Genomic DNA, 72,089 nt, shown 5'->3' with positions numbered 1-72,089 from the left:
AGTATCGATACGCCACAACGTTCATCCACGTAGTAAAAGCAAGTTTCAGTGAGTCAGCATTTCCTTGTGTGCAGACGACGACGTGATCTTCTTGTACCTCTGTGGATACGTATCGTGTATATGGGACAGAGGCCGGTCAGAAATTTACCAAAGAAAAATCGCCAAACAGCCGTACACTTTCAGAAGCTATTTTATCCTCTCAGTTGCTGTCAAGTCTTCCAAGCACACACTCCACAAAAAATTCATGGAATCCCTATATTGATAGTTCCGTTTATACATACATCGTTGTACCTGATCGTCTATACATCAAGAGCATATGGGGCTAAAGATGGCATAAACGAGATACCGAAACTGGTCGTTTGAATAAAATAACCTCTGAAAACATACGGCTGTATGGCAGTTGCTTTGGTGATGATCGTATTGTGGCCGATCCCTTTTCTAACGCATATGGACTGCAACCTGTGCTCTAAAGTTCATATAAATTAAGTTACCAAGGTCTTTCTTGAATGAGCAGTTCCTGTAAGGGGCCTAAAATAAAAATACCTCGGAAAAATTAATTTTCCTGTACGAAAATTATGACTGGAGAAGTGGAATATGCATCTGACGAGCATTATTAATATTCCGCTGCTTCGAGGGTCACTAAGCTCTACAGAATGCTAAATGGCAAAACTAAGAGCAAGAAAATGGTACCGGCTTCTCACAGTGATTAATAATGAAAGGAAGTTGCACACTGCATTCAATTACTGGAAAAAATCTGAGTATTTTCAATTAAGTTCGCTTCGTATAGGAAACGACTGACTACTCAATTGCCGGCCGAAGTGGCCGTGCGGTTAAAGGCGCTGCAGTCTGGAACCGCAAGACCGCTACGGTCGCAGGTTCGAATCCTGCCTCGGGCATGGATGTTTGTGATGTCCTTAGGTTAGTTAGGTTTAACTAGTTCTAAGTTCTAGGGGACTAATAACCTCAGCAGTTGAGTCCCATAGTGCTCAGAGCCATTTGAACCATTTTTGACTACTCAATTAAGAACAAGTGATATATTCTGGCACGAAAATTACGTTCACTGCGCCTCGTCGTAATTAAATTTTCTGACTTTCTTTTAAGCCATAAATGTAATGACTACTACAGCTCGAGCCTGGTGGAAAGACAACCTTGTCAATCCAAAATGGACACGCAGCAGAGACTGACTAAGTATATTTTCTTAACTTTAATAATTTCTACACTGGAACAGCCTGTTGTGGACGCCACGCAGTTTCAAGCATTGTTGTGTTACTCCATTGCAGTTTTCGAGGTACAGCATCCCCTCAACTCAAAGATGGGTGGCAATTCGGGAATTCTTAGATGACTACAATAACTCGTGACTTTACTGTCAAAAATATGTAACATTACTGTCGCAAACTGCTAAGCGATATTAATTCGTTTTCTGGCGCTATTTCGCGTTTGTTTTAGTGAGAACACTTGAGGAGTGTTCGAAAAGGCAGCCATGTGCTCGCCACACAAGGTGGTGTGATCTCGGAAATGTCTCCGAATTTTTTTGTGGGCGCAAGGCAGTCTGTGAATAACACTAAATGAGGAGGGCCTTCTATGGGGTACGGAAATTAGGTAGTGACTCTAACCGCGGCCATTGAATGTTGTCCCACAGCCCCCTCTGCCACCCCAGCCACCCCTCCCTCCCCACCGCCAGACACTAACTGAGCACGATATTTCTGCCTATCTGCCCGTACTTCAAAAAACAGCACATCGCGGTACCATCCGTCCTGCGTGGAAGAGTCAGCTGGGTTCGCTCTAAAATTTTGGCTCACCTAATAGAACCGTGTCGCTCTGGAAAGTGTTCTTGCCGTGTAAGGTTGACCGTGCTGAACACAGTGCTTCGCCCCAGTACCAAAAAATGTGCGTCGTTTACGCAAAAGGTGCGAATTTACATGCGCTTTTGCATGCTTTTCCATGAATTTCACAACAATTCTCACCCGTCACATTTGTAGCAGTACGGACTCATCCCCTCGATGTACTCTATGTGAACAAAAGTATCCGGACACCTGGCTGAAAAAGACACAATTTCGTGGCGCTCTCCATTGGTAATCCTGAGATTCAATACGGTGCTGGTCCACTCTTAGCCTTGATCACAGCTTCCGCTCTCGCAGGCATACTTTCAATTAGGTGCTGGAAGGTTTCTTGCGGAATGGCAGCCCATTCTTCACGGAGTGCTGCACTGAGGAGAGCTATCGATGTCGGTCGGTGAGGACTAGCACGAAGTCGGCGTTCCAATACATCCCAAAGGTGTTCTATAGGATTCAGGTCAGGTCTGTGTGCAGGGATGTTACTGTCGTGCATTATGAACAGGTGTTCGTTCGTTTTGAAAGATGCAATTGCCATCCCAGAATTGCTCTTCAACAATGGGAAGCAAGACGGCGCTTAAAACGTCAATGCAGGCCTGTGCTGTGATAGTTCCACACAAAACAACAAGGAATAAAGCTCTGGCTCTGAGCACTGTGGGACTTAACATCTGTGGTCATCAGTCCTCTAGAACTTAGAACTACTTAAACCTAACTAACCCAAGGACATCACACACATCCATGCCCGAGGCAGGATTCGAACCTGCGGCCGTAGCGGTCACGCGGTTCCAGACTGAACCGCACGGCCACACCGGCTGGCGTAAGGGGTAAAACCCTCTCCATGAAAAACACGACCACACCGTGACACCACCGCCTCCGAATTTAACTGTTGGCACTACGCACGCTGGCAGATGATGTTCACTGGGCTTTCGCCATGCCCACACCTTGCCATCGGATTTCCACATTGTGTACCGTGATTCGTCACTCCACTCAACATTTTTCCACTGTTCAATCGTCCAATGCTTACGCTCCTTACACCAAGCGAGGCGTCATTTGGCATTTGCCGGTGTGATGTGTGGCTTATGAGCAGCTGTTCGACCATGAAATCCAAGTTTTCTCAGCTCCCTGCTAACTGTCATAGTACTTGCAGTGGATCCTGACGCAGTTTGGAACTCCTGTGTGATGTTCTGGATAGATGTCTGCCTATTACACATTACGACCCTCTTCAGGCGTCGGCGGTCTCTGTCAGTCAACAGACGAGGTCGGCCTGTACGCTTTTGTGCTGTACGTGTCCCTTCACGTTTCCACTTCTCTACCACATCGGAAACTGTGGACCTAGGGATGTTCAGAAGTGTGGAAATCTCGCCTACAGACGTATGACACAAGCGACACCCAATCACCTGACCTCCTTCGAAGTCCGTGAGTTCCGTGGCGCCCCCCCATTCTGCTCTCTCACGATGTCTAATAACTACTGAGGTCGCTGATGTAGAATACCTGGAACTAGGTGGCAGCACAATGCACCTAATATGAAAAACGTATGTTTTTGGGGGTGTCCAGATACTTTTGATCACATAGTGCATGTCGCGGGGAGGAGTCATCATCTCCAGCCGCTGTCTGCTGCTAATCGGGGCACACCGGCCGCTTAGGGGTAAGAGTCGCAGTTGTGGTACGACGGTCCACGTAACTTACTGTTGTGTACATAGTTCCGTGTAGTCAGCGCGTACACAGCTTTCCCACTAGAGCACGTCCCCCTAAACACAACAGCGCAGGCGCAGCGCTCGTCCGTCTCCGCTCTACGAGATGGCGCTGCCATAAAGACGGACCAAATTCTGCTTCCGCCGATCCGCGTATTAATATGTAACGTAGCCAATGAGATTGCTGCTAACGTAGAACCTTTTCTCCTCGCGGATCACACTCGCGCAGTGATATCAGAACGCGCGAGGTATTATAACGAGTGTACAGACCTCCGATTAATCAGTCTACACCAGTCTGTATTTGTCTGCACTAGTCTGTACCAGTCTATAATCAAGTTTTACTCTGCGCCTAATAAGATTATCATATTCCTGTACATAGCCATGAAGATAAATGAATAGACACTTTGTCAAGTATCAGAGATATGTGAGAATAAGATTAACGTACCAAGACCAATGGAACTTCAGATTGTCAATTGTAAACAGCATCCCGAATCAAGTTACGTAATGTCTATGCTTTTTATTATTTTAATAAATGTGTGTGAAAATTAATCAAGTTCTGTTGAAAGTTGGTCATCGTCAATCTGCTACTCTAAGCGTGCAAGTGGCATTTCTATCGTCAGACCTAACGGCAGAAGATAAACACGCCACGATAAGACCACGAGACATATTGCTCACACTCGCCTACTTCGTTAGAGCGACGAGTCCAATAATCTGATGGTGTGTGTACCGAAGGTCTTACAGTACGCACACCACACCTACTTACTTCCTTTGCTACGCAACTTATTTTGCTTCGTATGGCTTTAATTTGTGGCTTCTTGTTGCAACTTTGACTTTTGTTGCGCTTACTCCATACAGTCTTCCACACTTCTTGGTACCTCTCCACTGTGTTAGCGTCATTTTGTAACTTAATTTGAATGGCATAGAACTTCGCTCTCCCCTAATTTCTTTCTGATTTATGTCGGCCATTAGAGCAAATTGATAACAACTTGATTTTTCCTGTTAGTCGGTTCATAAAACAATAAATATAACCTGTTGTATACCAAACCCCGTGAGAGGTTACTGGTCCCCGATCGGGAGCCTCGGGGCGGGGCGTACTGGGAAACGTTCACCAGATATGACGGGTACTGGGGAAATAAAATACTTGGGGTGGACCGAAACCAGTAGCTGATGCATTGCAGAGTGTGAGAGAGGACCCTCAAAGGTTAAGGGAGACAACCCCGACAGAAAACACCTGTGAGCTCGATTGCAGTCAAGGTAGCAGCCCTCCAATCGAGGTAGTGTGTATGGGCCGATAACCCGTGAACCTGAAACCAGCATATCACAAAAACTGCAACAGAGAATACCAATAATTCGACAGATTTAAAGATGACAACCTTGGCAATGAAAAAGGTGACACGAATAGGGTTCTGGAATGTGAGACCAATGTGGCAGGCAGTTAAACAAACGGATATGATACAAGAAATGCAACGATAAAGGTCAGAAATATTTGGATTAAGTGAAACACGAATAACTAGATTTGGAGAAAGAAGAATAAAGGAAGGATATATCCTCCTGTACTCTGGAAGAAATAATGAAACCCTTAGTGAAGGATTGGCATTAATACTACACCGGAAAGCAAAGCAGTCGTTGACAGAGTGGCATCCAATTACATAGAGGATCATGGTGGCTCGCTTTGCAACGAGGGTAAGGTCAGTGACCACTGTACTATGCTACAGACCAACAGAAGTGTTCGAGGATGAAGAGACAAGTTTTACAGCAACCTCAAGAAACACTGCGAAAGTGTGGAAAAAGACATATCCTCCTGCTGATGGGTGAATTTAATGCAAAAACTATGAACGTCAACCATGGAATAGAGCAGATTATCGGGCAACATGAGTTGCGCACCCGAAATGACACCAGAGAACGTCTCATAGACTTGGGCGGCATGTTTAACCTGATCACTGGAGGTTCCATTTACCTCCATAAACAATGTCACAAAGTGTCGTGGTTTTCGTCAGACGGCAGAACAGAGAACCAGATAGACCACTTTGCAATTAGCAGAAACTGGCGCAAATCACTCCTAGATGTGAAGAATAAATGAGGAGCAGATATCGATAGCGACCACCACCTTATGCTGGCAACAGTCCATCTAAAAGTAGCTGCACACAAGAGACATTGGGCGCAGAAGAGGATTAAGTTTAATTTCAAATGTTTGACAGCACAAAACTCCGAGAGGAGTTCTCGATACAACTGATAAATCGTTTTGAAGCGTTTAACAGAGAAATCGAAGAGAATGACACTGAGGGTCAATGGGATGCAGCGAAAACGACCTTTGCACAGACTGCTCAAGAAAGTCTTGGAACAAAGGACCACAGCAGACAAGACTGGATCTCTGACCAAACGTGGGATGTAATAAAGCAAAGGCGGAAGGTAAAACTCAGGCTAAATTGCGCACAGACGAGGGATGTCAAGGAAGAAATATAACAGGAACTTTGCATATTAAATAGGATGGTGAAGAGGAGTTTCAGAGAAGATAAGAGAACATTTATAAATAATTTCGCAGCTAAGGCCGAGGCAGCAGGTAACGGAGGCGATAACAAGACACAATATAACATCACAAGGAAACTGTCAAATAAGAAATTTGGGGGTGATATGTCAACCAAGGACAAGCAAGGAAAACTACTCACAAATCGAGAAGACCAAGTACAGAGGTGGAAACAACATTTTAAGAACGTTCTGAACCGTGAAACTACAGATGACAGTGTAACTCAACTGAATGTGGATGGGAAGGACTCGCACAACATATATCAATTAACTTAAAACCGCCATCCAAAGCAGAAATCGCTTAAGCAGTTCAACAAATAAAAAATGGAAAAGCTTCAGGCCTGGACAACATCAGTCCAGATTTACTTAAAGTTGATCCCTCTAAAACAGCAGATATTTTACGTCCGCTCCTGACACCATATTGATGAATAAAAAGGTACCAAGTCATTGGAACAAAGGCTTGCTCATCAAGACATCAGGGTACCCTCCGTTCGGAAAGTGTGTACACTCAGCGACTGTTATGTGGCTTATAATTTATAGAGCGCAGCAATCAGTCCACCTTCCACCTTTTTTCAGATTTTATTACGCAAATCCAGACTTCGGCTAGTGGCTAGCCATTCTCAATGCACCATTTTCTATTCTCGATGCATGTATTTCCCTGTTGTTCGGGCGTCAAAGAAGTATTCAAAGAAATGTGACTGACGCCCGAACAACAGGGCATCGAGAATAGAAAATAATGTATTGAGAATGGCTAGCCACTAGCCGAAATCTGGATTTAGGTAATAAAATCTAGAAAAAGGACGACTGACGGTTGCTCCTCAAGGTTCACCAGAAAGGTGACCTATAGGTTTGTAATAATTGGAGAAGCATCAGCCTGCTGCCAGTACCAAGCAAGATCTTCTCGCGAATAATCCTAAACAGGATAGGGAAACATACATAGACAAGAATATAAGGACAGAAGAAGCAGGATTCAGGGAAGGTCGCTCTTGCATTGAGCAGATACACGCGTTGAGAATAATACCTGGACAGTCATATAAATACCAGCCACCGCTTTACATGCTGTTTGTAGACTTTGAAAAGGCTGTCGGCAGTGTAATTAGAACAACAATATGGAGCTCACTGCAAACTTTGGAATTCCCAAGAAAATAATTACTGTTATCAAGTGCAAGTATGAAAACTAAACGTGCCAGTTTCAACATCAAGATCTGTTTTCATGGCGGCGGAGATTCGAGTCTTCCCTCAGGCATGGTTGTGTGTGTGTGTGTGTGTTTGTCCTTAGGATAATTTAGGTTTAGTGTGTAAGCTTAGGGACTGATGACCTTAGCAGGTAAGTCCCATAAGGTTTCACACACGTTGGAACATTTTGTCTGCTTTCAGATCCAATAGCAGTAAAAACAGGAGTTATGCAAGGCTGCATGCTCTCACCGATACTGTTAAACATCATACTGAATCTTGTACTGGCGCAAGCAATGGATAACGTGAGAGGAATGAAATGGACCAATGGAAAACATCTAGAAGACGTATACTTTGGAGATGACCTTCGTTTTCTGTCCCACAGTCTCAACAACATGACAAGAAAGTAGAAGACCTGAAATCTGCGGCGAAGGAAGTCGGTTTGAAAATTCATGCTCGAAAGTAAAAGATATACGGGCAAATGATAACAACACCCAATAACTTAAGCTTGAGAGCCAGTTAATTGAAAGTGTGGATAAGTATTGCTATCTTGAAAGTATGATTACACCATATGGTGGTGCGACAGAGGACATTAACAGCCGCATCAACAAAGCCAAAGTCGCTTTTACAACTGTCCGCTCCATCTGGAGGTCGAAGGAAATGACGTTGAGGACCAAACTGCGGATAACTGAAAGTAATGCAAAATCTGTGCTTGTATATGGATGTGAAACATGGGAAGTGACAAAGCAGCTAATCCATAAGCTCCAGATTCAACAACAGATGAGGAACATTGTCGGGATAAGATGGCCAAATGTCGTCTCTAATGAGACAATATGGGAAAGAACCAGCCAGAAGCCAATTGAGATGGAAATAGGAAGCACGAAGCAAAGATGGTTAGACATACACTTAGGAGACCAAATGGACACAATGCGAAGGAAGCAGTTTATTGGATCCAGCAGAGACGACCGAGACGAGGGAGGTCCAGAATTACATGGAGACGATCAGTTAAAGCCGAAGATCAACAGCAAGGAATAGAAATGAAAATACTACTAGAAGACGGAACACGATGGTGATCCATTCTCACAGCCCTATGCTACACAAGCAGTTAAAGGAATTAATATTAATAAATGCACTACTGGCCATTAAAATTTCTACACCACGAAGATGACGTGCTACAGACACGAAATTTAACCAACAGGAAGAGGATGCTGTGATATGCAATTGATTAACTTTTCAGAGCATTCACACAAGGTTGGCGCCGGTGGCTACACCTACAACGTGCTGACATGAGGAAAGTTTCCAACCGATTTCTCATACACACACAGCAGTTGACCGGCGTTGCCTAGTGAAACGTTGTTGTGATGCCTCGTGTAAGGAGGAGAAATGCGTACCATCGCATTACCGACTTTGATAAAGGTCGGATTGCAGCCTATCGCGATTGCGGTTCATCGTATCGCGACATTGCTGCTCGCGTTGGTCGAGATCCAATGACTGTTAGCAGAATTTGGAATCGGTGGGTTCAGGAGGGTAGCACGGAAAGCCGTGCTGGATCCTAACGGCCTCGTATCACAATCGGTCGAGATGACAGGCATTTTATCCGCATGGATGTAACGGATCGTTCAGCCACGTCTCGATCCGTGAGTCAACAGATGGGGACGTTTGCAAGACAACAACCATCCGCACGAACAGCTTGACGACGTTTGCAGCAGCATGGACTATCAGCTCGGCGACAATGGCTGCGGTTACCCTTGACGCTGCATCACAGACAGGAGCGCCGGCGGTGGTGTACTCAACGACGAACCTGGGTGCACGAATGGCAATACGTAATTTTTTCGGATGAATCCAGGTTCTGTTTACAGAATCATGATGGTTGCATCCGTGTTTGGCGACATCGCGGTGAACGCACATTGGAAGCGTGTATTCGTCATCCCCATACTTTCGTATCACCCGGCGTGATGGTATGTGGTACCATTGGTTACACATCTCGCTCACCTCTTGTTCGCATTGACGGCACTTTGAACAGTGGACGTTACATATCAGATGTGTTACGACCCGTGGCTCTATGCTTCATTCGATCACTGCGAAACCGTACATTTCAGCAGGATAATGCAATACCGCATGTTGCAGGTCTCGTACGGACCTTTCTGGATACAGAAAATGTTCGACTGCTTTCCTGGCCACCACATTCTCCAGATCACTCATCAATTGAAAACACCTGGTCAGTGGTGGCCGAGCAACTGGCTCATCACAATACGCCAGTCACTACGCTTGATGAACTGTGCTATCGTGTTGAAGCTGCATGGGCACCTGTACCTGTACACGCCATCCAATGCCCAAGCGTATCAACGCTGTTATTACGGCCGAGGTGGTTGTTCCGGGTACTGATTTCTCAGGAACTATGCACCGAAACTGCGTTCTAGTAAAATATATTTGTCCAATGAGTACACGTTTATCATCCTCATTTCTTCTTGGTATAGCACTTGTAATGGTTAATAGTGTAATATAACCAAATGGTTCACTTCACCATCTCCGGGTTGCCTAGCTAACAGTGACCAACGACAAGGGTAATTTACTTATTATTTTTGTGCAAACAAATGTGAGATAGCTTAATTACAGAAGTTGACCACCTTATATGTTTTATTCACATTCTATTCTCTAATTACTACCAACCAGGTCTATTCACCTAATTACTAACTAAGGTGTTGTCGTCATAATTCGTATTAAACCCACAATGTTGCCTACGGTCAAGCCAGAAGTTGTATTCAGCTGTTAAGTTCGGTTTGTGAGAAGCAGTATTTTTCCGACTTGGCCCTGCAGACTAGCAGAGAGCGGAACGGCGGACCGCCGCCAGCCGCCAGCCTTCGGCGCGTACATAAAGCTGTCGCGTTAAGCGTGCAGGACTGAAGAGGCCTCACCGCCGAGCTCTTCCCAAGTCGGGGACTGCACGTACCGCAGCAGGCGGTGAAGCGACAGTGAGTTTAAAAAGCACTGAGGCGAGATGCCCTGGGGAATTTCTCCTTGTCCTTAAGAAAGCAGAGGTTGGCAACTCTCTGCGGGAACTGCAGGAGACAGAGTCTTAACGGCTGGCCAGGAACGCAGCTAGAAATTCAGTGTCGCTGCTGCCTGTGTCTCCGTCCACAAAACGAACAAAAAGCTTCACTCCTGCTGATCCTCTGCAAAAAATCCGGAAATTTCACTGGTGCTGTACTCATAAACTTGGGTAAAGTCAGCCTGAGATTGGACGGCGCTCGGAATCATCAACCATCATTGGTGGATGACTTGCAGCGTTTCGAAAACTAGAGAGAGAAGTTAAGGTTCTAGAAAAGAGGACTGTGCCTTGTACCTGCTCGACCGAGATTGGCGACCCTTTACAGAAGCTCGAAACTTAGCGCAGAGTTCAATGCGAGACGCCTGTAACAGTTCCCAAAACGAAACTTTGTCTCGACACCTGGCAGAAAATCCAAAGAAATCCTGGTCGTATGTGAAGTACGTTAGCGGCAAGAAACAATCAATGCCTTCTCTGCGCGATAACAATGGAGATACTATCGAAGACAGTGCTGCCAAAGCAGAGTTACTAAACACAGCCTTCCGAAATGCTTTCACAAAATAAGACGAAGTAAATATTCCACAATTCGAATCGAGAACAGCTGCCAACATGAGTAACTCAGAAGTAAATATCCTCGGAGTAGTGAAGCAACTCAAATCACTTAATAAAAGCAAGTTTTCTGGTCCAGACTGTATACCAATTGTGTTCCTTTCGGAGTATGCTGATGCATTACCTCCATACTTAACTATCATATACAACCATTCGGTCGACGAAAGATCCGTACCCAAAGACTGGAAAGTTGCACAGGTCACACCAATATGCAAGAAAGGAAGTAAGAGTAACCCACTAAATTATAGGTCCATATCGTTAACGTCGATATGCAGCAGGATTTTAGAACATACATTGTGTTCGAACATTATGAATTACCTCGAAGGAAACGGTCTATTGACACACGGTCAACATGGGTTTAGAAATCATCGTTCCTGTGAAACACAATTAGATCTTTATTCACATTAAGTGCTGAGTGCTATTTACAAGGGATTTCAGATCGATTCCGTATTCCTGGATTTCTGGAAGGCTTTTGACACTGTACCACACAAGCGGCTCGTAGTAAAATTGCGTGATTATGGAATATCGTCTCAGTTATGTGACTGGATTTGCGATTTCCTGTCAGAGAGGTCACAGTTCGTAGTAATTGACGGAAAGTCATCGAGTAAAACAGAAGTGATTTCAGGCGTTCCCCAAGGTAGTGTTATAGGCCCTTTACTGTTCCTTATTTATATAATTGATTTGGGAGACAATCTGAGCAGTCGACTTCGGTTATTTGCAGATGACGCTGTCGTTTATCAACTAATAAAGTCATCAGAAGATCAAAACAAACTGCAAAACGATTTAGAAAAAGTATCTGAGTTGTGCGAAAAGTGGCAGTCGACCCTAAATGACGAAAAGTGTGAGGTCATCCACATGAGTGCGAAAAGGAACTCGTTAAACTTCGGTTACACGATAAATCAATCTAATCTAAAAGCCGTAAATTCAACTAAATACCTAGGTATTACAATTACGAACAACTTAAATTGGAAAGAACACATAGAAGATGTTGTGGGGAAGGATAACCAAAGGCTGCGTTTTATTGGCAGGACACTTAGAAAATGTAACAGACCTACTAAGGAGACTGCCTACACTACGCTTGTCCGTCCTCTTTTAAAATACTGCTGCGCGGTGTGGGATCCTTACCAGGTGGGACTGACGGAGTACATCGAAAAAGTTCAAAGAAAGGCAGCACGTTTTGTATTATCGCGAAGTATGGGAGAGAGTGTCGCAGAAATAATACAGGATTTGGGCTGGAAATCATTAAAAGAAAGGCGTTTATCGTTGCAACGGAATCTTCTCACGAAATTCCGATCACCAACTTTCTCCTCCGAATGCAAAAATATTTTGTTGACACCGACCTACATAGGGCGGAACGATCACCACGATAAAATAAGGGAAATCGGAGGACGTACGGAAAGACATAGGTCTTCATTCCTTCCGCCCGCCATATGAGATTGAAATAATAGAGAATTGTGAAGGTGGTTCGATGAACCCTCTGCCAAGCACTTAAATGAGATTTGCAGCGTATCCATGTACATGTAGTTGTAGATGTAGATGAAACTCCCCATCGCACCCTCTTCAGATCCAGTGGTGAGATGGTCCAGTGAATAGGCCACGAAAACTGAACACAGATCAAGCATGAAAACAGGAAGAAGATGTACGGAACTGAGCTGAAGATGTGCAACATCGAGCGAGTTTGAGCTGCCACGGTTTGGTCGTTCTGTGGTCACAGAGCTGGACTCCAAAGGAGGAGATTCCGGTTCAAATTTCCATCGTGGCCCATTTTTCTTTTTTCTTGCAAAATTATGAACTTCCCATCCTGTCACTGACATACCTGTTTGCTGTTTTCAGATTTGTGTGTGTCGTGGTGTAACGTCCGTTTGAAAATGAGAGATGTAAAGAAGGGGCCTCCAGACCTTTGTACCTCATATTTGTTCCACACAAATACGATATGTTATGACTCTTGCGTTCCGTTTTGGACAATTCCATTCTTGAATTCTTTCGTTGTAGCATAGTTCACACCCGTTTATTTGTTGTTTTCATTTCTATGAGAGGTCTATGCGCGATGTCGCCTGCTCTCACAATTCATAACTTTTACTTGCTACGGTTACATATTCTTACCACATGTCTCATATTCTGCAACCAGTGTATAAGTATGACAATCGCCAAGACTGCACAAGGAAAACAAGAGGTCAATGACCTGACGGGAAGTTCTAAAATTCTGTGAAAAAAAGGGGTAGGAATGAGATCTGAACAAGGATCTCCCACTTAGCAATCCATCACCACGACCACACGGCCACGACGGCATGGTTTCGGCAAAGCGCCGAATGTTGCATATCTTGAGTCGGAAGCATTCATTGTTTCTGTTTTACTTCTTTTCTCACTGTTCTGTACGCCTTCTTCCTATTTCCATGCTTGACCTGTGTTCAGTTTTTCGCGGGCTACCCACTGGACCATTTTACCACAAAATCTGCATGGGGAGTTTCCCTTGTCAGCCACACACACGCAGATGCGGCCAACACGGAATTAACAGCGGCTCTCAGTCGGCGAGCACAGTGCTGAAGTACTGGAAGTTTATTTCGTGAGATTCGGCCAGCAACGCTACTACGTGGAACGGTTCAGGAGTTATTCGTTTCATCAGCTGATGACCACAGCTAGTTGACTGATTCGCCGGACATTTTGCGTCTCTGTAAGGTGTTTGTCCTTCCGAGTTATCTTTTTAGTAGCATTTTCTGATATGCTCTTCTCTTTACCATTGGTGATTTTCTTTATGCGATCCCAAACTGGTATCAAGCTAAGAATTAGGCGTAATTGTCTCTTACCTTTCTTTCATTGTTACTATATTAGTAGGCCTATTTCTATATCAAAGCTGTAAAGGGAAGCAGACAGCACCTTTTTCACGCTTCACTTTCATTTAATAGTTATGTCATCCTTAACTAAAACGTTGTGTCGTGTGGTGCTTGAGCTGCTCCATTCAGACATGATTCTCAACTTTTAATGTTTGGCCTAGCCCTTATTAAATTCAGCTTAAATATAACGTTATCCGTCGCGATACTTGTTTCAGTAACTGTTAAAAAATAAACTGAAATAATCGTCTGCCATTGTTGGTTGGAAGGCCCCATCCGGAGAAGTTCGGCTGCCGAGTTGCACGTCTTATTTCAGGTGACGCCACTTTGGGCGACTTGCGTGTCGGTGATGATGATGATGATGATGATAACACAGCATCCAGTCCACGCACAACACCCAGTCCACGAACGGCGAAAATCTCCAACCTGGTCTGGAACCGAACCCAGGGCCGCTGTATGACAGACAATCACGTTACCACTCAGCCAAGGAGACGAACATTACCCGCTGAAAGTAAATTCGCATGACTGCATACGGATTTGCACTCCATTTTCTTATCACGGGCACTTCAGTCTCAGTCTTCCATTCAGGGGTATGCACACGCGGAACCACAACCACTCCACCTCACATAGAGAACATTGTCCTCGCTCGTTCTCGTATCAGTACGATTTGGTTTTACGTGGTGTCTTCTGGCAGCAACGAGCATTGCACTCGCTGATCTTGTATTGCTACAAGCTGGTTTTATTAACAAAGGCGCAAGAACTTTCAATCTTTTTTCAAAAATAATTAACAGAAGAACTTTTCCCCAATTGTTGCTCTTCTTCCATCATTCAGCAACAGTTACATGTTAATTGCAATCCTTATATTTGAAATTAATATTTCGGGGGCGAAAAAGAAAAAAAAAAAAAACGTATGTAACTGAGTTGTTGCGTCCGTATACGAACCGTCACAACACCAGTCGCTGTCGTTGGCCGTTACCCAGACAGTATCTTTAGTGACGTCATGGTAGTTCACCCAGTTCGGTAGTAATCTTGCACCAAGAATAGTCACTCGTGGAAGTAGCGATAGTAATGTTGCTGGTGGACGCCTCTCACGAGCAGGCTATCTAGCCTGCAGCTACAAACATTTAAAATACAGAAAGCCTTTCGATTTAGAACAGTGGTATGCGCCCCCTTGCATTCCAAAACGTGCAGACGTAGTTTATTTTGTACGGGCTTATTCTGACGAGCTTTCCAGAGAATACAAACGAAGTCTGCACTCACGTCTCTGACGTCGCGCTCCTTCACGTCAGATTGAGTGGTGACCGGTCAACGCATGGCAAATCATTTGGCACACTCGTTAACACTCCTAAAAGAAAGGTAAACGGCCTTTTGGCAGTTTTTATAACTTCATTTTCGCGGGAAATCGATTTCTTGCCTACCCTCACTCCATCCAAACCAGGACGCACACGCACACAATTATTTTTCTTTCTTCCGACAGACGTGAATTTTCGACCTCTTGGAGGAGCTGCTGAAACTCATCTTAAGATACCTTTTCTACAAAGCGAGATATTGAAGGTAATATACAATGATGTCTTGCGTGCACATGAGTGAGACAGCTTACTGTCTTGTGACGTCATAGGAAGGTCAAGTGAGCGTGTAAGCGATAAATTAGGAAATCAAACAAATAAATCTGAAGTCAAATAAATAAATCTGTTGAAAGGGAACAAATGTATTTGGCGGTTAATAATGTAACACAAATCAGGCTACTACTGTAGTGAGACAAGTTCGATATTTTCCGTGTACTCTGTTACTGTGAACTGCCATAGACTGAAAACTAATTCCTTGATATTAAAGTCGAAAGTTCCACGCATAGTTCTTCTCGTTTTGATCTCATCAGATCACATATTTGTACAGTTGAATTTCGTACAACAGGATAATAAACCTTCGAACTAATTTACATGTTCCTTAAACCGCACAAGAAAGCCCTGGTTAAAGCGAGCGAGGTAAATCGCGAGTGGTCAGATCCGCCAAAAAGTACTCATCGGTAGATCCCTGCTGGGAGAGAGAGGGAGAGACCGAGAGAGACAGACAGAGAGAGAGAGAGAGAGAGAGACGAAGCTATCATTGCGTCAAGGGCAGGTGCATATTCTATACCGTGGCACGGAACAGCACAGAAAAAAGAGCTTTGCCATTATGGTTCAAATGGCTCTGAGTACTATGGGACTTAACTTCTGGGGTCATCAGTACCCTAGAACATAGAACTACTACAACATAACTCGCCTAAGGACATCGCACACATCCATGCCCAGGCAGGTTTCGAACCTGCGACCGTAGCGGTCGCGCGGTTCCAAACTGCAGCGCCTAAAACCGCTCGGCCACTCCGGCCGGCTTGCCATTATGGATCAGAAAGTGGATGAGCTGTCGGGAGAGGGGTGACGCTTGCAATTTCTTCGAAAATAACTCATTTTAGAGGACAGGCATTCGTTTTGAAGTTAACTGAGGGTCGGCGAGCGTAATTGTCGACTCCTACTGCACCTTATACCACTGAAATTCAATAAGCCGGTCACTGTGATAATAAAAGCAGTTTCTTCTTCCGAGAGGCTATCAGCTACTTAATATAAGATCCCATGCCACTGATAAACCGAAGTCTGTCAAAAAACTGTACTTGTGGTAGGTAAATATCATTTCCGAAGTCCCAGTGACACCTCAGTGACAATTTGGCAGTACAGTACTTCAACGACAGAGTTTTTATTTTCTTTTTGATTTCTATCGCTGATGCCATATCATATTTCTTCCTGTACTGCTAATCTTTACCTCTCATGTCAAACCGACACGGCTTCAGTTCATACACTCCTGGAAATTGAAATAAGAACACCGTGAATTCATTGTCCCAGGAAGGGGAAACTTTATTGACACATTCCTGGGGTCAGATACATCACATGATCACACTGACAGAACCACAGGCACATAGACACAGGCAACAGAGCATGCACAATGTCGGCACTAGTACAGTGTATATCCACCTTTCGCAGCAATGCAGGCTGCTATTCTCCCATGGAGACGATCGTAGAGATGCTGGATGTAGTCCTGTGGAACGGCTTGCCATGCCATTTCCACCTGGCGCCTCAGTTGGACCAGCGTTCGTGCTGGACGTGCAGACCGCGTGAGAAGACGCTTCATCCAGTCCCAAACATGCTCAATGGGGGACAGATCCGGAGATCTTGCTGGCCAGGGTAGTTGACTTACACCTTCTAGAGCACGTTGGGTGGCACGGGATACATGCGGACGTGCATTGTCCTGTTGGAACAGCAAGTTCCCTTGCCGGTCTAGGAATGGTAGAACGATGGGTTCGATGACGGTTTGGATGTACCGTGCACTATTCAGTGTCCCCTCGACGATCACCAGTGGTGTACGGCCAGTGTAGGAGATCGCTCCCCACACCATGATGCTGGGTGTTGGCCCTGTGTGCCTCGGTCGTATGCAGTCCTGACTGTGGCGCTCACCTGCACGGCGCCAAACACGCATACGACCATCATTGGCACCAAGGCAGAAGCGACTCTCATCGCTGAAGACGACACGTCTCCATTCGTCCCTCCATTCACGCCTGTCGCGACACCACTGGAGGCGGGCTGCACGATGTTGGGGCGTGAGCGGAAGACGGCCTAACGGTGTGCGGGACCGTAGCCCAGCTTCATGGAGACGGTTGCGAATGGTCCTCGCCGATACCCCAGGAGCAACAGTGTCCCTAATTTGCTGGGAAGTGCCGGTGCGGTCCCCTACGGCACTGCGTAGGATCCTACGGTCTTGGCGTGCATCCGTGCGTCGCTGCGGTCCGGTCCCAGGTCGACGGGCACGTGCACCTTCCGCCGACCACTGGCGACAACATCGATGTACTGTGGAGACCTCACGCCCCACGTGTTGAGCAATTCGGTGGTACGTCAACCCGGCCTCCCGCATGCCCACTATGCGCCCTCGCTCAAAGTCCGTCAACTGCACATACGGTTCACGTCCACGCTGTCGCGGCATGCTACCAGTGTTAAAGACTGCGATGGAGCTCCGTATGCCACGGCAAACTGGCTGACACTGACGGCGGCCGTGCACAAATGCTGCGCAGCTAGCGCCATTCGACGGCCAACACCGCGGTTCCTGGTGTGTCCGCTGTGCCGTGCGTGTGATCATTGCTTGTACAGCCCTCTCGCAGTGTCCGGAGCAAGTATGGTGGGTCTGACACACCGGTGTCAATGTGTTCTTTTTTCCATTTTCAGGAGTGTATTATTCACTTAAAATATTCATTTATGGTTTCCATGAAGTAGCCATATTTCAACCTTCTTGTTTTCCGAAGTCAGTTTTGTCTGCGTGCTGTGGATGCTCTGAAGTGCACAGCTGCAGACATTTTGCCTTTAACTTTTTTTTTTTTTTTTTTTTTAGATGGATTTGTGTCGGGCTCAGTGGGTAGCGTTCAACGTGTGATTGAAGCAGACCGCACGAAGACGTATCCATTTTGCAGCAGATGGTGTGGAAACAGAGTCTGAAATTGCTACAGGAAACGAACATTTAAAAAAGTACAGCACCTGGCAGGAGGGACCAATTTGAAGCCGGACGTGAAGCAGCGAGTTACCAAAACAAAGAAAGCACAACTGGAACTGTGAAATCTTGATAAGCAAAAGAAGGAGAGCTTGCACAGAAACTCAGAACATATACGATGAAAAGTGGCACAAAAACCAAAGATACTCTGGTCGTGTGCAAAGTATGCTGGCGTCCAGACATAGTCAATGCCTACCATGCGGAATAACAATGGAAATACTATCGACGACAGTGCTGCGAAAGCTGACTTACTAAACTCAGCCTTTCGAAATTCCTTCAAAAAAGAGGACGAATTAAATTCGAAACAAGAACAGCTGTCAGCATAAGTAACTTAGAAGTAGATATCGCTGGAGCAGGAAACCAACTTAAATCACTTAATAGAAGCAAGTTTTCTGATCCAGACTGTATATCAATTAGGTTCCTTTCAGAGTATGTGATGCAATACTCCATACTTGACAATCATATAGAAACGCTCGCTCGATGAAAGATACGTACCCAAAAACTGGAAGGTTGCACGGGTCACACTAATATTCAAGAAGGGTAGTAGGAGTAGCCACTAAATTACAGGCCCACATCATTAACGTCGGTATGCAGCAGGAGTTTGGAGTATACAGTATATTGTGTTCCAACATTATGAATTACCTCGAAGACAACGGTCTATTGACATACAGTCAACACGAATTAGAAAACATCGTTCTTGTGGAACACAACTAGTTCTATGCACAAACGAAGTGTTGAGTGCTATTGACAAGGGATTTGAAATTGATTCCGCTTTTTGACTGCATCACACAACCAGATTGTAGTGAAATTGCGTGAAAATGGAATATCGTCTCAGTTATGTAATTGGATTATTGATTTCCTGTCAGAGAGGGCACAGTTCGTAGTAAAACAGAAGTGATTTCTGGCGTTCAACAAGGTAGTGTTGCAGGACCTCTGGTGTTCTTCTCTATGTAAACGATTTAGGAGACAATCTGAGCAGCAGCATGAGATTACTTGCAGATGATACTGCCGTTTATCGTCTAGTCAAGTCATTAGAAGATCTAAACAAATTGCAAAAGGATTTATAAAAGACGTCTGAATGGTGCGAAAATTGGCAGTTGACCTAAATAATGAAAAGTGTGAGGTGATCCACATGAGCCCTAAAAGGAATGCGTAAAACTTCGGTTACAAGACAAATCAGTCAAATCTAAAGCCCGTAAATTCAACTAAATACATAGAATTACAATTCCGAACAATTTAAATTGGAAAGAACCTATAGAAAATGTTGCGGAGAGCGCTAAGCAAAGGCTGTGTTTTATTGGCAGAACACTTAGAAAATGTTACGGATCTACTGAAAAGAGGTTTAAACGGACTACATCGAGGAAGTTCAAAGAAGAGCAGTACGTTTTGTATTATCTTCAAATAGGGGTCGGAATTTCCTCACATGATACAGGATTTAGGGAGGACACCATTAAAAAAAAGGCTTTTTCGTTGCAGCGGAATCTTCCCACGAAATTTCAGTCACCAGCTTTCTCCTCCAAATGCGAAAATATTTAGTTGACGCCGACCTACACAGGGAGAAACGATCATCGTAACAAAATAAGGGAAATCACAACTCGCACGGAAAGATATAGGAGTTCGTTTTTTACGCGAGCTCTTCGAGGTTGGAATAATGGAGAATTATTGTGGTGGTGGGTCGATGAATTCTCTGAAAGACACTTGAGTTTGATTTGTAGACTATCCAAGTAGATGTAGATGCAGATGAAAAACTTAGGACATCACACAAGCAGGAAACGGAAGGGAAAGAGGAAGCAGGTAGTTTGTGGAGGAAAATACCTCTGCGACGCAGACACAAGAAGCGAGCGACTCACGAACGGATGGATTCCGATATCGCTCATCACCCTCCAACACCTCCATATGCTGAGATATTCACGAGTAGTGGACAGCGTAGAAACAGAATCGAGCAAAATTGTAATACAGTACTGTAGAAATATAAAGGCAAAGACTCAAAAGACGACAGAATCCTAGTCTGAAACTCAGATGGAGATGGAATGAACCCACAGTCATTTATTCAGAATTAAAACCAAGACGGTGGTGTGGATACACGGAAACTATGTAAATTATAATGTGACATACTGCTGTTGTGATTTATAGATGTGTTGTGTGATGTATATATAACGTATCTCAAACGAGAACTGTAGATCTTCGAAGTTTGTAACGTCATAGGTATATGTCAACAAAGTTATTTCAGGTAAAATAAAAAAAGAAACAGAAAGTGGTTACAAGCTCGCCTCGAACTACACTACTGGCCGTGCTACAGACGCGAAATTCAACCGACAGGAAAAAGATGCTGTGATATGCAAATGATTAGCTTTTCAGGTTGGCGCCGGTAACGACACCTACAACGTGCTGGCATAAGGAAAGTTTCCAACCATTTTCTCATACACAAACAGCAGTTGACCGGCGTTGCCTGGTGAAACGTTGTTGTAATGCCTCGTGTAAGGAGGAGAAACGCATACCATCACGTTTCCGACTTTGATAAAGGTCGGATTGTAGCCTATCGAGACTGCGGTTTATCGTATCGCGACATTGCTGCTCGCGTTGGTCAAGATCAATGACTGTTAGCATAATATGGAATCGGTGGGTTCAGGAGGGTAATACTGAACGCCGTGCTGGATCCCAACGGCCTCGCATCACTAGCAGTCGAGGTAACAGGCATCTTATCCGCATGGCTGTAACGGATCGTTCAGCCACGTCTCGATCCCTGTGTCAACAGATGGGGACGTTCGCAAGACGACAGCCATCTGTACGAACAGTTCGACGACGTTTGCAGCAGCATGGACTATCAGCTCGGAGACCATCGCTGCGGTTACCCTTGACGCTGCATCACAGACAGGAGCGCCTGCGATGGTGTACTCAACGACGCACCTAGGTGCACGAATGGCAAAACGTAATTTTTTCGGATGAATCCAGGTTCTGTTTACAGCATCAGGATGGCCGCATACGTGTTTGGCGACATCGCGGTGAACGCACAATTGGAAGTGTGTATTCGTCATCGCCATACTGGCGTATCACCCGGCGTGATGGTATGTGGTGCCATTGGTTACACGTCTCAGTTACCTCTTGTTCGCACTGACGGCACTTTGAACAGTGGACGTTACATTTCAGATGTGTTACGACCAGTGGCTCTATCCTCCATTCGATCCCTGCGAAACCCTACATTTCAGCAGGATAATGCACGACCGCATGCTCCAGGCCCTGTACGGGCCTTTATGAATACAGAAAACGTTCGACTGCTTTCCTGGCCAGCACATTCTCCAGATCTCTCACCAATTGAAAACGTCTGGTCAATGGTGGCCGAGCAACTGACTCGTCACAATACACCAGTCACCTCTTCATGAACTGTGGTATCGTGTTGAAGCTGCATGGGCAGCTGTACCTGTACACGCCATCCAAGCTCTGTTTGACTCAATGTCCAAGCGTACCAAGGCCGTTATTAAGGCCAGAGGTGGTTGTTCTTTGTACTGATTTCTCAGGATCTATGCACCCAAATTGCGTGAATATGTAATCACATGTCAGTTCTAGTATAATGTATTTGTCCAATGAATACCCGTTTCTAATCTGCATTTCTTCTTGGTGTAGCAATTTCAATGGCCAATAGTGTAGAAGGTCGATTGAATCCAGGTGGGGCCATGTATTTTTCGATCTGCGTTTTAACCTTTCACCTCAGCGTCGTGAGGAGTCACAAGAAACGAGACGTGGCTCCAATTCCGCGGTAAACTGAACATCTACCTTCCGCGGTTGGATAAGTGGGGTCGGTCAGGGACACGCAAGTCTCCGAATTGGTGTCCAACAGGGAAACTTGCATCTCGCCGCTAAACCACACTGAGTTCTTATTATACAGGCCTCCATAATAGATTACAGTGAGAGAAAAAAAAAAGAAAAAAAACGAGCAATTATTACAATGAGAGACTAAATTCGGCTCTACGTCGTTACTCGCTTATAATTGCGGGAAAAGCCACCACAGCTCTGTGTATCGAGCTAGAATTAGGCATAATGGTGTATATGGATGCTGTTTCCAACAGTAGATAGTATATGTATTACGACGAAAACATATTTTTTAAAGAAATACATTAGTTTTTTATTAGGCAATTTGTTGAACATACTGTGGTGTCACGAGTCAGTAAGATATGTCACACGCGGTGGATGCTCAGATGTTTCCTGCAATATCTTGTTAGCGAATAAAGTTATGTTAAAATGTTTTTCGCCAGCTTCAAGAGGTCAAGAATCAAATATATGCTTCTAGCGAAAGTAAGTAGTGACCATTGTGGGTCAACAGTTAATGAAACAGTCTTCTGGCAAACTGCCAAAATTTAGTCTTCTTCATTTGAACGAACGCTTCGACTTCTGGCGGCAACATTTGTACATCGTGAGACGCGCTTCTGCCCGCGGATGTAGATTGCCTTTGGTTGCGTGCTACAAGCAGCAGCGGCGTGGACATAGCGCTGTAAGGAACTTGTGCCTGCACCCTCCCCTTTAATTCCAAACTTGCTTTGAAATCCTGTGTGCTCATTACCACAAAATTTTCCCAGTAAGGTGTGTACCACAAGTTCGTCCTAGGGGTGTACAGTTTCTAAATACGGCTCTCTCTAGAACGCTCTGCAGGACGCTATTCTGCCCGGGGTCCTCACGCCGGCTGACGTCACGATTTCCAGCGACCACAGAAGCAGAGGGCCGGCGCTTTAGTTAGCACGGTCTGCTAGTTCCGGGACGAGGCAACTGGCGGAAGTAGTTTCGTGTAAAGAGCGGCTAACCAGCCACGCACTGAGTTATACAAACCATTCCCGGTATCCATCCATTTATAAAGTTTCTTAGAAGCTCACACAGACCGCATGCAGCAAAACATTGAGAATATGAAGTTGCTTCTTCCAGCAAGAACTCGTGTTTTAATTTGTCATGAACGTCCTCAAATATACAAACCCCATTTCTCTTTCCTACGAGATTGTAACGTGCGTGTTTACGAAATTTGGCGTTCTGACTATGGTTGCGTAAACACTCTAATCCTCCGTTGTGTGTTTCTCAATCTCTGTTGAGTGCTTTTTGTCTTCTATTTTGCTTTCAGGTAATTTGCATGAGTAGTATGTATTATCCCCACAGGGGTTGGTTCAAATTACTCTGAGCACTATGGGACTTAACATCTGAGGTCATCAGTCCCCTAGAACTTAGAACTACTTAAACCTAAGGGCATCACACACATCCATACCCGAGGCAGGATTCGAACCTGCGACCGTAGCAGTCGCGTGGTTCCGGACTGAAGCGCCTAGAACCGCTCGGCCACAGTGGCAGGCTTTACAGGGGTTGAACAAAAATGTGTAAACACTACGAGAAATGCATGCTTCGACAATAATGCTAGTGTATTTGATGAAGAACGGCACCCCTGCAACGGCCCCAGAACATTAGAAGTGTCAGTCGCGGTAGGAAAAGTTTCTATGTAGTTGTGAACACACTGTGTCAGAGATAAATGAATTCGAAACTGCGCAAACTGTTGGCGCTTGTACGGCGAGTGCTTCCGTGACCAAGGTTCCAGAAGTGTTTGGTGTTCCAAGAGGCACTGCATACGGGGAAAGCGGAAAAACATTACCCACTAAGTCACAACGCTAACGTAACTGTATGTTGAGTGATATTGATGGACTTTCACTGAAGAAGACTGTGACAAAGATAACAGGACAACTGCTGCAAAAGTCGCTGCAGAACTAAATATCCTACTCGCGTACGTTGTCAACACCAAAATAACACGAAGGAAGTTCCAAGAGAAGGGAATTCCAGGGTGAGCTGGAATCCCAAACCCACTCATCAGTGACTCAGTTGCCTGTAACAGCAAAGCCTGGTGCCAAAGCCACAAAACCTCGACTATGGAGCAAAGGAAAATGTCATTTGGTCGGAAGAGCCTTCTTGCTGACTGATTCCAACATCTGGACGTGTTTACGTGCCGAGAGTGAAATAGGGCGGGAATTCGGTGTTTATTTGGGCAGCAATATCGTGATATTCGTTGGGGTCAATGGCTACTCTCCAACGTCGCAATTTCACCAGTGATCATCCAATCATATTGGTAGATAAAGTCCATCCCATGGAACAATGATTGTTCCCCAACAGCGATACTGTGTTCCAAGAGGACAGGGCATATGTTCACACAGCTCACATAGTCCACAATTGGTTTTGTGAGGCCATGAATGAATTATCCCATCTCCCCTGGCTGCCACAATCACCAGAGCACAATGTAACTGAGCCTTTGTGGTCCACTTCAGAGAGAAGGTTGCTAAATCGCTGTCCACCTCCATCATCGTTAGTAGAAAGGCAAAGCTGATATGAGAACAGTCTGCATTGTTGTCAAATTTCTTCCCCCTCCCTCAGAAAGGTACAGGGTTGTAGTGGTAGATGTGGCAACATCGCGATTTAATTATGCAAATCACTCAGTTTAACGATGGAAATTAGCCATCGCCCTTACCGTTGCCCTCGCCTCGCCCCTCTTTGGTGGATTCACGCTTGGCTACCATGGGTCCCCAGCCTTTTCACCACCTTTTCCCTTCTGTGCTTCATGTCGATCCTCTGTATGTTTTTCCCATCCAGTGGGGAACATGTCTGGCGTGTTTTTCAGAATGTGTTCCGCATCTCAGTGACACAACGGAACAGTCTCACCACTTTTTTTTCGTTCCTTTTTCTTTCTTCATTCACCTTCTCATATACTTCCTCTGCTTCGATATTTGAGGTTCCTCTTTTTCTTCTTCCTCCCTGTGCATTCCTGAAGCCGTGATCACGTGTCTGAGGCGTAAAAGGTGACTGGATAATGCACAATTACCAGCCCCAGGTCGATAGATAGGGGTCGCACATATTCCCTGGTACAGGCCAGGCCCAGGTAGCGGTGATTACCTGAGCTGCTACCTTCCCAAATTGCCGATTGGTCCCTTGTCAGGTGTACAGGAGGTATGACCTGAGGTGTGAACAATCCCACAAGGCGAGCACAACCTTTTCTGAAGGGGGCCCCCCAGTTGATTGGAGTGCACCATTGGAGACACTGGCAGTTGTGGGGGATTTTCTCACAATGAGCCCATCATCAGCACAGTCAAGGGCTATTAAACGTAAACAGAACGAGGCTACGGTTCAAAGACTTTATTAGCTGCACCAAAGTTCGTTGTGGTTTCCCATTATAAAGGCAGTCAATATACTGCAACATTTATGCAATGGTATTTTGATTTTGGAAACTACTTCAGATTCTCAAGCAGTGTTGTGAGCACCACCTTCAGGAGACGGTCAACACCAGAACAGTAATCATGTACATTTCTGCAATATGAGGAGGCAGTGGTCTTGCTATCTTTGAGACGGAACACTTGGATATCTGTTACCTGTTGCTATAACACAAGACTCATGTATTGCGAGTGATAGCCTGCTGGATATGGTCTTCTTTCTTGCACAGGTAACAAAACTTGACAGACACACATAGGTCAGTGAAAGTGAATTATGGAGCAAATATGGTCGATGCCAGCATGCTGATAATATATTTTTCTAAATATCTGAAGAGAGCCGCGATAAAATGTTGTAAGGTGACGTTAAGAGGAGGTTAAAATTTGCATGCAGATAGCTCATAGCTTTTTTTACCTAGGCTGCTTGTTACGAAGTAGTGAAGGATAATGCCCTCGAACATAATGGTTGTACAGATACTGATCTGTATCGGTATTTCATACGTCTGAAATTAATGCATGACAATTTGTAATTTGAAAATGAGGAATGCTCTCAAACTATACTGATTTTCTCATAAAACTAATAGAAATCAACTGTATGTATTCTCGATGGAATAATGACTGTTTATATGACTGTTTATATTATTATCTTCACGATAGTGCGTTTAAAATATGTGTTACTGCAAGTCCTGTATTATTTGATAGTTAATATCCTGTAGTTATCAAGCAGCCATCACTTGAACTTTAACTCACTGTGGAACCTAGAAATGATAGTGTTTTTCCCGACATGTGAGTAGAATGCATGAAACAGGATGTTAACTGTGATTCTTCAGTTTCTCCCGGCGTATTTGCTGCTCGAACAGTCCACGGGTGTACTGCCGGTTCATAGTGTCCAATGGGCACAATATTTCGGCGATCAGACATGTCGCCATCGTCAGGTGCGCCGAAATATTGTGCCCGTTGGACATTATGAACCGGCAGTACACCCGTGGACTGTTCAAGGATGTTAACTGTTTAATTTTTCTGTGTTCTTCTCATAGTGCATTTATTAAATTTCGTGCGTGTTTTCCTATTTAAGAGTTTCATTTTCGCGTTTTTGTAAGTGTAAATTCGTCCAGTCTGCAACGCAGTAGTTGCTCGCTGAACAGCCGGCTACATAGTTCATTAACGCATCAGGAGAGTTGCAAGTTGCATATCTAGAATTCTGTCCTCTTTTTATCTTTTACTTCCTCAGTTAGTCTTTTTAGGGTGGCTAGGATGTGTGTATGCTTTCTGCGGACGCGGTAGGAGCTGGCCGCAGTTCACGGACCGCTGAGTGTGGTTTCGGCTGCGGTCAGTCACCTTCAGGCTGCCGCCTCAGGGAGTAGCGGCGGCGGAGAATCTGCCGCGTCGCATGGGACACTTCAGGTGTCGCTTGTTTTGCCCATCGGCTCTGCTTTCGAGGCGCCTCGTAGCGCACCCGACGTGGTGGATCCGCCCTCACAGCAGGGTGGGTGACAGTTGGTAACGCATTTGTGTCACTCGAGACGGAAAGCCAACGTGGAGACTGCTGCATGGCCTCACCCATTCACCCTTCAGTAGGGACCGAGAAGGCATACGAGGAGAGGGGTTAACTAGTTAGTGGGAGCTCCAGTGTGAGGTGCATTATGGAGCCTTTAGGCAGATAGCATTCAGGGCTGGAAAGAAAGCCAATGCCCACTCAGTAGGTCTGCTGGGGGGCCTAATTCCAGATGTGGAGGCTGCCTTGCCAGTGGCTATCGAGAGTGCAGGGTGCAGTCGTCTGCATGTTGTGGCGTACGTCGCCACCAATGGTGATCCTCGGTTCGTACAGGCGGCTGACTGACGGAGATGGTGAAGACTGCAGGCCTTGTGCATGGGATGCAAGCAGAACTCGCAAATTGCAACATCGTTCCCAGCATTGATCGGCGTACTTTGGTTTGCATCCGAGTGGAGTACCTAAACCAAAGGATTCCTTTACTCTGTGATGGTCTTGCTTCCGATTTCTAGACCTACGTTATTGTGGGCGGATTTGTACCACTCCCCTTGACTGGCCAAGTGTGCACTACATTAAGGATGCAGCTACTTGGGTAGCAGGGTTCTTGTGGAGAGAGCACGATGGTGTTTTAGGCTAGGTAGTAGTTTGAGATGCTCTGACGAACATTCACTATTCGATATGCAGCAAGGGAAGTCAAACGGCTTTCAGTAAAAGACCATTCGACTTTTGTAATTTTATCAGTAAACTGTTGAAGTATTCATAATGAAGTTCCCTAATTTATTGTCAAATAGTTCAAATGGCTCTGAGTACTATGGGACTTAACTTCTAAGGTCATCAGTCCCCTAGAACTTAGATCTACTTAAACCTAACTAACCTAAGGACATCACACACATCCATGCCCGAGGCAGGATTCGAACCTGCGACCGTAGCGGTCGCACGGCTCCAGACTGCAGCGCTTAGAACCGCTCGGCCACCCCAGCCGGCCTCTAATGTATTGTCCTCCAGGAAAGTTCTTGTGCGCAAATTTTCCTTGCGACGAAGAGCTAGCTGAAACCTGAATTGGAAGACCGTGAGATATTTAGTGAGTTGTGGAACGTATATCGGAAAGACAGATTAGTGTAGTGGACAAAATTTTCTCCCTTTTGAGATCGGAGTTGAGTGTGACAGTGCAGTCATCTGCTCGCATATAACAGATGTAGACGAAACCCAGTTAATTGTTGGATGTTTCTACAGGCCACCCGACTCCGCTATGACAGTTCTAGAGTCCTTCAAAGAAAGTCTAAGGTCAATAGCCTGTAACTACCCAGCTCATGCAATAGCAGTTGGATGCGACCGTCACCTACCGAGTATAGACAGGGATGTCTACGGATTCATTGCCGGAGATACAGACAGACAGTCGTGAGAAACACTTTTGAACACCTTTTCTGGAAACTGTCTTGTGCAGCTAGCTCGGTAGCACACAAGTAACAGAAATATCTTATATTCTGTAGCCACAAACTGGCTAGACCTTATCGACAATGTCAGTATAGAAACTGGGATTAGCGGTCATGATGTCATTATAGCAAGTATGATTACGAAAGTTAACAAATCAGTCAAGAATGCTTGGAGAGTGTTTCTGCTACACGGAGCAGATAAGCATTTTTTAGCATCTCATTCAGACAGTGAATCGGCCTCACTTAATTCCAGTAAGATGGATGTAGAAGAATGAGCAAAGTTTAAGCAGATTGTGGTCTGGAGATCTATGTGCCTCGTAAGTGGATAAAGGATGGAAAAGACCCACCATGCTTTATCAATGACATTAGGGTGATGCTGAGGAAACAGCGGCTACTGCACTATCGGTTCAAAAGGAAACGCACAAGTGACGACAAGTGAACATTAGTAGAGGTTAGTGCGTATGATCCATGCGCGAAGCATACAACTACTACCATCGTCACAACTTAGCAAAAGGTCTGGCAGAAAACCCGAGAAAATTCTCGTCTTATGTAAAACGTCTAAACGGGTCTACGTCCCTTATTGACCAGTCTGCTATGACAGCTGAAGATAACAGAACGAAAGCCGAAGTTTTAAATTTCACATTCAAGAATTTGTTCACACAAGAGAATAGGACAAACATACCTGAGCCGTATTCGTGTCATACCTCATTTGACATCTTGATTTTACTGTACTGCCACCTCGTTATGTTAATTTCAATTACTGGTGTCACTGAGTGCCCGCCTTGTCTGCCCATGAGCGGCGGCAGCAACGCTTATCGATACAAGCCCTGGCTTATTATCTTCGCTTACTGCTATTACTTCCCGATTGTCGTGTGTGCCAGGAGTGCAGTTCGGATCTGCCAGTGAGTTGGGAGGCTCTAGCAGTGCAGCTCGGACCTGGCAGTGTTTGACTTAGGACGCGGCAGAAGTGACGTCCGGACAGCCATGATTCGGCCGACGGTTGCCGATACATACGAGGGTTGTTTTTTAAGTAAGGGCTGTTCGCGCGTATAGTCCCGTAGTTCGCGCGGACGCCGCAACAAGCCACCGCTCCACTTGCCGGCATCCTTCCCGTTCACACTGATGCAAGTTGCAGCTCTGTAGCTGACGCGTACGCATCGCTGTGCTACTTTATAATGTTTACGATTATTGAATCGCCCGCCGCGTGTGAGATACGGTCAGTGATACGTTTTTTGACCGCGAGAAGCCTATCAGCTGCAGAAATTCATCGTCAGTTAACAGAAGTTTATGGCTTGAATGCAATGAGTGAAGGTAAAGTGCGTCAATGGGTTAGAGAGTTTAAAAATGGCCGTCAAAACTTCCATGACGAAGAACGCTCAGGCCGGCCCTCTGTGATCACTGATGATTTGGTGCCTGCAGTCGAAACAAAGATTCGTGAGGACAGAAGATTCACAATTTCCACTCTTTCTTTGGAATTTCCACAAGTTTCAAGATCGGTTTTGTACAAAATTGGGTCTGGAAACCTAAACTTTAAGAAACTGTGTTCTCGGTGGGTACCCAGACTCCTCACAGAGGACCACAAAGGGAAGAGATTTGCGACTTCATTGGACTTTTTGATTCTTTCCGAGGAAGAAGGGGATGACATGTTGAGTCAAATTGTCACTGGAGATGAAACATGGGTATCCCATATCACTCCCGAAAGCAAGCGACAATCGATGGAATGGCGACACACAACCTCACCCGTCAAAGTCAAAGCCAAACAGACGCTGTCAAAGCGCAAGATTGTGGCAACTGTGTTCTGGGACCGGCGCGGTGTTTTGCTAGTGGACTTTATGCCACGAGGAACGACAATCAACTCAGATGCCTACTGTGCAACTCTAAGGCTCCGCAGAGCAATTCAAAACTAAAGGCGCGGCATGCTGACAAAAGGAGTTTTGCTCCTGCACGATAACGCTAGGCCTCACACCTCTCAAAAGACTCGGGATTTGATTGATTCTTTTGGCTGGGAAGTTTTGGACCACGCACCATACAGCCCCGTCCTTGCTCCTAGCGATTTTCACCTTTTCCGGTACCTGAAACACCATCTTGGCGGGCAGCGCTTCAATGACGACGATGAAGTGAAAGCGGCCGTGAATTCTCGGCTGTCGGAGCAGGCGGCCGAATTCTTTGAAGAGGGAATTAAAAACTTAGTTGTACGGTATGACAAGTGCTTAAATAAACAAGGCAACTATGTAGAAATATAGGTAAAAGTGTGTAGAATCAGAAAATAAAAGTTTTTTTACAAAAGTATTTGTATCTTTTTTTTAAAATAAAAACGGCCCTTACTTAAAAAACAACCCTCGTATCACTTGAGTGCGGACCACCTTGGTTGGTCGTCGGTCGGTCGTCTTGTCGGACGACGGTATGTTGGCCGGCGATCGCTTATGGGTTGCCTGCGTGTGTCCTTGTTATTGCACAGTCGCTGCCGCTAGTATTGTCTAGTCCTTCGTGCAAGTGTTCGTGAAACTGTGTGTAGCTTGTGACGTCGACTGCTCTGTTATTTTAGTGCTGTCTCCGTGCTGATGTGTGGGAGTCAGTCGGTTGGTGTGGATCAGCTAGGAAATCTCCACGCGCCGCAGTGGGCCAGGCGCAATGTCATAGTGTGTGGAGTTGTTCCCATTGCTACGAAGTTCGTAGCTCACCGACCCAGGACATCAAAGTTGAGTGCTGATTTAATTACCGAAGCCAGTCTGTTCACATTGTTCCGTTGGTTTTCATGGTTGGCTGCTGGGGGTATTCCCGTGAGCAACATCGAGTGTTCGAGTTGGCGAAAGTTTAGCCACCATCCGGTAAAGTTTAACTATAATTTGGTTATTTGAACCCCAAGTGCACCAGCGGAATTTTCTGCCTTGTGGCCGTTAGCGTTCCGGTTACCTACCCTGGCCGCTGACGTAAAATTCAGGCAGTGTCCTTTCCTCACCGTGTTGCCGCTGTCCAACACGTGTGTGTAGTTTGACAGCTTATGCATACTTGGTTGTGGACGGGTACGCCTTTTACGTTTTGGCTTTGGCGTTCTTTGTGTAATGGGAAGCAAGTCGTCTTGTCGGTGGGTCCGTTGACTGTCTCTTGGTTGGATTGCCGGCGGATCGGATATAGATGGGCCGACTACCTGTCTCCCCTAAGCGAACGTTTATATTTCAAGTGCAGACCGACCCCCGGAAACTTCTGAGCGCCGCTGGCTGTACTGCCTTTTCTTATTGGTGTCTGATTGTGTATTTTAATGGCTCATAGCCGATGGTTTGAATTTGTATGCCTTTAGTTGGGTTTTAAATAATGGGCCTTCAGCCGTTTTAAAATTGAAACTTACTTACATGTTAAGTTTTGCATTGTTTGGGCCTTCAGCCTCATTTAAAATATTTTTTATTTGATAAAGCTTTGGGCCTTCTGCCTTTTGAAAATTTATTGCAGTTGTGTTTCTCAGTAATGGGCCTTCAATCGTCTTAAAATTTAAATTTCCTTACCTGTTAAATCTTAGATTGTTTGGGCCTTCAGCCTCATTTTAAAAAAATTATTTAAGGACAAAGCCTTGGGCTTTCTGCCTTGTAAAAATTTATTGTAATTGTGTCTTGAATCATGGGCCTTCAGCCTTTTTAAAATTAAAATTCCTTACTTGTCAAGTCTTAGATTGTTTGGGCCTCGAGCCTCATTTGAAATATTATTTAAGGATAAAACCTTGCGCATTCTGCCTTGTAAAAATTTATTGTAGTTGTGTTTTAAATCATGGGCCTTCAGCCGTTTTAAAAATTAAAGCGGTTGTGCCCTTAAGCCATAAAGTTGTGTGACATATTCAGTGGATAGTTAAGCTCGGAAATTTGCGCTGTAATGTTTGGGCAACTAAATAAAAGTTATATGTGTTCGAGTGAAACTGTCAGCCGCCCATTTTTGGCCCCTTTCCACAATTTCAATTACCTGTTGTATCCTGCGGATTTAACCAGGCGTTTCAATACCGTCGTTTCAATATCGTCTATACCATCAGATAGACTTCAATGTGGACGACGTAGTAATAAGCATCCTTGGCGCTGAGAAAAAACTGCAAGATTTGAAAGCAAATAAATCACCAGGTCCGAACGGAATCCCAGTTCCGTTTTACAAAGAGTACTCTAAGACATTGGCCCCTTACCTAGCTTGCATTTGTCATGATTCTCTCGCCCATCACTAAGCCCCAAGCGGCTGGAAAACAGCGGAGGTGACTCCAGTATACAAGAAGGGTGAAAGAACGTACGCGCAAAGTTACAACCAATATTCTGTTTGCTGTTGATTTCTTGAAAACATTCTCTGTTCGAATATAATAAACTTTGTTGATACTGAGAAGCTTCACGAATCAGCATGGTTTTAGAAAGCGTCGCTCTTGCGAAACTCAGCTTGCCCTTTTCTCACGTGATACACTGCTTACTATGGATGAAGGCAGCAGGCTGATTTGATATTTTTAGTTTTCCAGAAAGCAACTGACACGGGTGCCCCACTGCAGGCCGTTAACTAAGGTACGAGCATATGGAATAAGTTCGTAGATATGTGAGTGGCTGAAAGACGTATTAAACATTAGAACCCATTATGTTGTCCTCGATGGCGAGTGTTCAACAAAGACAAGGGTATCGTCAGGAATTCCCCAGGGAAGTTTGATAGAATAGCTGTTGTTTACAGCGATCAGGTGTCGAATTTGAGTGACTGTGACAAGATTCAAGACGACTTAGGCAAAATTTCCGGTTGGTGTGATGAATGGCAGCTGCCCATAACTGTGGAACGATGTAATTTGATGATCATGAGTAGGAAGATCAGAGATGTTACTTGTTTCAGACACAGTATTACTAGGGTCCTGCTTGCAATACTCACGTCGTTCAAATATCTGGGCGTAACGTTGCAAAGTGATATGAGGTGGAACCAGCACGTGAGAACTGTGGGAGGGAAGGCAAATGTCGACCTCGGTTTCTTGGGAGAATTTTAGGAAATAGTGGTTCACCTATAAAGGAGGCCACATATAGAACATTATTCTTGAATACTGCTCGAATGTTTGGGATCTGTACCACGTAGAATTGAAGGAAGAAACTGAAGGAATTCGGGGGCAGGTTGCAAGATTCGTTACTGGTAGGGTCAAACAACATGTTAAATGTTACTTTGGGAAATCAGATGGGAAGCTCTGAACGGAAGGCGACATTCTTTTGGAGAAACGCTATTCAGAAAATTTAGAGAACCAACATTTGTAGCTGACTGCTGAATACTTCTACTGCCACCAACAGACGCTATGTAGAACCACCACGGAGATAAGATTCAAGAAAGTAGGGCTCATACGCAGGCATATAGACACTGGTTTTTTACTCATTCTACTTGCATGTGGAAGAGGAAAGGAGACGGCTAGTAGTGGTGCAGGATACCCTCCGCCACGCACGGTTCGCTAGTTTGAGTATCTATGTAAATCTAGATGTAGAGCAAATTGCTTACGAAACTACAACACGAGAATCTGCTTCTATTGCAAATGATGAACTGTTTTGTGCTGTCTTCAAGTATGTGTGACAGAAACTTTACAGCAGGTCGGTAGAGGCGAGTTATGGAGCAAATATGTCAGATGGCATCACACAGATGGTATTTGTTTTCGACGTATCTGTGAAATCTTACAAGGGATGCTCTGACGACATATGTTGCTTCATTTTTTTACATTTCGTAAACGCCAGCAAGATATACCATTCCATTTGTAAATCCTGCCACAGTGTACAAAACATCAACTTCCTCTTGAATTGTTGCTTCTTGTTGCCGAATGTAAATTAATCGGTTTTACTACATGTGAACAGATAGCGTGAAAGCATATATTCTGTAATGTTATTTCACATATCTGAAAAGTTTTAATACCCACATCCATGACAATTTATTTACAAACACTGATCTGAATGCCAGGGAAGGTCTCAAACCGTGTCATTTTGTCCATCAACCTGAAAGGCATCGGTTAACATATACGTTACGTTCGATTGTATATTTTCTTTCTTTGGAATTTAATTTCTCAATTCTTCTTTTCTCTAATGAAAGTTTCGAAATAACGAGAACTTTCTAAATTTCAGAGCAAAATAGTGAAACTTTTTCGATTTTTTTACGCAGGGTGGACGTATAGGATATAAGTTAATACATTTGTCAGACGTATCGCTGTGGAGCTCATCTGTTATTGTCAGCAAGTCTGTAGTTTCTTTTTCGTCGCTGGATGGCATAAAATAATGGGAGTTGGGGACAGACAGAGACAGAGAGAGAGAGAGAGAGAGAGAGAGAGAGAGAGAGACATACGTCAATTGTATCCTCCAGTCAAACAAAAATGACTCAATAGATGCTGTTATATACTGATAATTCAGTCGTCTGAAATGAGTGTAATGCCCTCGTGCATGAGGAATGCTCTCAATATACGAGGCGGTCTTAGGCGATCGCTTCTGTGGTTCTCTTTGTTCAGAGAGCCATCATTTACCTCGCTTTTTTGTGTGGCCTAATAGAGTTACGGCATATTGTGTATGTGTAGGTTTTGTCTACATCAGTATTACTGATTATCCAGGCCGCCTGCTTCGCTGGAGATCCTGCGCCCAACCGCGGAAAGTCTCCGTGTCTGCTTGCAGCTAAGGCAAAGGGTAGCGGCGGATGGTCGCCGCAGCGGTCCCTTCCCACAACCAGCCGCATTAGAAAAAGCGGTTTGGAGAGTTCTCTGGAATTTCTTTGTTGTTCCAGGGGTTGAAAATTAGATTCACTGAACAAAGCACTCCATCTGACGCTGGTAGAATTCTCGACAGATTCTAGGAACGGAACAGAAAAACATTTCTACCTCTGCGAGGGCTGGGGTAGAGAAGTCGCTCTATGTCTGCTAATATACGCTGAGGAGATCAAATACTTATGGTGTCGAGAAAATTTCTCTCGATAGCTATGTGAGGACACTACAATGCTTTTTCATTAATTTCCGATATATGCTGCAATATGGTTTATTGCTTACGAGTGGTTCAAATGGTTCAAATGGCTCTAAACACTATGGGACTTAACATCTGTAATCCAGTCCCCTAGACTTAGAACTTGTGGCCAAGCAGTTCTAGGCGCTTCAGTCCGGAACCGCGCTACCTCTACGGTCGCAGGTTCGAATCCTGCCTGGGCAATGGATGTGTGTGATGTCCTGAGGTTAGTTTGGTTTAAGTAGTTCTAAGATGTTAAGATCCATGAATTGTGTATGTGCACATCTATGTGTGTGTGTGTGTGTGTGTGTGTGTGTGTGTGTTTGAAGCGTTAATGCTGAATTGTATTATTTTCTCCCGAGACGAATGAAGCGTTTTCCATCAGTTCTGGTAGTATATTTTGGCCTTCCTACACTTCAATGATGGTTTGCTGCCCTATCCATTCTTACTGTGTATCGTTATACAAGTTACTCAGGAGCAATACCAAGTAATCTCTAGGGAGCAGTGAAATAGGACAAAGTTGTCGAGAAATAAAGACAGCACTGTTTATCTGAATTCAAATGACCAGGGCTGCAGGGTGTTTGTCGAGGAGGGCATACAACAATGCAGCAGGAGCATTCCGTCCAACACTCTGATCATCACATGTGGAGTTACTGTTTATTTTTTAGCATATGCCCTAACATTTTCGGGTGATATTGTGGATTTCTTTCCAGTGGGATAACACCAGTTGTATGACATCGTTAGCTTTATCTATTGCGATTTTAGGAGTTCCTCGTGTAGTGCTATGTATATTGATATGTAATTAGGAGCGATCTTTATGATTAATTATGTAATTAGGACCAATCTTTACTTTGTTTCCCCATCCAAAATAAATAAAGTACACTAACCTAATCTTCCTATCCTGCATTTGGACACATACTGACATTTATCTATGTATGGGGATGGACTTGGGCATTCTGCACAAATGGACTGGGGTTTGCGTCCTATAAAGGGCGACTGCCATTTTGAATTATCTACCACACAATGATATCCACTATTTATATGTCTCACTGTAAACAACACATGGTTAAAAATCGAATCCACAGTTATATTCATTGGAGGAAAGCTAACATTCTTCCCCCAGTTCCCGAATGGGAGTTTGGGTTGTAATGTATGCACAGCCTTGGGACAAATACATTCACGCAATTTTTTTTAAATTCCAGTCATTTTTTGAGTTCGAAATTCCCGAGAATAGGGGAGGTGGGCAGGGGGAGGGGCGAGGAGGGGAAGGTGATGAGGCAGGGGAGGCCAAATTTGTGTAATTAAATTGATTAAGCTGTGTAACTAAATTGTGAGATTGCCACATGTACCACTACAACCCTTACCAGGCTGGGGGAGAGGTATAAAATTTGGCAACAATGCAGACTGCACTCATATCAGATTTGCTGTACTACAATCGGCACCTGAACATGCCACTATTTTGCGGGATGAATGGTGTAAGATTCTCTTAAAAAACACGCAGCATCTTTATTTATCGATTCCGGGACGACTGCTAGAGGTTTTGAATGGCAACGATTTTCCTACACCATATTACACATGGTACTGTGCTTCGTTTTTGGTGTTTCCATATTTGTGTCGACCCCTCTGTAAGTAGAAGTTGAAAAATAATTTTAAATCATTCTTCAAACATTTGTACCAAGCTGTCGGCAGTTTAGTTCAATTAAAAAAATAAAACAAAGCTTTTTCTTTCTTCAGCCATGATGTATTTGCGAGTGGACCTACTGTAACTGACTAATTTGTTTCTGTTTTTGAAGGCGGCATGATGGTCAAAGTCGCCTTTCACGTGTCTGTTGAGTGTGCATCGCCCGCTCGCTCGTCGAAAGACCCGCACCTAAAGACTAGTAAGTTGCACATGTTACACCAGTACCCAAGAATGGGAATAGTGATCCGCCTGAATCACATATCCATATCGAAAAGGTTCAAATGGCTCTGAGCACTATGGGACTTAACATGTGAGGTCATCAGTCCCCTAGAACTTAGAACTACTTTTAAACCTAACTAACCTAAGAACATCACACACATATCCATACCCGAGGCAGGATTCGAACTAGCGACCGTAGCGGACGCGCACGTCCAGACTGAAGCGCTTAGAACCGATCGGCCACCACGGACGGTTATCCATATCGCTAACGTCACTTTGCAGTAGGGTTTTGGATCAAATACTGCGTTTAAACTTTTTGAATTACCTTGTAGAAAACGATTTATTTACAAACGGCCAATACCGATCCAGAGAATGTCGATCTTGCGAAACGCAATCAGCTCTATACTTTCGCGAAGTAATGAATGCAATCGACATGGGATGTGAAATTGATTACATATTTTTATATGTCCAGAAGGACTTTACACCGTGCCTCACAAGCGACTTCTTATCGAGTTGGGTGCCTATGGAGTATCGTCTCAGTTGTGCGTCTCGATTCTTGATTTCCTATCAGAAAGTCAAACTTCATCGTAATTGACTGGAATTCATTTAGTAAAACGGAAGTAATATCTGGCGTCCCCAGAGAAGTGTTATATTCCCTCTGTTGTTCCTGATTTACATGAACAAAAGTAGGAGACAATCTGAGGGCTCCTCTGATTGCTAGCAGATGATGCTGTCATTAACCTTCTTGTGAAGTCATCAGATGATCAAGACCAATTCTGTATAGTGCGAAAAGTGATTATTGACACTAAATAATTAAGTGTAAAGTACTAAAACTACCAAAAGGAATCCGCTAAATTTTAGGTACACAAAAATCACACAATCTGAACGCTGTAAATTCTGCTAAATAGTTAAGAATTAGTATTATGAATAACTAAAACTGGTACGATTGAACCGTGGATTTACTTTCAAAATATTTTTTCTTAAAGAATTTACTTTATTTACTAGCGATTTATCAAGAACGTTAACACATGTAATCACAGTATGTGAACTTGGAAGTAGTTTGCCAATGGGTAACTGATGAACACACTTACCTTCAACAAATGGAAATTTTATTCCTAAAAACACTTTTCTTTAAAAAAAACAGATTTAAAAATTATAATCAGAAAGCATCCTCTAAATATGAAGTTACAATTTATTCAGAGGCAGAAATAACATTTTTTAAATTAATTAATTAATTTTTTTTTTTCACAGTATGAGCTTTCGAGCTGAGAACCTTGCCGCTCCCATTTAACACGGCCATAGTCACGACCGCTCACAACAAGACTACATTGGTGCAAATCTGCAACACACCAGATTACTTTAAACTAAAAATTTTAACAACTGACACAAACACATAAACTATGTACTCCGTAGGAGGGGTGAAAAAGGTACAAAACACTCACATTAAAAAAAATTACTTGCCACCGAGAGTGCAACTTGTTTTTAAAAGAAAACTTTTACGGTGGAAGGGTGGCAACTTTATATACTAAAATGACCATTATATAAAAACCCATGAAATGCAGTCTTCCATAAAATGTACAAACATGCTCTACATTACACATATGCCGCCTCTCAAGATGATAGGCAAGATATAAACATATTTCAGGAATTCGGCTTTTACACCTTAAGCAATAAATTCGTTAGCACCGAATCCGACAAACATGACAGAGGCAGCTATTGACGTATCGCAGATTGACAGGGGGATTACTGAACAACCCGAACCGCAGATTACTCTAACCCGCCCCTACTCCACAAGGGAAAAACAGACCACCCAATTCAAAAAATGGTTCAAATGGCTCTGAGCACTATGGGACTCAACTGCTGAGGTCATTAGTCCCCTAGAACTTAGAACTAGTTAAACCTAACTAACCTAAGGACATCACACACATCCATGCCCGAGGCAGGATTCGAACCTGCGACCGTAGCGGTCTCGCGGTTCCAGACTGCAGCGCCAGAACCGCGCGGCCACTTCGGCCGGCTCACCCAATTCATAAATAACCCCCTTCCCGCGGGTGGGCAAACGGAGAAGAATGGTGAGACGACCCCAAAACAGAGCGGCTGCTGACCTCACCAAGAAAACAAGTAGAATTTAACAAGTAAATGAAACAACATATCTCCAAACACTTAACTTGTAATAAACTGCGATTTCTGGCGAAGACCTGGCGCAGCACCCCCAAAACGCTTTCCCGAACCGTCCGCTGCCAGCCGCTTGAACGGACTCAGGAAGGCGCGCCGATCTCCCGTCTCACGGCGTCGCAGCTCGCACCGGCCAGCCCGATGTCGTGGTTTGACTCCTGTTGCTCTCGTGTCGACCGTGAAGCCACTACCCCTTTCTATACGGCGCGGCCCACTGGACTCACGTGGGGACCTCACATGCGCCGACGCTCAAGGCGGACAAGTCATCTTATGTCAGTGCGCGACCGACCAACCTATCGATCCAGCCGCCAATGACCGTTGCCCGAGCAACTCGGGCAGACTGGAAGCCTAACGCACAGACTCAGATGCCGGAACTCAGCCCGGACCGGGTGACCACTAGCTGAGTTCTCTTACTGGCGGAGTGGAAAGACTCTCATTTCCTGGTTTTAAAGTTTGATCCAAACGACAGACATACTAGCACTCCGACGACAGACAGACACTAACTGCCGCATAAATGTGAACGAGAGAGACCAGCAAATGTTGACGCGAGACTGACCCAGACTCACTCCGACTGACCAACCGCCACTGGCGAGCTCATAGCGCCCCTTAAGTGCACGTGAACAGGCCACCTTTCCCCTTTCCCACCAGAGGGAGACACCAAAGCTGCGATTGCCTCAGCGGCGCCACCGCCAGAAACGGAGGGCGACTGCTTCACACTACGCGCTGCAGCGCGCTCTTCAAAACAGCAGTTTTTACCACGGCTCAGCGATCACATATGAAATGTTGAGGGGAAAGCTAACCAAAGAGTGCGATTTATTGGCAGACCGCTTAGGAATAGCAACAGCTCTACCAAAAAGACTTTTGAAGCTAATCTCGCTTGCCCTCTTCTAGACTACTGGTGTGCGTTGTACCCGAATCAGATAGGCCTGACACAGGACATTGGAAAACTCTACGGAAGGGCAGCACGTTTCGTATTGCCGTGAAATAAGACAGTGAGTGCTACGGATATGATACGCGAATTGGCGTTTTTCGTTGCAGCAGGATCTTCTCATGAAATTGCTATCATCAACTTTCTCCTAAGAGTGCGAAAATATTTTTTTGGCGCCGCCTACATAAGGGAGAAATGATAGTCATAATAAGAGAAGAGAAATCGGAGCTCGCATGGAAAGATTTAAGAGTTCGTTTTTCCAGCGCTCTCTTCGATAGAAGAACGGTAGAGAGATTCATTGAGGAGCCAAAGAAACTGGTAGACCGGTCTAATATCGTGTAGGACCACAGCGAGCATGCAGAACTGCCGCAACACGACGTGGCATGGACTCGACTAATGTCTGAAGTTGTGTTGGAGGAAACTGACAACATTAATCTTGCGGGGCTCGCCATAAATCCGTAGGTGTACGCGGTGTGAGAGATGGGGGGTGGGGGGGAGAGGGGCGGAGACCTCTTCTGAACAGCACATTGCAAGGCATCTTAGATAGGCCCAATAATGTTCATGCTGGGAAGTTTTGTGGCCAGTAGAAGTGTTTAAACCCAGAAGAGTGTTTCTGGGCCCACTTTGTAGCAATTCTAGAAGCGTGGAATGTCCGATTGTCCTGCTGGAATGCACAATGGACATGAATGAATGTAGGTGATCTCTCACCTGTCGAAGTAGTATAACGACGTATGTGGAGTCCCGTATCACTCCAACTGCACACGCCCCACCCCCACACCATTACATGGTCTCCACCAGCTTTAACAGTCCCTTGCTGACAAGCAGGGTCCATGGATTCATGAAGTTGTCTCTATAGCCGTACGCATCCACCCACTCGATATAATTTGAAACGAGACTCGTCCGACCAGGTAATATGTTTCCAGTCATCAATAGCCCAATGTCGGTGATGACGGGCCCGGGCGAGGCTTTGTGTTCTAGGGCTATCAGGGGTACACGGGTGGGTCTTCGACTGCAAAAGCCCGTATCGATGACACTTGTTGACGGCTCAGCATTGAAATATGCAGCAATTTGAGGAAGCGTTACACTTCTGTCGCGTTGACCTATTCGCTTCAATCGTCGTTAGTCCCGTTTTTGCAGGATCTTTTCCCGGCCGCTGTGATGTCGGATATTTGATGTTCTAACGGATTCCTGATATTCACGGTACACTCGTGAAATGGTCGTACGAGAATATCCCCAGTTCATCGCTACCTCGGAGATGCTGTTTCCCATCGCTCGTGCGCCGACTGTAACACCAAGTTCAGACTCCCTGAAGTCTTGATAACCTGCCATTGTGGCAACAGTAATCTGTCTAACCACAGCGCCAGGCTCTTGTTGTCTTATACAGGCGTTGCCGAACGCAGCGCCGTATTCTACCTGTTTACATATGTCTGTATTTGAATACGCATGCCTGTTCCAGTTTCTTAGGCGCTTCACTGTAGCTTGAAGGTGATTCGATGTACCCTCTGCCAGGCACTTAATTTTGAATTGTAGAGTTCTCATGTACATGTAGATGCAGACAAATAAAGCAGACTGCGCTGTGAGTGATGATCTGCTATGCAAATTCCTGTTGTGGATTTCCCGTCCTAATTACAACTACGTACATCCACAATTGGCAAACCACTTTGATGTGCATCGCAGGGGTATGTACGAGTACAATAATACCACAAGTTATGATTATTTCCCTTTTCCGTCGCAGACTGTGAGTGTGAAGAATGATTGCTTAAATAACGCTGTGCGTGCTGTTATTAGTTTACACTTGTATTCACGATACCCGCGACAGCGGTAAGTATGGGTATGAGGTATTTTTCTGGATTCTCCACTTAATACTGGCTGTTGAAATTCCGTAAGCAGGCTTTCTGAGGGACAATTTGCGTATCTCTCTTCAAGGGACTGCCAATACGGTTTTTACAGTATGGCGTGGCGATCGCCCTTTAGCCAAACCTGTGACCATCCCTGCTGCTGCCGCCGTTGTTTCTATGCGGTCAGTACCCCCGTCAGTCCTATTTGGTTTGGGTCTCATATGCGTGAACAATATTCCGGCATGGGAGGCACAAATGATTTACAAGCAGTCCCCTCTGTGGATTGACAGCGTTTTCCCAGTATTCTGCCAATGAACCAATGTTTTCCATCTGCCCTACCAACGACTGTGCCGATATGATTGTTCCATTTCATATCATTACATCTCGTTACCGGGAAATATTTGTATGAATGGGTTCATTCCAATACTGAGTCACTAATGTTGTACTGTTAGGATACTGCGTTTTCTTTAGTTCTGTGAAATGCATAATTTTACATTCCTGTAAATTTAAAGAAAGTCGCTAGTCTTTGCACCAGCCTGAAATCTCATCAAAAGTTGAGAGAATATTTTTGCAGCTTTTTCTCAGACAGTGCTTCTTTATAGATAATGGATTACCTGTGTCTGAGGTTTGTATTCATATCGCTTGACAGGTTATTAATATGTCTGAGGTCCTTTAGGGCCAACCTATTCAAATACAATACATAGCCGTGAAGCCACTCTATACGGCGAGACGTTCAGCATACAGAGAAACTTCATGCACAGTGACTTGACGTGAAGATCCCCATACTCCGAAATTGTGTTTCACCTCACCCATCAGAGAAAAAGTTCGTCTGCCCTCGTCAACTTCAATCCTTGTGAGAGAGAGTGGAGGGCGAAGTGGCTTCACGGCTATGTTCATCTACATCTACATCTATATAGATACTCCGCAATCCACCATACGGTGGGTGGCGGAGGGTACCTCGTACCACAACTAACATCTTCTCTCCCTGTTCCAGTCCCAAACAGAACGAGGGAAAAATGACTGCCTATATGCCTCTGTACGAGCCCTAATCTCTCTTATCTTTGTGGTCTTTCCGTAAAATATAAGTTGGCGGCAGTAAAATTGTACTGCAGTCAGCCTCAAATGCTGGTTCTCTAAATTTCCTCAGTAGCGATTCACGAAAAGAACGCCTCCTTTCCTCCAGAGACTCCCACCCGAGTTCCTGAAGCATTTCCGTAACACTCGCTTGATGATCAAACCTACCAGTAACAAATCTAGCAGCCCGCCTCTGAATTGTTTCTATATCCTCCCTCAATCCGACCTGATAGGGATCCCAAACGCTCGAGCAGTACTCAGGAATAGGTCGTATTAGTGTTTTATAAGCGGTCTCCTTTACACTGGCCCATTTTATTTGAATAGGTTGGCGCTAAAGGACCTAAGTTACACTGTGAATAACAAAGGACCAAGTAAACTTCTCTGAGCACGCCTGAAATTACCACTGTATCTGTCAATGACTTTCGAAGCTAACATTATGATGTTCTTGCCTACCAAGAACTACTCAAACCAGCCAAAATTTGTATTTCTTACTCCAATATTCCTATTTTTGTTGATAAACGGAGATCGTGATACAATCCTACTGGTGTGGTCCTGAGTCAGGCGGTTGCCGGAACTCACAAAATACTGAATCTATCCAATTTCCTTGATCTATGCCTTTTGACGAAGTTATATGACGAAAGCTTAAGTTGGGTGTCGCACAATCGATGTTCTCTGAATTGTTACAGGTTGGCATGGAAGACGGGCCGTGTTCCGGCCATGTTTTGAATACGCACGACTGTATCGACTTGTTCGGCTGTCTTTCCCTTGATTCGCGACGAAAGATCGACTGAGAATACTAAGAGTCGTTGGATTAGAGGTGTCTAAACTCATAATGTTTGGTGGTTTCGGAGTTTATCCTTGTTTATTTCGAGCAATAAGTGAGTCCAGTGAAGCATATGATACGGTAGAAGTTCCCATTCTGATTCATTCCTCGAAATCTTTCTCGCCTGTCATTTGCATTCTGGCATGGTCATGGTGTGGTGGTGTAATCAGCTCCTATAGTATAATCCAGTTTGAGAGGTCTTTCTGTCTGCACGAGGGCATACTTAAAATATAATTATGTATAGTTAATATGCCCATATTATTCCGTGTGAGTCTGCCATCATGTACATCGTAACAGTGCCTGACGAGCTCCTAGGAAATAATAGAAACAAAAAGGATTTTGAACTCAGAGTATACATGTTCTTCGTCCCCTGTTCCGTTTCGCAGATTGGGCTTACATTCATGAAAAGTTTTGCAAGTGATATCAGAGGATACTTTCATTCATACCCCTTTGCTGTACGCTAATTGTGGTAGCACACCAAAGTAACGCATATGGTTAATGAGCCTTATACATACACTACACATTCTAGACACAATTTTACGACGTTTGATGTGGCCGGCGGTGAAGAGTTGAGGACCTCGGTAAACGAAGACCTAAATTGCCTGGATGGAGATAATAGTTAAAAAGCTCAAGGTGTACTAGATCCTATGTGTTGCAAGGTGCCTGATGCAAAGTAGTCGTGTTTGTGATAATAGGTACATCTTGGCCACAAATTTATGATCTGTGTAAAGGACCATGCATTCACCTCAGTTTCTAGTGAATACCGCAACGTAACGTAGGATCTCGTGTCCAGCTATGAATATAACTTTTTCGACCGTTACAGACGTGGATCTCATCACTTGTCATAAAAGATTTTCCTACTAGACCGAAATGATCGCATCAGACAGGCAAGTTCATAGCACACTAGCAGATAAATATATTACAAAAATGAATAAAGTGCATCAAAACGTAGAGAAAATATAAAAATATCTATTACACATCAGCTTAGAGCCACAGTCACAAACGAGATATCAAACTGTAGTTGTAGATGTCACTGCTTGTCGCCTTGTAACAATATATCAAATATAACCACTATTACAGATTTTAACTATGTCTATTCAATCAAATATGCAAAAACGTATGAATATAGTATTATCTCCTGATGCACCACATTTTTAAGGGGAGCCAGAGGTGCCTATGCTGCCATGTTAAAATCACTAAGTTTGAGGAACATTTATGAATAAACTACCAAATAGAAAAATTTAAATTTTTTTTATATATTAAGTTATGACAGAGGGATTTTGGAGTATCTTTTCTAGTTTCCTTCAATTACTTTTTTATTAATGACTCAAATTTTTTTACAAATAATTGCTTTATAATTAAACTGAAATGAAACTACTGAACATATTGCCAAATGCCTGTGTTACAATGTAAGTTTGACCACTGGGAGTGCTGTATAAAAATTTCATCTCTCTAGCTTGAGTGGATTTTGAGAACATGTTCCTTATATTCGAAAAATTATAATTTATGGGAAATGGCTATCCAAGTTTCTCAATACATTCCTGCACTATAGGATGGATTATCAGGGTCTTCTTCTTCATCCTCCAAAAGCTTCCTCTTCTTTCTGGCCTGTTGTTTCATCATACTTCATATGCCTTTCTCTTCTTTCTGCTCCTCTGTCTGTCAATATTTCTTAGTGCTCGTACATTGTTCACCCCAGCTGTAAATCCTAATGCCTTCCGAACTTCACACTTCACACTGTTTCCTTGGTTGTAGGTTGCTATTGCATCATAAATGCCAAAGTGCAGTGTTTTATGCTTACAAACACCCTTTTAGGAATCACTTTCCAAATCAAATTGTTTACGCTCTCATTATGATTCTGTGTCTTTCTGTGTAGACATCTGTGTAACAATTCTGGATGTGCTAAGTCGTGAAAAATTGGTTTTATTGCATTTATCACAGCTGCTGGCAAACCATGTTTGTGATCATATTTGCACCAGGAATCTTTTGGGCACAGGCTGTGTGAGAGGGTATTCATTGGAAGAGGCAGTATGAAGGAACAATGCCCACACTGCTTTTCGCATGTCACTAACATTACTAGTATTTTGCCTTATAGCATACCCATAGTATCTCTGTAGACGTTCAATCACCTCATCAGTAAGCCTGCCTCTCCCTCCTATTGTCTTTCCATCACTGAGCTTCCTTGAACCCAAAGTTTGTTTGAGCCTTCGAAGCCGTGCGCCCATACGCTTTTGCACATGCCCAATGCATTCCAACTTTTCAACTACAAATTCATTTCCATATGGTTTCAGTTCCTCTATAGTCTTGAAACCTTTGGAGTCACCATCCCCAAGGTAGTATTTGTGCCTAACGTTGTATCTGGGAACTGAACGTTCAAAAATTTGTTTCACTCCATCCACTTCCATTGCTCCACTTGATCCACTAAAATTTTCCTCACAGGTTCCACTGTGCTCTCCTTTGATTTTATTTTTGCACCTACATTGTCTTGATAATATTGCAACATCTATCACTTTTGCACTATCACCACAATTAGCAGTTACAACCCCATTCATGGATTTATGACCCCCCTTTTGCCAGGAACCATCTAATGCCACTACCAAATCCCTAGAACCACCGTTCATTTCTACAGATTCCTCCACTGCTTCCTTCATGGTTTTCAAAGCCGCATATTCAACAGAGGATCCTACCAGTTCTCAGTAGTACCCAAATTTGCTTGGAGGCGATGGCAAGTTCATAATACCACAAAACAGTTTACCAGCAGCAGACCCTTTTCCAATGGATCGAAGACTATACACAAGTCGAACATTCACATCAAACACTCTAGATCTTCCATTTTCACCAAAGAGACTGGCATTTGAATTGTAGAAAGTCACTTGATACTTGCAACATGCACAGATTATTTTCATCTCACAAGCTAAACCAAAGTGCTTTGTTATCTCTAGTCCCACTCCTACACTTGAACACATTTTGCACAGAACACTTTCTTTCAGTACAGAAGATAATAATCCAATATTCAGTACTTCGTTAATATCATCACTGTCACTTCCACCGGTCAGCTTCTTGCTAGAAGATGTCACAGGTCTATGGCCGGCCATGTGTTGCTTAGCAGAAGAACGCACTGTTTCAGTAATTGTAGTATCGCAACTTGGTAATAGTGTTAATTTTCTTTTCCCTACGTTCTTCCTCTTCTTATATACACGGTTACTAAAACGTGGCATCGTAACCAGAACAACGCTTTACACAAGAAGTATAATACTACCAACAACAGGCGCAACACTGAACTAATTCGAAACGGTAAACAGAAAAGAGACGATGTTCCGCGCTCTTAGCGCTTCATTTGTCACAGAAAACAATGTAGCCAACCCTTGCACACTCGCTGTATCCGTAACATAAGGCGCTGTATGCGTAACAGGCCGAGAAAATCCCAAGCAGTTCGCCAGGAAGTCACGAGAGGGTGTTAGATGCATTCAGCGGCCGCCCATTTTCTCTGCAGGCGTGGGGGAAAATGGTAATAACTCCACTTATAGGGCGAGTAGAACAATAATTCCAAATGTACATTAAAGAGGAATGTTCCAATTAGCCGGCCGAAGTGGCCGTGCGGTTAAAGGCGCTGCAGTCTGGAACCGCAAGACCGCTACGGTCGCAGGTTCGAATCCTGCCTCGGGCATGGATGTTTGTGATGTCCTTAGGTTAGTTAGGTTTAACTAGTTCTAAGTTCTAGGGGACTAATGACCTCAGCAGTTGAGTCCCATAGTGCTCAGAGCCATTTGAACCGTTTTTGTTCCAATTAATTTTCGGTAGCAAAAGAAAAACTCGCAATTTTTTGGATTTGACCACCTCCGGCTCCCCTTAAAATTGGAAGTTAGTAAATTAAGCAGTTACTCTTCTCAGCCATGAATGAGGACGTACCTCAATCGCATATGAGGCAACCAGCGCTGAAAGCACCATCGAAAAGAACTCAAATACACACTAAATTTAAGCAGTCCACAGTCATGCATACTTAAGTAGTTAATGACGCTCTGTTACTTTAAGCGAGTATCGTGTGCGTGCGAAATATGCATTTTTACTACCTTGTAATCAACCAATATTTGTGGCACAATACGTTAGGTCGGAAATTGACCAGGCGGAGGGATGATCCTCTCATCACGTGTAAATTTAAGAAATGTTCTGCATTCAGCGTGGTGAAAAGAATCGCCTTTAAATACGAAACGTTGATAAAGAGTAAGTATAGTTTAATATGTTTCGTCCATGTACTGCCCAGTCTCCATGTTACAACTTCGTCTTGTACCTGATACTGCTTCTCTGTACATCTTTAATCTCGTGAATGTCTGCAGATTCACCTCATTTGGGCAAGAATATACGGACTGACTATTACAAAGAAGAAAACGGCAGCCATCCACCGTTAACAGTGCTATTTATGCATATAAATAGCGCCGTTATCGGCTTCGGAATGATAGGTGCAACTAAACGTGGACAGGTATCTGAAGAAGAACCGATCGGTTCGAAACCATCTGAACGTGGATAACAATCTGAACATAAACACGTCGCTTCGAAATCAGTAACGACGTTATTTGTGCGAATAAACAGCATTATTAACCGTGGCTGGTTGCTATTTTCTTCTTTGAGAAAGTCAACCTGCATTTTCTACGCTGCCACGGTCCTACAATTTCAGTTTTCAACAGAACAGCACAAAGAAACACAAATTCTTTCCTTTGTTCACTTTCAGAAGTTTTACTAAAATTTACTTACCGATTTTCTCTGTTGCCCAGTCAGCCAGAGACACAGTTAAAACAGGCACCCAACAAACTCATGTAATCGTTAGCTTCTGCACCAACGGTTACAGGTAATATTAATACCTTCCGATATGAATACACCATAAGGTAATTTTCCAGGAAGTCGACGTTTCTATTTTTCGTCAACATGTGGGTTACAGTTCTTACCAACATTAGCAACATCAAAATTCTCTTTTGTAAATGAAAGTCGTCGAAGTATAACAAAAAAAGATAATTAGGTTTTTACTTTTAACTCTTCTCAAAATTAGTAAGTCTTTCATATGCATTTAACTAACTGATTATTCTTCCATATTAAGTACAACTATAAAACTTCATCTTTGGTGTCTAAGGTAGAATGCATCATATAATGAATATTAGTTATGTTTCCACATCTACATTTACATAACGAACTAACTAACTCCGTCTGAAAAGGCCTTTGAAGGCCCAACGGTACCGGCCGGCCTTCCTCAGCCCACAGGCGTCACTGGATGCCGATATGGAGGGGCATGTGGTCAGCACACCACTATCCCGGCAGTATGTCAGTTTACGAGACCGGAACCGCTACTTCTCAATCAAGTAGCTCCTCAGTTCGCCTCACAAGGGCTGAGTTCACCCCGCTTGCCAACAGCGCTCGGCAGACCGGATGGTCACCCATACCATTGGTAGACCAGCCCGACCGCGCTTAACTTCGGTGGTCTGACGGGAACTGGTGTTACCACTGTAGCAATGCCGTTGGCCTACATCTACATGGATACTCTGAAATCACATTCAAGTGTCTGAGGGTTCATCGAACCAGCTTCACAATAATTCTGTCATTCCCATCTCGAACAGTGCGTGGAAAAAACGAACACCTATATCTTTCCGCACGAGCTCTGATTTGCCTTATTTTATTATTATGATCTTTCCTTCCTACGTTAATCGGCGTCAACGAAATATTGTCGCATTCGGAGGAGAAATTTGGTGATAGCAATTTCGTGACAAGATTTCGCCTCAATGAAAGGCGCCTTTGTTTTAGTGATGTCCACCCCATATCAAGTCAGTGACACACTCTCCCCTACTTCGCAACAAGACAAAACGTGCTGCTCTCCTTTGAACTTTCTCGCTGTACTCTGTTAATGCCATCTGTAAGGATCCCAGACCGCAGAGCAATACTGCAAAAGAGGACGGACAAGCGTAGTGTATGTAGACAGTCTCCTTAGTAAAATGTTCAAACGTGTGTGAAATCTTATTGGACTTAACTGCTAAGGTCATCAGTTCCTAAGCTTACACACTACTTAACCGAAATTATCCTAAGGACAAACACAAACACTCATGTCCGAGGGAGGACTCGAACCTCCGCCGGGACCAGCCGCACAGTCCATGACTGCAGCTCCCAAGACCGCTCGAATAATCCCGCGCGGCAGTCTCCTTAGTACATCTGCCAATAAAACTCTGTCTTTGGTTCATCTTCCCCACAGCAATTTAAGTTGTTCGTAGTTGTAATTACTAGGTATTTAGTTGAATTTACGACCTTTAGATTCGACTGATTTATCGTGTAACCGAAGTTTAACGGATTCCTTTTAGCACTCATGTGAATGACATCACACTTTTCGTTATTTAGCCAGTTTTCGCACAATACAGATATCTTTTCTAAATCATTTTGCAATCTGTTTTGATCTTCTGATGACTTAACTAGACGATAAACGACAGCATCACCTGCAAACAACCTAAGACGACTGCTCAGATTGTCTCGTAAATGATTTATATTTTTCATTAAACATTTGAATTTCTTGTATTTCCACTAGCGAGGTATAGTGTTTGGCCACGTAATAGATCATTCCGTGAAAAAGAATTTCATTCGAGGGTGATCAAAAATTAAAATGGACGTTATATTCGTTATTCATTCAGTTGTTTTACTGTAACATCATAGACGTCCCGCAGTAGTCACCGCTCACCAGATCTTCGCGACGTACATACAAGAAGTATTGATCCACTTTGTAATTGAGACTAAACAAAAATTTTAATACAACTAAAGCTGAACTTTGACCAGGTAAACCTTATGTAGTGACGTACAGGTACCGTAGAGCTTTATGTAGGGTGCTTGTAAAAATTAGCAGGAAATCCGCGGAAGGAGCCACTCGTGATTTCCGAAGTACTACCAGCAGTAGAGCTAACATAATGACTGTGCGTAAGGACTGACAAAGAATGAATTGTCAGTGTCAATAAAATTCAACAACAGCGGTGTGCTTTAAGATATTACTTTATTTTATTCTGAAGGCTACCAGATTCGGCATTTCATTATGCCATCATCAGGACGCATATGAATTTTATTGCCATTGACAATTACTTAATCAGCTGATGTCCCCTAGCACTGTAATCAGTGCTAAGCGACACCGCCGGACAGGGGATGACGGGAAACGAGTTATTTGGAATCATAAGTCGACTATATCCTGGGCAATGCGATGGAAGGGTTTATGTTTGACAAATATCTGGAAATCGTTACCTGCCATCATGTTTAGTACGACCAGTTTAGTAAGGAGGATGTGGTGCTACGGTATGGGCGTATTTTGCTTGGTTACGGTGTGGCCTCTCTACTCCGCTTAATGAAACATTAGATGCGTAGGAATACGAACACATTTTACAACATTATGTACTTCGTATGCTAGAGGAACAGTTCGGAGACGTTGTTTCTATAAGCATGAAATAGCACCCTGTCATAAACCAGCAACTGTGAGGTATAACAACATCGCCGTTCCTATGTGAACTTGATGGAACCTCTTGGGAATGAGACCACAGCATCCAACATCGCAACCCTCTCTCTGGTTTCAGTTCAGCTGAAAGGAATCCGGATACTTTTGGTCAGATAGTGTACACAGTGCCACAAAACATGTAATCTGCAAAAGTTTGCTGCAATGCTGTGCAACCTTTGTGTCACTGCACTTGTTTATTATTAGGCCCAGTTTTATGTAAATTTGAATGGTGAACCATTTCGTTAATACTCAGTTGCTACGTTGGAACGTCGTCCGATGCTCGCTTGTTTAATGGTGAGCGACGAGGAGTCTATGGTCTTACACAGTAAGTCCCTAGTAGTAATGCTGCTAAGATCCTATGGGACCAAACTGCTGAGGTCATCGTTCCCTAGGCTTACACACTACTTAATATAACTTAAACTAACTTACTCTAAGAACAACAAACACCCGTGCCCGAGGGAGGACTCGAACCACCGACGCGGGGAGCAGCGCAAACCGTGGCGAGGCGCTTGAGACAGCGCGCCTTCTCCCAACGGCGGTATTAAGGGATTTGTCCTGTTGTATAAGCGCTAACCGGCTGTGCCGTTTACATACTTTACTTTCTGTTAGCCTCTGAACAACGCTTCGCGAGTTGGAAAAGTATACTGTCGCTGGGGCGATGGAATTCGGCCTTAAACTGATCCATAAACAAAGAGCTAGTCACTGAGTGGTTTCTCTGTGAATGAAAATTGCGTGCAGTTGAAGAAGGAGAGAGGAAGAAAAGAATGGAAAGGGAGGGGATCACTGGTGTCAACTGCATCTGAACATTACGCGGAATCAGCGGCGGCGAGTGGAAAATGTACACCGTACTGGGATTCGAATCCGGGATATCCTGCATACTAGGCAGGTGCGTTACGCACTGCACCATCCGGGACACAGCGTTATCGTAACTGCAAGGACTATGTCGTCACGCCTCACGGCCAATTCACATTCCCATCGAGCGCCACCATACAGTCTGATTGGCCCAGCTGGGCAATGAGTCCACCTTTTTCAGCGCGGGTGCACAAATATGTCCTACCTCTTGTGGAAATGGAGGAAATCGGCATGGGCGCTCGGTGGGGATGTGGACCTGCGTGAGGCGTGCCGAGCTAGTCCGCGCACTTACGATGACGCTATGTCACGGATGGCGCAGTTGTTCGCAAACAGGACATCCCGGGTTCCAATCCCGAAGAGGAACACATTTTCACTTGTAGCTGCTGATTCCACGTAACGTCCCGATGCAGCTGACAGCAGGGATCTCTGCCCTGTCCTTTCCATTTTTCCTCCTCTCCACCTTCAGCGTACGTCTAATGTGATGTCTATTCTTTCGGACATGTCCGAAACAAAAAACACCACGCATTCATATAACGCAAATTGCGTTGCATTTCAGTCATGGCCTCTGAGGTGATCCGGTTGTATAGGTGATGGGGTAATCTGAAACTATAGGCCCAAGTGATCTTGGGTTAGCGTTCCTTCCTGAAATTTTACTTACATTTACATCTGACATGGTACAGATATTTGTAATCTGTTTTTACTTCGCCCTATGTTCACTATGGGCTCATTAAGAAACGTTTTATCACAGCCTTGTTGAGCACCGAAATTTAGATATCAAACACGTGGTTTCAAATGAAACTTCTGGTCTTGTGGTTAAAGAATAACTGTTATTGTTGGCTTCAGCTGCTCCTTAAGCATTCTCCATAACACAGTACAATGCAATATATGTAATTCTTCATTAATAAAATCATTGTAAACAGTGAATAGTCAACAAGCAACCAGAAATTAAATGAACTACTGCTTATGTGCTAATATCCTGGTCTGCACAAACGTTTGATTCCACTAGAAATATCCTTAAAATCTTCAGAATATAATTGAAGTTCTTCTATATCAACGAAGTATTTTTGCGGATTGCACCACCAGGTTGCAACTGATGCATGCTCAGCCCACCGGAAGAGCATAAGGAAACCTAATTGTAAATACAGTTTTGATGCCGATTTCTTCCCAGACGTACGATATACCCAGATCACTGTTTATTGCACACACACACACACACACACACACACACACACACACACAAGCACGTACACATATACAGGGTGGTCCATTGATATCGACCGGGCCAAAGATCTCACGAAATAAGCATCAAACGAAAAAACTACAAAGAACGAAAATCGTCTAGCTTGAAGGAGGAAACCAGATGGCGTTATGGCTGGCCCGCTAGATAGCGCTGCCATAGGTCAAACGAAAGTAAAGGAGTTTTGCTGTTCAGGGAGTAAAAGAACTGATGATGGTCGAAGTAGAGAGGATATAAAATGTAGACTGGCAATGGCAAGGAAATCGTTTCTGAAGAAGAGAAATTTGTTAACATCGAGTATAGATTTAAGTGTCAGGAAGTCGTTTCTGAAAGTATTTGTATGGAGTGTAGCCATGTATGGAAGTGAAACATGGACGATAAATAGTTTGGACAAGAAGAGAATAGAAGCTTTCGAAATGTGGTGATACAGAAGAATGCTGAAGATAAGGTGGGTAGATCACATAACTAATGAGGAGGTATTGAATAGGATTGGGGAGAAGAGAAGTTTGTGGCACAACTTGACTAGAAGAAGGGATCGGTTGGTAGGACATGTTTTGAGGCATCAAGGGATCACAAATTTAGCATTGGAGGGCAGCGTGGAGGGTAAAAATCGTAGAGGGAGACCAAGAGATCAATACACTAAGCAGATTCAGAAGGATGTAGGTTGCAGTAGGTACTGGGAGATGAAGAGGCTTGCACAGGATAGAGTAGCATGGAGAGCTGCATCAAACCAGTCTCAGGACTGAAGACCACAACAACAACAACAGGTCAAACGAATATCAACTGCGTTTCTTTGAGTAGGAACCCCCATTTTTATTACATATTCGTGTAGTAAGTAAAGAAATATGAATGTTTTAGTTGGAACACTTTTTTCGCTTTGTGATAGATGGCGCTGTAACAGTCACAAACGTGTAAGTACGTGGTATCACGTAACATTTCGCCAGTGCGGACGGTATTTGCTTCGTGATACAGTACCTGTGTTAAAATGGATGTGCTAATTTCCTACCTAAAGTTCCACCGATGTTTCTACAAGATGTTTCACTGCATGACAGAATGGCGATGTTTTTCCGACATGATGGATGTCCGGCACATAGCTCGCGTGCGGTTGAAGCCGTATTGAATAGCTTATTTCATGAGAGGTGGATTGGTCGTCGAAGCACCATACCATGGCCCACACGTTCACCGGATCTGACGTCCCAGGATTTCTTTCCGTGGGGAAAGTTGAAGGATATTTGCTATCGTGATCGACCGACAACGCCTGACAACACGCGTCAGCGCACTGTCAATGCATGTGCAAACATTACGGAAGGCGAAATACTCGCTCTTGAGAGGAATGTCGTTACACGTATTGCCAAATGTATTGAGGTTGACGGACGTCATTTTGAGCATTTATTGCATTAATGTGGTATTTACAGGTAATCACGCTGTAACAGCATGCGTTCTCAGAAATGCTAAGTTCACAAAGGTACATGTATCACATTGGACCAACCGAAATAAAATGTTCAAATGTAACTACGTTCCGTGTTTTAATTGAAGAAACATAGCTGTTACTCTATTCGTCTAAAATTGTGAGCCACATGTTTGTGACTATTACAACGCCATCTATCACGAAGCGAAAAAAGTGGTCCAACTAAAACATTCATATTTGTATACGTACTACACGAATATGTAATAAGAAATGGGGGTTCCTGATGAAAAATGCTGTTGATATCCGTTCGACCTATGGCAGCGCATTTCTAGCGGGCCAATCAGAGTGCCATCTGGTTTCCCCCTTCAAGCTAGACAAGTTTCGTTCTTTGTAGTTTTTTCGTTTGACGCTTATTTCGTGAGATATTTGGCCCGGTCAGGATCAATGGACCACCATGTATGTGCGTGTAACATAGCATAAAACTTATCTTTATGTTCGTACTGGACTGTGCTGGACACAGCTTAGCTTCCGCTCCACGTGAAACAAAATCCAATGGGATTCAAGCACACGTGGAGGAATAAATGGCGTACTGTGTACATCAGGATTACCTTTATGACGAAAGTAGTTCAGGAGCGTCGCCTAGAACCTGTTGTCTACATCCATGCGCTCTGGCGGGGTGTCGAGCTCATCGTGCCAGGATGCGAGTCATAGCATCCCTGGCACACGCCCTTTATATTGAGAGCTCTCCGTTCTTTTCTTTATTTGCAGCAATCAACACCCGAATGCGTAGATTGAAAGCTGGGGAATAGTAATTGTGGAACGAGGCAGGTGGACCCCGCTCAGTCGTCGCGTGGTATGCCGGTAGCGGTGGCTCGCCAGCACACAGCGCTGGCGACCGCAGCTGACGTGTTGCCCACTGTAGCTGCCCACGCAATTACTGGCCCATTAATTAGCGCCGCAGCGTTTCCGGGGGAGGCGAGCGGCAGAGTGGCAGAGTAGCAAGGTAGCGGAGGACACGGGGCAGCGTCCGGAGGAAGTGCGACTCGCCCGGGATTAAAAGCCACCTCCACCCACGCGCTGCGGACTCCGCTCTCCTTTCCGTTCGGTAATTAAAGCGGCTCCTCGGAATGGAGGAGCCGTCCGGCGGAAGGAGAGGCGGAAACGGCGGATTAAAAGCGCGGCCACGGGTGGCGCGCTCTCACCTCGCGGTCAGCGCCCGGGCAGTGGACACCGCGTCACGACCTCAATCCACGGTAACCTCAGCGCTTCAAGAGCGGGCCCCGAATTCGGTTCCGAGGGGGTCAATGTTCGCTCTTCTTCTCGCCTACTGCCCACGCATACAACTTGTGGTCACGCCCATTTTTACTTTTTACTGTGCTGGTGGTGCCATGATTGTAATGACTAGAACAACAAAATATGTTAACGGTTTTAATAGAATGAAAGCAACAGTCACCTCAGTGCTTAATGCATTACATTTACATAATCTACACGAAGACATAATTCAGGAAAACGCATTCTTCCAAACAATTTTATATATTCAGGTTGTTTCCATAAAACCATACAGAACAGGACCACGAGGGTGAGTCAAATGAAAACCTTAAATATTTTTTAAATATTATTTATTATTTATTTATTTATATTCATATGAGTCATACAGCCAAGATTTTTGAAACAATTTTACTAAATCAAATAAGTGAAAAGATAGAAAAGGAGCTGAGTGAAGAACAGCATGGGTTTAGGAAAGTAAGAAGCAAGATCGACCTGATATTTTCTATCTACATCTACATCTATACTCCGCGAGCCACCTTACGGTGTGTGGCGGAGGGTACTTATTGTACCACTATCTGATCCCCCCTTCCCTGTTCCATTCACGAATTGTGCGTGGGAAGAACGACTGCTTGTAAGTCTCCGTATTTGCTCTAATTTCTCGGATCTTTTCGTTGTGATCATTACGCGAGATATATGTGGGCGGTAGTAATATGTTGCCCATCTCTTCCCGGAATGTGCTCTCTCGTAATTTCGATAATAAACCTCTCCGTATTGCGTAACGCCTTTGTTGAAGTGTCCGCCACTGGAGCTTGTTCAGCATCTCCGTAACGCTCTCGCGCTGACTAAATGTCCCCATGACGAATCGCGCTGCTTTTCGCTGGATCATGTCTATCTCTTCTATTAATCCAACCTGGTAAGGGTCCCATACTGATGAGCAATACTCAAGAATCGGACGAACAAGCGTTTTGTAAGCTACTTCTTTCGTCGATGAGTCACATTTTCTTAGAATTCTTCCTATGAATCTCAACCTGGCGCCTGCTTTTCCCACTATTTGTTTTATGTGATCATTCCACTTCAGATCGCTCCGGATAGTAACTCCTAAGTATTTTACGGTCGTTACCGCTTCCAATGATTTACCACCTATGGCATAATCGTACTGGAATGGATTTCTGCCCCTATGTATGCGCATTATATTACATTTATCTACGTTTAGGGAAAGCTGCCAGCTGTCGCACCATTCATTAATCCTCTGCAGGTCTTCCTTCCGTCAATTGATGGAAAAAAGTTGGGAGTATAACAAAAGGGTGATAATCCAGAACGAGATTTTCACTCTGCAGCGCAGTGTGCGCTGATATGGAACTTCCTGGCAGATTAAAACTGTGTGCCCGACCGAGACTCGAACTCGGGACCTTCGCCTTTCGCGTGCAAGTGCTTTACCATCTGAGCTACCGAAGCACACCTCACACACGATCCTCACAGCTTTACTTCTGCCAGTATCTCGTCTCCTACCTTCGAAACTCTACAGAAGCTCTCCTGCGAACCTTGCAGAACTAGCACTCCTGAAAGAAAGGATACTGCGGAGACATGGCTTAGCCACAGCCTGGGGGCTGTTTCCAGAATGAGATTTTCACTCTGCAGCGGAGTGTGCGCTGATATCGAACTTCCTGGCAGATTAAAACTGTGTGCCCGACCGAGACTCGAACTCGGGACCTTTGCCTTTCGCGTGCAAGTGCTTTACCATCTGAGCTACCGAAGCACACCTCACACACGATCCTCACAGCTTTACTTCTGCCAGTATCTCGTCTCCTACCTTCGAAACTCTACAGAAGCTCTCCTGCGAACCTTGCAGAACTAGCACTCCTGAAAGAAAGGATACTGCGGAGACATGGCTTAGCCACAGCCTGGGGGCTGTTTCCAGAATGAGATTTTCACTCTGCAGCGGAGTGTGCGCTGATATCGAACTTCCTGGCAGATTAAAACTGTGTGCCCGACCGAGACTCGAACACGGGACCTTTGCCTTTCGCGGGCAAGTGCTCTACCATCTGAGCTACCTAAGCACGACTCACGTCCGGTCCTCACAGCTTTACTTCTGCCAGTATCTCGTCTCCTACCTTCCAAACTTTTTCCGCAGTATCCTTTCTTTCAGGAGTGCTTGTTCTGCAAGGTTCGCAGGGGAGCTTCTGGAAAGTTTGGAAGGTAGGAGACGAGATACTGGCAGAAGTGAAGCTGTGAGGACCGGGCGTGAGTCGTGCTTCGGTAGCTCAGATGGTAGAGCACTTGCCCGCGAAAGGCAAAGGTCCCGAGTTCGAGTCTCGGTCGGGCACACAGTTGTAATCTGCCAGGAAGTTTCAAAAGGGTGATAATGGTTTTTATAGACATAGAAAATGCATATGACTCAGTTAACAGGGAAAGACTGGGAAGAAATGAAGAAGATAGATATAGAAGATGGTTACATTAATGTAATAAAGACAATGTACAGAGGTCGCAATAGTAGAATTAGAACACCATTGGCGAACTCTGAATGCTTCGAAAGAAGACAAGGACTTAAGTGAGGAAGTATTCTATCTCCTGCACTTTTTAATGTTGTGATGGAGGGAATGAACAGGGCAGTTAACGATATAGTAAAAGAAAAAGAGAAAAAGATGATTTTTGCAGATAATATGGTAATATAGGGTGATAAAGAGGCAGATGTACAGTTACAGCTTGATGCGTGGAAGGAAATAATGAAAAGGTATGGATTAAAAATAAATAAAGATAAGAGTGAAGTAATGGTATTTGGAAGAGAGAAAGTTAGCAACGGAAATATTACCTTGAATGGAGAACTCCTCAAAGTGATAGAAAGTTTCACTTACTTAGGGAGTGAAATATCTAGGGATGGAAGAATAACTAACGAAATGAATAGGAGGTTACAGAAGGGAGGCAATTTCTACCAAACAATAAAACATCTGATTTGGAATAAGGAAGTTTCAGAAAATGCAACACTCCTTATTTATAAGAATTATTACTTCCCTATTGTCACCTATGGCAACGGCCTTGCCGCAGTGGATCCACCGGTTCCCCTGAGATCACCGAAGTTAAGCACTGTCGGGCGTGGCCGGCGCTTGGATGGGTGACCATCCAGCTGCCATGCGCTGTTGCCATTTTTCGGGGTGCACTCAGCCTCGTGATGTCAATTGACGAGCTACTCGACTGAATAGTAGCGGCTCCGGTCAAAAAAAAAACATCATAACGACCGGGAGAGCGGTGAGCTGACCACACGCCCCTCCTATCCGCATCCTCACCTGAGGATGACACGGCGGTCGGATGGTCCCGATGGGCCACTTGTGGCCTGAAGACGGAGTGCTATAGTCACCTATGGTGGAGAAACATGGACAATGACAGGAAGGGACTGGAGCAGACTACAAGCAGGGGAAATGAAATTTCTCAGGGCAGTTAAGGGAAAAACAAGAATGGACAGTGTAAGGAATGTATAGATTAGAAAGGACCTTAAACATGAAAATATGACAGAAGAAATTGAAAAAAAGCGATTAAGATGGTATGGGCATGTTAAAAGGATGCATGGCCAGAGACTCCCCAGAATTATGGAAGAACTAAAGATGGATGGGAAAAGACCTAGAGGGCGCCCAAGAACACGGTGGAAAATGGGAGTGAGAATATTTGTTGAAAGGAGAGGAGTGACCTGGCAGCAAGTGGAGGAAGAAAAGTGGTGGGAGGACCGAGCCAAATGGAGAGGACTCGTCAGCACCCAGACCCGGCAGTAGATGGAGTGGTATTAGGATATAGATAGATAATTTATTGTGCAGAAGTGGTACAAGATTGTATCACTTTTCAACATTATCTCCCCCACGCTCAATGCAAGTCCTCCAGCGCTTACAAAGTGCATAAATTCCTTTAGAAAAAAAATTCTTTTGGTAGTCCGCGCAACCACTCATGCACTGCGTGGCATACCTTTACATCAGAACGGAACTTCTTTCCTCCCATTGCGTCTTTGAGTGGTCCAGACATATGGAAATCACTTGAGCCAAGGTCTGGTGAGTATGGTGGATGAGGAAGACATTCAAAATGCTGGTCTGTGATTGTTGCAACTGTTGTACGGGCAGTGTGGGGCCTTACATTGTCATGTTGCAAAAGGACACCTGCTGACAGCAATCCAAGTCGCTTTGATTTGATTGCAGGCTGCAGAAGATTTTTTAGCAGATCTGTGTATGATGCACTGGTGACAGTGGTCCCTCTAGGCATGTAATGCTCCAAAATGACTCCTTTTCCGTCGCAAAAGAGAGTCAGCATAACCTTTCCTGCTGATGGTTCTGTTCGAAACTTCTTTGGTTTTAGTAATGAGGAATGGCGCCATTCCTTGCTCGCTCTCTTCGTTTCCGGTTGGTGGAAGTGAACCCAGGTTTCGTGCCCAGTAACGATTCTTGCAAGGAAGCCATCACCTTCTCGTTCAAAGCGCTGAAGAAGTTCTTCACAAGCATCACCAAGTCGTTCTCTCATTTCAGGAGTCAGTTGCCGTGGCACCCATCTTGCAGACACTTTGTGAAACTGGAGCACCTCATGCACAATGCGGTGTGCTGACCCATGACTAATCTGTAAACATGCTGCAATATCATTCAGTGTCACTCGGCAGTTTTCCTTCACTATGTATTCAACTGCTGCAATGTTTTGTGGCGTCACAACTCGTTGTGCCCGACCTGAAGTCACACCATTTACGAACTTCCTACTCCATTCGTAGACTTGCTGCTATGACAAACATGCATCACCGTACTGAACCTTCATTCGTCGAAGAATTTCAGTAGGTTTCACACCTCCACTAGCCAAAAAACCGAATAACAGAACGCTGTTCTTCCCTGGTGCAAGTCGCATATGGGGCGGCCATCTTTATACTGATACTGCAACGGTATGTGTGCATCTGCACTATGCTGCCACCTACAGGCCATTCTCCACGCTGTTTGTAGCACGCTTACCAACTTACAGGATAACGGCGCGAAACTTAGATTTGTGATTACAAAATTAAGGTTTTCATTTGACTCACCCTCGTAGATTATTCTCCATTGAACAATTTGAGGTAGAGTTCTGGGACCGGACAAACAAGCTTAAGGAGATAATGGTAATAAAAACTCATTACTGCGTACCTTGTGTAACTTTTTATTTATAGTAGTTACAGTTACCTGCAAATACCCTCACTGACACAATGAACGCAGCTTTCGTACTGTATCTTACAAATTGTAATGAAACTGACGGCCATCAACCTCAATGCAAGCATGACATCGCCGAACGAGATTCTGACGCACACTGACTAATATCACTGGCGTGTTTCGAATCACATCACAGACAGCTACAATTCTGGCAGCTAATTCCATCTCCGTATCCAATGGAGCGTCATACACAAGTGACGTTAGATAGCCCCAGAGGAAATAATCAATGGGATTCAGGTCAGGTGTTCTCGCAGGCAATGGAATTGGACCTCCCCTTCTTCCAATCCAGCGACCAGGACATACAGCATTGAGATGTTGCAGACATCCACACTGAAGTGACGTGTTGCACCGTCATGTGGTATCCACATACTCTCACGACACTGGAAAATGTAAATACGGTACAAGAGAACCACCTTATGGACAAGTAAAGTAAACCAAACCTGCATCATGACTTCCTAGTAAAAAGGCACGTCTTCCTTGTTTCCTTGTAGAAAGTAAAGAATGAAACAGCACAGTACATGTAAACTTGTACACTTGCTATTTGTAAATAACCTGGAAAACTGTAATGCTAGGCAAAGCGGTAGACAAGTTTACTTCTATTGCTCCTTAAGTTCGCTTCTCCGGCCCCAAGTTTCCTACCGCAAACTGTTCAGTGAAACGTTCTCTATGTCCTGTCACATTTCTGCAGGATATATAAAGGTGTTGCCGTAAGAGCGTGCAAAATATGCCACAAAGAAAAACTATTACATCCTTCTAGAGGTTTGCAGTTCACTCAAGATTTATTGTTGCAACACTATATACGCAGCACATGAAATGATTACATGTACAGATCAACAGTACAAGCGTTTCTTAGGTAACAATTACCGACAGACGCTGAAATACCCATGTTAATACGTGGTGTAGCCCACATTGGCGGCCGGCCAGGGTGGCCGAGCGGTTCTAGGCGCTTCAGTCTGGAACCTCGCGACCGCTACGGTCGCAGGTTCGAATCCTGCCTCGGGCATGGATGTGTGTGATGTCCTTAGGTTAGGTTTAGGTAGTTCTAAGTTCTAGGGGACTGATGACATCAGAAGTTAAGTCCCATAGTGCTCAGAGCCATTTTGAACCACACGGGCGGCAATGGAGGCGCTGACTTGGGCATTCAGTCGAATCGTACAGATGGGGAATACTGTCCTGGGATACGTTATTTCACACCTGCTCGACCTATTCTCGTAGATCCAGAAGGGTTGTCGGTTGACACGCCGCATACGTCAAAAATGGGTCAAATGGCTCTGAGCGCTATGGGACTCAACTTCTGAGGTCATCAGTCCCTTAGAACTTAGAACTACTTAAACCTAACTAACCTAAGGACATCACACATATCCATGCCCGAGGCAGGATTCGAACCTGCGACCGTAGCGGTCGCGCAGTTCCAGACTGTAGCGCCTAGAACCGCTCGGCCACTTCGGCCGGCCGCATGCGTCACTTCTCGCCCCATCATGTCCCACATGTGCTCGGTTGTAGACGTGTTTGGAGACCGTGCTGGCCACGGAAGTTGCTGTACGTCTTGCAGAGAATGTTGAATTTCAGAGGCAGTGTGTTGGCAAGCATTTTCTATTGGACCGTGTGAGGTAACGGGCGAGTTGTGGCTTCCTGGAAATATTATATGTTCGGAATTGGGGCGGCCGCACTGGACGCTCGTCAAAGCCGGGGCCCAGCAGCACACACGTGGTGGCAGACGTTAGCCGGACGAGAGGGGTAGCCCCAGCGCGTGGCCCAGCCGCGTGGCTGGGAATTCCGCTGTGACGAGGACGGTGCTTTGTGTCGATGAAGGAGATATCTATGCCGGGAGTGTCACAGATGGCGCACTTTGTGAAGCCTTAATGGCAGAAATTCCACAGTTCGTACAGAAACTAATAGTAGCCAGATGAATCATATCAAAAAGAATCATCTACATTACTATTATTTGCACGACGGTTCTGATGGTGTAATCAGATTTTCAATATCTTTATTAGGTTAATGTTTAGTATCTGAATTATACAAGTAACACCCAGCAACGAATTTCCAAAGTATAAACGCTTCATCCGATTTTGTCAATCGTCATGTCTTTAGAAAGCTATTTGTGTAAACCTAAATTGGTATGAATTACAGGCATATAACTTAAATACTACATGAGTTATTGGAGGTTAAAGTCACCGACTACTATCGATCGCGTCAGGCCGTAAGTACTCCACAGTTACACGAACAAACGGTAGCAGCATGCTTATAAATATATTGATTCATCCAAATCTTTGTTAATATCCGATATATGCTACTCATGAAGAAACTGGTCAATTATTAATTCTGTTTTTCCTTTCTTTTGATCTATGTTTGTTCAATTGTTTATTTATTTAATAATGTGTGTTAGAGCCTGTTTATGGTCCAGCCGTAGGAATATTTATTTAATTTCAAGTTATTTAAATGTATCTCCACTACTGGCCATTAAAATTGCTACACCACGAAGATGACTTGCTACAGACGCGAAATTTAACCGACAGGAAGAAGATGCTGTGATACGCATATGATTAGCTTTTCAGAGGACTCACACAATGTTGGCGCCGAGTGCGGCATCTACAACGTGCTGACATGAGGAAAGTCACCAACCGACTTCTCATACACAAACAGCAGTTGACCAGCGTTACCTGGTGAAACGTTGTTGTGATGCCTCGTGTAAGGAGGAGAAATGTCTACCATCACGTTTCCGACTTTGATAAAGGTCGAATTATAGCTTATCGCGACTGCGGTTTATCGTATTGCGACATTGCTGCACGCGTTGGTCAATATCCAATGACTGTTAGCAGAATATGTAATCGATGGGTTCAGGGGGGTAATACTGAACGCCGTTATGGATCCCAACGGCCTCGTATCACTAGCAGTCGAAATGACACGCATGTTATCCGCATAGCTGTAACGGATCGTGCAGACACGTCTCGATCCTTGAGTCAACAGATGGGGACGTTTGCAAGACAACAACCATCTGCACGAACAGTTCGACGACGATTGCAGCAGCATGAAGTATCAGCTAGGAGACCATGGATGCTGTTACCCTTGACGTTGGCCGGCAGGTGTGGCCGTGCGGTTCTAGGGGCTTCAGTCTGGAACCGAGTGACCGCTACGGTCGCTGGTTCCAATCCTCCCACGGGCATGGATCTGTATGATGTCCTTAGGTTAGTTAGGTTTAAGTAGTTCTAAGGTGTAGGGGACTGATGACCTGAGAAGTTAATTCCATAGTGCTCAGAGCCATTTGAACCTTGACGTTGCATCACAGATAGGAGCGCCTGCGATGGTGTACTCAACGACGAACCTGGGTGCACGAATGGCAAAACGTCATTTTCTCAAATGAATCCAGGTTATGTTTACAGCATCATGATGGTCGCATCCGTGTTTGGTGACATCGCGGTGAATGCACGTTGGAAGCGTGTATTCGTCATCGCCATACTGACGTATCACCCGGCGTAATGGTATGGTGTGCCATTGGTTTCACGTCTCGGACACCTCTTGTTCGCACTGACGGAACTTTGAACAGTGGACGCTACATTTCAGATGTGTTACGACCCGTGGCTCTACCCTTCATTCGATCCCTGCGAAACCCTACATTTCAACAGGATAATACACGACCGCATGTTGCACTTCCTGTACAGGCCTTTCTGGATACAGAAAATGTTCGACTGCTGCCCTGGCAAGCACATTCTCCAGATCTCTCACCAATTGAAAACGTCTGGTCAATGGTGGCCGAGCAACTGGCTCGTCACAATACGCCAGACACTACTCTAGATGAACTGTGGTATCGTGTTGAAGCTGCATGGGCAGCTGTACCTGTACACGTCATTCAATCTCTGTTTGACTCAATGCCCAGGCGTATCAAGGCCATTATTACGGCAGAGGTGGTTGTTCTGGGTACTGGTTTCCCAGGATCTATGGACCCAAATTGCGTAAAAATGTAATCACATGTCAGTTCTAGTGTAATATAATTGTCCCATGTATACCCGTTTAACGTCTGCATTTCTTCTTGGTGTACCAATTTTAATGGCCAGTAGTGTATGTGTGTGGGTGCGTTGGCTTGAAGACTTAGCGGGACCGCTCTAGCCAATCATAGCGTTCCTAAATGGGGAGACTTGATGGAAGCGAGTTCGTGAGGGAGGACACGAGGCAGTTCTGGGCAGGACAGCACTTGACACGGACGGTACGACACGTCACGGGAAGTGCTGGACGCGACGGACACGGAGTCGCGGAAAGTCTTGGACAGTGTGGAGCGGTTTGCGCGTGGTCGCGTGAGATAGAAATACTTCGGAGTGTCGACTTGTGTACTTGCGAGATTTCCGTGGCTTCTACAGTGAAGACGTAGTATGCGTTTATAAGTGAATATTATGCGTTTATAAGTGAATATCTCGTGAGCTATGTTGTCGTTCATAACTAATTAGGTGCAGTAGGAATCTACTGTTATTCAACTTATATTTTATTTATTTGCTGGACCATCGACACCAATAAGTGTTTGCAGAAATATACGGCATTTTCAAAAGTACTTCTGCTATCTTACTCATCATTTAAAGTCGTTAAAACAGCACCTGCAGTTTTTATTTAATTGAAATCTTTCATTTGTAAATTTCTATATAATTCACCATTGTCGAGTGATTAGAACCTTTGACCATTCGATTCATGTGTGTTCTCTTATTGTATACTTTAGACTCAGCAGTATTTGGCTTGTAATTCGGCAACTACGTATCCCAACCCCTAGATAACGAAACCACCCAAAATTTTTAATATTGCAACTCTGAGTCGGAGGGTGCGTAGTTATTTCGGAAATCCCGCAACCAACATATCATCTTACCGTTCAAGAACAACAGAAGAACGGGGCTAAAAACATTCTGCACGTGCCGAACGCTGGTTAGCATCCTCTCCAGAAACACCAAATGTGAATGAGAGTTGTAGCTACTCACACCCCAAACTGTAAGACCTGGGCTGGATCCAGTGTGTCTTGGACGAATGCACTGTACGAGAGCACTCACGAGGTCTACGTCGTGGTCGTACGTAAAACTGACCATCACTTCCATTCAGGCCAAATCTGCTTTCACCGCTGAAGACCAAGTGGTGCCATACCATCTTCCAAGCGATCCTCAGGTGGCTCCACTCTAGCAGTGCTCGTCGATGCTGTGGCGTAAGTAGAATGCGGGCTAGAGGTGTCTGTGGTCGTAGTCCCATTGCTAATAACCAGTAGGCAATAGGTCGCGTTGACAAGTCTGGTCTCCCAAGCCCTGTTATCTGCGCTGCTGTAGCTGTATGATCTTCCTCTGCTGCCTTCACAATACAACGATCCTGACGGGAGTTTGTGCTGTGTTTACCTCCAGAAAGGCGTCTACGGGTATGTGAGTGTTCACGTGACCGCTGATACCACCATCATGGCACAACGGACACAGCACTCTAAACTGTGTAGCAGTTCTCTGAAACGACCAACCTGCCACTTTAGAAGGCCACGATTAGACCCAACACCCACAAATGCTGTAGGAAACACGAGTGCATCTCCGTGACGTGCCTGCCTGTTTACTTCACACGTTTGCACCAAACTGAGCCTCCTAGATGTTGTTGTTGTTGTGGTCTTCAGTCCTGAGACTGGTTTGATGCAGCTCTCCATGCTACTCTATCCTGTGCAAGCTTCTTCATCTCCCAGTACCTACTGCAACCTACATCCTTCTGAATCTGCTTAGTGTATGCATCTCTTGGTCTCCCCCTACGATTTTTACCCTCCACGCTGCCCTCCAATACTAAATTGGTGATCCCTTGATGCCTCAGAACAAGTCCTACCAACCGATCCCTTCTTCTGGTCAAGTTGTGCCACAAACTCCTCTTCTCCCCAATCCTATTCAGTACCTCCTCATTAGTTATGTGATGTACCCATCTAATCTTCAGCATTCTTCTGTAGCACCACATTTCGAAAGCTTCCATTCTCTTCTTGTCCAAACTATTTATCGTCCATGTTTCACTTCCATACATGGCTACACTCCATACAAATACTTTCAGAAAAGACTTCCTGACACTTAAATCTATACTCGATGTTAACAAATTTCTCTTCTTCAGAAACGCTTTCCTTGCCATTGCCAGTCTACATTTTATATCCTCTCTACTTCGACCATCATCAGTTATTTTGCTCCCAAAATAGCAAAACTCCTTTACTACTTTAAGTGTCTCATTTCCTAATCTAATACCCTCAACATCACCCGACTTAATTCGACTACATTCCATTATCCTCGTTTTGATTTTGTTGATGTTCATTTATATCCTCCCTTCAAGACACCATCCATTCCGTTCAACTGCTCTTCCAAGTCCTTTGCTGTCTCTGACAGAATTACAATGTCATCGGCGAACCTCAAAGTTTTTATTTCTTTAATCATACAGTAAAGCTGCATGCCCTCGGGAAAAATTACGGCCGTAGTTTCCCCTTGCTTTCATCCGTTCGCAGTACCAGCACAGCAAGGCCGTTTTGGTTATTGTTACAAGGCCAGATCAGTCAATCATCCAGACTGTTGCCCTTGCAACTACTGAAAAGGCTGCTGCCCCTCTTCAGGAACCACACGTTTGTCTGGCCTCTCAACAGATACCCCTCCGTTGTGGTTGTACCTACGGTACGGCTATCTGTATCGCTGAAGCACGCAAGCCTCCCCACCAACGGCAAGGTCCATGATTCATGGGGGGGTCCTAGATGTATTCCCTATTAAAGGTTAGACATAGATGGCGCTCTGATAGCTATGGTTTTATGCCATTTGCGGACAACGTTGATATCATTATCAGTACATCTACTATCCTCCAGGTGATATAAGCTGCCATCGGATCAAAGTCGACGCCGTCTTTCCAGGTGTACAGTATTTTTTTTTCCGGCAGTACATCTATGAGGGACGTCGGAACGTAACTCGCAATGATTTTAGTACCAAAAAGGTTAATAGGTAACAAAACAAAAAAATCACAAATGAACTTACAACTTTACCTACTTTTCTACGTAGTCACCAGCGTTTCCAATACGTTTCTCCCGTCGCGGTAGTAGCTTCAATATTGCCTGTTGGTAGAAGCCCGCTGATTTCAATTCAGCACATGTCGCAAAGTGTTGGCCGGTCGTGGGACGAAACAGATAAAACTCCGACGGTGCAAGGCCCGGACTGTATGGTGTATGCTGGAGCACCTCCCACGGAAATTTGTCAGTTTTCTCAAGAACGCGAGCAGCAACATGAGGGCGAGCAGTGACGTGAAGAAGTTTGACATCGTTAGAATTAATGTTGTAGCATTTGTCACGAAGAGCACGACGCATCTTAACCAACGTTTTAATGTAGGAAATAGTATTCACATTGGTCCCGTGTTGAGCAAAGTCGACCAATAACGCGCCATACATACCCCAGAATATTGAGAAAACCAATTTCCTAGCAGACAGAATCACTTTCATTTTTTTAGTTTTATTATTATTATTAATATTATTATTATTCGTACTTGGGAACCAGCATGTTTCCGCTCCATAGAGGACTGCTTGTTTTCAGGCGACTCATCACCAATGCAATTCCCATTCAGAATGCCATGCCCTTCTGCGGCGGTACGCGTTAAGTAATCCAAGCTTGTCATCATTCGTTGGCCCTTGGTTCTTAGGCACCCAGCTAGCACAAACTTTACGAAGTTTCAGCGTGTCATGCACAATATCGTAGACCGCACTTAGGATCGCAGTTGCACACGACGTTCAAAATTACTGTCTCAATGTCTCCAACATTCTGGCCATAGACTCGTCCTCATACAAATGTGTCCCTGTCAATTTCAATCCGTTTATCAATTTGGCCCACAAATATCGAACTACACTTCCCTGCTCTTCGCAAGCTCACGACAGTAAGATGCGCACCATGTTTGTTTCGCAGTTCAGCTATTCTTTCCTGAGGTGCAGATGAAAACAAAATAGCGCAAACTTCAAACTACATCGTTGTGAAATTTTAACATTCCAGCTGCAATACCAGGGTACCAAGGGAGAAAAAAATTCTGATCATCCCTTTATATACATATTGCATGATCAGCGCCTATTAGACGGAGTGGGTCCGACATCCGAACGGTTCAGTCATTCCACCAGGAAGAAGGTACACGGCTCGAATTGTAGTTCAACCATGCCTAGAAGGTCAATACCGCGATTCGACCGCTTCCGCAATGTTACTTTGAGCCAGGAAGGGCTCTCAGCAAGGGAACTGTCCAGGTGTCTCGGAGTGATCCACAACGATGTTATTCCGACATGGACGACATTCAGAGAGACAGCAACAGTCGATGACGTGCCTCGCTCAGGCCGCCCAAGGGCTACTACTGCAGTGGATGACCGCTACCTACAGATTATGGCTTGGAGGTATCCTGACAGCAACGCCACCAAGTTGAATAATGCTTTTCATGAGCCACAGGACGTCGTGTTACGACTCAAACTATGCTCAATAGGCTGCATGATGCGCAAATTCACTCCCCACGTCCATGGCGAGGTCCATCTTTGCAACCACGGTACCATGCAGCGCGGTACGGATGGGCCCAACAACATGTCGATTGGACCGCTCAGTATTGGCACCACGTTCTCTTCATCGATGAGTGTCACATATGCCTTCAACCAGACATGGTTGGAGGCAATCCGGTTAGGCTGAACGCCTTAGACACACCATTGAGTGAGTTCAGCAAGGTGGAGGTACCCTGAGATTTTGCGGTAGCATTATGTGGGGCCGACGTACGCCGCTGGTGGTCATAGAAGGTGCCGTAACGGCTGTACGATACGTGAATGCCATCCTCGGACCAATAGTGCAACCACATCGCTAGCATATTGGCGAGGCAATCGTCTTCATGCAAGACAATTCGATCCCCCGTCGTGCACACCTTGTGAATGACTTCCTTCAGGATAACGACATCGCTCGACTAGAGTGGCCAGCATGTTCTCCAGACATGAATCCTATCGAACATGCATGGGATAGATTGAAAAGGGCGACGTGACCCACTAACCACTGTGAGGGATCTACGCGGAATCGCCTTTGAGGAGTGGGACAATCTGGACCAACAGTGGCTTGGTGAGTTTGTGGATAGTACGCCACGACAAATACAGGCATGCGTCAATGCAATAGGATGTGCTATTGGGTACTAGAGGTACCTGTGTGTACAGCAATCTGGTCCACCACCTCTGAAGGTCTCGCTGTATGGTGGTACAACACGCGATGTGTGGTTTTCATGAGCAATGTAAAGGGCGGAGATGATGCTTATCATGATCTCTGTTTCAATTTTCTGTACAGGTTCCGGAACTATCTGAACTGAGGTGATGCTAAACTTTCTTCGATATATATATTTATACAATTTTTATTTATGAATTTGACCAGCTATGGACCGCATACAACTTAAGATTTTGGTGTTTTTTTTTCTTCCGTTCTTCCCAGTACTTCTTCATTTTCTCGTCAACTGCTCGTCTCTGCTCATCTGTCCATACTCTCTTGGGTCGAGGTTTTGGCTCACCTTCTTCATAGTTTACGTTTTCTAGAAGTAGCCTAAAGTGATTCCTGTCATGTATTATTTCTTCTGTAACACCTATTTTGTTGGCGTCTTTCTTTACTGCTTCTATCCATCCTACAGTTTTTTTCAGCTTACTAACGTAATTAAAAATTTTCTTTGTAATCCGTGTTTCTTCCATTCTTTTTAAATGTCCATAAAATTTTAGCCGTCTCTTCCTCATTGTATCTGTGATTTCTGTATTTTTCTATAGGTCTTCATTTCTCCTTTTAATCCACCAATTTTCCTTGTTTTGCTCAGGACCTAGAATTTTTCTTAGTATTTTTCTCTCTCTTTTTTGTAGTTCTCTTAATTCATCTTTCTTATTCAGTGTTAGGCACTGATCCATACGTTGCTTGTGTCCTCATAACTGAATTATAATGTTTAATCTTCGCTTTTATGGGTATTGGTTTCTTATTGTAGTAGTTTTGTGTTAATTTATATGCAAATTCTAACTTTTTTATTCTTTCTTTAATTGTTGTGTTATCCAGTCCATTGGCTTGGATCCACTCCCCCAGGTATTTTAATCTGTCAACTCTTTTGATTTTTCCATAGTTTGTTTTATAAAATTTTCTGTATTATGTTTGTGTTATACATACTCGGCCTTTTCATAGGATATTTTTAGCCCAGTCTTTTCAGCAATCTCGTGTAACAGATCAAGCATAACTGTTGCGTCCGTTCGGTTTTCAGTTATCAATGCTATATCATCCGCATTTCACTTCAAATTTGTTCTTTCCTTGACCCATGCTTATACCCGTTGTGCCTCTGTTTTTTAATGTGCTATCCCATGTTTTTACTATTTTATCTAAAACCAAGTTCAAGAGAATTGGGGACATTCCGTCACCTTGTCGGACTCCTGTTTTGATTTTGAATGGTTCAGAAATTTTGCATTGAAACTTAAGTCTTGATGTTGTATCTGTGACCGTTTGTTCAACAAGTCTTCTGGTGTTTTCATATATCCCTGATTCATAAAATATCTGGAATAGTGTTCGTATGTCAAC

This window comes from Schistocerca nitens, chromosome 5 (assembly GCF_023898315.1).
Source record: "Schistocerca nitens isolate TAMUIC-IGC-003100 chromosome 5, iqSchNite1.1, whole genome shotgun sequence".
In the NCBI taxonomy this organism is placed as follows: domain Eukaryota; kingdom Metazoa; phylum Arthropoda; class Insecta; order Orthoptera; family Acrididae; genus Schistocerca; species Schistocerca nitens.
Note: the sequence above shows the minus strand (reverse complement) of the source record.